This window comes from Phodopus roborovskii, unplaced genomic scaffold (assembly GCF_943737965.1).
Source record: "Phodopus roborovskii unplaced genomic scaffold, PHOROB, whole genome shotgun sequence".
NCBI classification, from domain to species: Eukaryota; Metazoa; Chordata; class Mammalia; order Rodentia; family Cricetidae; genus Phodopus; species Phodopus roborovskii.
The window spans coordinates 29,089,224-29,160,459 of NW_026126418.1; the positions used below are offsets into that span (position 1 = coordinate 29,089,224).

Here is a 71,236-nt window from a genome sequence, read left to right on the forward strand (position 1 = left end):
ACGGGGTTTTAGAAGCCCTTATACTTTCCCTTTTATATAGTTACAGATTTGGGTCAATAGCAGAGGTTGATAAGCAACAATCAAAGCAGGGGTATAGGAAGCAAGATCCTTAAGCTCTCCCAATATGATTTCTTTTGCTTCCCCAGTGGAGTTCCCCTTACTATGCCCACTACAAAAATAAATAACTTAATGCACACAGAGAAAAAGAAAAGGAAATAAAAGTAAATTTATGAGCATCTTAATTTGAATTTCAATATGAAAAACACAGCAATTATAGCTTTATTACACCCAATAGTGTAGAATTATGTTTCACCCTTCAAATTATGCCATATACTAAGGGGTCAGGGGCAAAATTATGGTATAGATCATGAGCTCCATGGTGTTTAATTATTCACAAAGAATTGGGGAGGTATTTCATGGCCTAGCCTGATCCAGTGAAAAGAGCAAAGGTTTTTGGAACGTGGTAACCTAGGGTTGCACAGGAACCCTGATTGGAACTTTAGCTGAGTGACTGAATCATAGAACTATTCGACCTTGGCCAAGTTTCCTGTTCAAACCCAACCAGGTTTTATCACCTGGAAAGGGCCATTGTGAGGATTAGTAACAGAATCAGAAAGCATGGCCTTACAGTGCTCAAGAAAGTCAAGTCTCCACCGCAAACACAACTTTGCTGAGTCAAATTAGAGTATCTGAAGATTTGCTGTTTATATCTGAACTACCAACTGCAGTGGGCAACCAAAAAGACATATTTCACTGCTGCTCATAATTCAAGCTCCTCAATAGCCTGGGTTGGGTGAACTTCAGAAAGAAATGCCTCCATAATGTCCCTCTTTAGAAGAATCAAAAACAAAACTAAACAAAATCAGCAGAAGAAAACTTTATCAGTTGGTATGGTCACAGAAAGTAAAGCCTTTTGTTGTAATTTGAACAGTATCTTACTTTGTAACCAGGCTGGCCTCCAACTTGCCATCATCCTGGCTCAGCCTCCTAAGTCCTGGAAACACAGATAGACATCACTGAGCCAGGCTCACAAAACATCTACCTATCTATTCAATATTTAAAGCCTTTCCAAAAAGAGAGAAAACTGGACCTGCCAGAGGGCTCAAGATGAAAAAGTGCTTGCCACCAAGCATGACAGCCTGAGTTTGATCCTTAGAAAAAAGAACTGACTTCTGAAAGTTGTCATCTGGTCTCATGTGGCATGAGTGTGAAAAGATGTACATGAACACACACACAATAAGTAAAGTGCACACACGTGCACACACATAAACACACACGGTAGCAGAGATCTTCCTTTGCTTCGGTACAGAAGATTGAACCTAGAGTCTTGCACATCCTAGGCATATGCTCCACCCCTCAGTCTTACTTCAGCTACACAGAAAATGCTGCCATTTTAAAAAGAAAATCCTAATCTTTGGTGGTTTCTATTTGCAAAATCTCAGATTTGCATAAACGATGCATGTTTTATATCCTCTGGATATATATATTTTTTTTTGGTACCATATTATCAACGGTTCATGATACTTTCTTACTAAAACTTCTCTTTAGTTATATACCAGCAGGTTTATAATTTATTTCTATTTTCTATGAACGTGTGTTTGCCTCTGTGTATGTGTGTGCACTGTGTTTATGCCTGGTGTCTTCGGAGGCCAGAAGAGGGTGCAATACCCCTTGGCACTGGCATTACAGGCAGCTGTGAGCTGCCACCTGTGTGCTGGGAACTGAACCTGGATCATTGGAAGAGCCACGAGTGCTCTAAACTGCTCGCCAACTCTCCAGCCCAACAGTGTCTTCCCCTGTTCTGCTTTTGAGGCAAGGTCTCACTATGTAGTCCTGGTTGGCTTGTAACTAACTATGTAGACCAGGCTGGTCTTGAACTCACAGAGATCCACCTCCCTTTGCCTCCTGAGTGCTGGGATTCTTAAAGACACATACCACCATGCTCGGGCCCCCCACAGCAGTTTTTAATAATGAAACCTACCGTAGGAATACAGCCCCTCCTCTCAGACAGGAAACCTTACAATGTGCATTAATACTATTGTGCTATGAAAAGATAACCAACATCCTGGAAAATTAAAACCATAATTATGAGTGTGTATAGATAGATGAGTAATGTTCAAGTATATATACTTTAAAATTGGCTACTCCAGATAGTCTTTTTAAGGGTGGGAAGGGATTTGAACTCTGTAATACATCGCTGGTAAGAATGTAAATTGGAACAGCATGGAAAAAGGTCTGACACATTCTTCCAGAGTCAAAAGTACTCATATCATCTAGGGATTTACCCCAAGTGATGTGTTTGAACATGGCTGGGCAGTGGTGCCTCATACCTTTAATGCCTTTAATGCCAGCATTCCAGAGGCAGAGGCAGGTGGATGTCTGTGAGTTCAAGGCCAGCCTGTTCTACAAAGTTCCAAAACTACACAGAGAAACCCTTTCTCAAAAAACAAAAAAACTAAACAAAACAACAAAAAAGATTTGTACATTAATGTTTTATAGAGAAGAATCTAAAACTTTGCTTGTAATTTACTTTAAACATATGGAAATAACCCAATGTCTGTCAGCAGGTAAATAGATAAACAGATGCTGACACTCACAGTGCAGTACTTGAAAAGAGTTAACTACTGGTACATTAGCAACATAGCTGAATCTCAACCTTGATTAAAGAGAGGCCATATTAGATGAAGCTATTCACGGTATTTTAGAACATCAAGATAAACATGGTTACCTAAAGTAGACCAGTAGATACCTGAGAAAGAAAACTGGCATGAAGAAGCAGGATTAAAACCCAAGGCCAGTGTTTTACCCTGGAAGTAGTTCACAGTAGAGTGCTTGTACAGAGCCGGTGACACCCCGAGTTCTGTCCCCAGCAATGCAAAAAGAGCACACCTCTGGGATGGCAAATGACTTATTATCTTGTTGGTGGTAATGGCTTCATTGGTGAGTGTAGGTGTGTATGTGTACTTACTAAATTATGTACTTTAAATATGTGTCATTTATTGCATGTCAGATATACCTCAATAAAACCTTCTTCCTATTTTTTTTTTTAAGAAAAGTGCCTTGCATAAGGGAGGCCCTGAGTTCAATTCCTAGAACCTCTTAAAAAGAAAGGAAGAAAAGAAGGAAGGGAGGGAGGGAATTACGTTGATTTTGCATAAAATAAAAGAATTTTTTTTTTAAAAGCTCCATCCCTCTGCCATGAGAATGAATTTCCATTACTTCCTGACTATAGGCAACTGTGATGTTTTATTTCTGGACTGTTGGGCCTTAAAAGTAAAATCTATATTTAATTCAAGTCCTTCAAAACCTACCCTGTCCCCACCAGCAGGCTACTACTCACTAAATATTTGACTGTGGGTCAAATATTTTGTTTTTTGATGAATAATAAATTGTCTGACAGTTCCAGATAACTTTCCAAACTAACCTGCATTTGTTTGACACATCCATGGTTCACAGTCATCATCACACTTGGAACTTTTGTGGGACATGTTGTCTCAAGCCCGTGATCCCAGCACTTGCTGAGGCAGAGACAGGAGGATCATTGTAAATAGGGGGCATCCTGGGCTACAAGTCAGACTCTGTCTCAGGCACAAAAATAGACAGCAAGTGGAAGGTGCCACTCAGCTACTTACTGCTTGAGTGCAGAATAAATAAATAAATAAATAAATAAATAAATAAACAAGTCTGTAGGCCTCAGTTTCCTTAGTTCTTAAGAGGTAGGTGTGTGTGTGTGTGTGTGTGTGTGTGTGTGTGTGTGTGTGCGCGCGCGCATGTGTGCATGCCACAGCACTTGTATGGAGGTCACTTCCAGGAGCTGATTCTTACAACATGTGGGTCCTAGGAATTGAACTTAGTTTGTCAGGGTTGGCAGCAAGCACCTTTAGCTGCTGAGCCCTCTCACTCACCCCTCCTCAGTTGTTAAGAGGGGTAATAATATACCCATGTCTTTTTCTCCCCCTTTTGCAGAGAGTAAAAATGAACCAATTCCTTCAAAGCACTTGGCCCCCAGTAATTAAGAAATGTTTCTTTTTATTTTAGGTTGTTAATACTGTTGATAGGTCCATAGCTACAGTATAGTTTTTGGTTATTTTCTTTCTTTATGTCTTTGTTTCTCTGTTTCTCCTTCCTTCCTTTCTTTTTCTTTTAATTTTACATATTGATCCCAGTTTCCCCTCCCTCCCTCTTCCCCTCTCTCTCACCCTCCAATGCCCCCCAACCACCTTCCCCTCCCACCCACCCCCTCACTCCATATGTAAGGTGATGCCTTCCAGGTGGGGTCATGTAAATCTGTCAAGTCATTTGGAGTAGGGACTAGGCCCTCCCTCCAGTCTCTAGGCTAAGGGAGTATCCCTCCATAGGGAATGTGCTCCTAAAGTCCTTTTGTGCACCAGGGATACATCCTGGTTCCACTGTCCGAGGTTCCTTAGACTGCCCAGGCTTTCTGAGACCCATGTTCAAGGGGGTCTGAGTCAGTCCAATGCTGGATTCCCAGCTAACAGTCTGGGAGCCCATTAGCTCCTCCTTGTTCAGGTCCGCTGTCTCTATGTGTTTCTGTAGCCTGGTCTTGTCCTCCCTCTATGCATCTGGATTCCAGTTAGGCTCAGTGTTTAGTTGTGGGTGTCTGCTTCTGTTTCCATCTTTCTTTTCCTTTTTTTTTTTTTTTTTTTTTTTTTCCTGCTTGTTTTTCAAGACAGGATTTCTCTGTGTAGCCATGGCTGTCCTGAAACACTCTGTAAACCAGTCTGGCCTTGAACTCAGAGAGATCTGCCTCCCTCTGCCTTTCAAGTGTCGGAACTAAAATCACCACTGCCTGGCAGGTCCAGTATGTTATAAAAGGAATCCTAAACAAAACAAAACAAAACAAAACAAAAAAAAAACCCTTAAATATTCTAAAAATCTGTCAGCATATATAGCAAACATACAAAACATACAATGGATGCTAGAAAAGAAAATCCCATTTTTGTATCCAGTTGCAAGTGAATTAATACATCTCCATCACAAACATTTTAGTTTATGAATTCCACAGACAGACATACCCTGTCTTTCATTAGGAGAGAGAAAACATGATAGACAGAGACCTGAGCCTTCCCTGGAGGAAGGAACCATTCCAAGTTGATATTAAAGTTCATCTGCAGGTTAGGCCTTCCAGAGGCATGCAACTTGAGGAATTTAATTTGTTAGAACAATTACACGTGGTGCTGTAGCTTATGGTCTGGTCAGTGTATTTTATACCTTGTCCTCAGACTTCAGAGAAAATGAAAACACTGCTGCCGACTTTCTCTCTGCTGTCCGCTTTGAAGTTCTTACCTGTGGAAATCCTCTTCTCATATTTGTTTGCCTGTTTCCTCTGGTGAAAAACACTGTGTCGTTCTATCCTTAGAGAACTAATTAAACAGAACGTGGGGAAGTGGACTCTTCAGGGAGCTCCACTGTGGGCGAGCTCAGTAAATACAGCCTGAGCCAAGGGAGCCCAGAGTCCTGATCTCCTGTGGACTTAAGCCTGGGCTTTGGAACCAACCCTTTTCACCGTCAATTTTTCTTGAGCTTTCAGCCATTTACTTAAAAACAGTCTGTTATTGTCTAATCTATATTAGACTCAATCACACCTCGTGAATTTTTAGGGAACATCTGTAAAATATATACAATAACTATTAACCTTAGTAAACCAGGTTATTAATCCCCTTCCAAATCCAAAATGTGATAATGTGGCTAGTATTTACATCTGACCATTTAAGTATGGTTAAGTATGGCTCATTTAAGTATGGCCTTCAAAGTGCAACTCTGTTTGTTTGAGATAAATAGAAGACCAGTAGTTGAGAGAGAAATGTCATTCTATTTCTGATTCTGTCCACAGTAGACGGATGATCACTGATAACCAGTTGACCCCCTCAGTCTCCTCAAATATAAAAGTAAAAGCTTGACCAGGAAAAAACTCTAGTAAATGTTACTATTCCTGTAATTTTTGTGTCATTACAGACATTAATAATCAATCACTGGTCTTTATACCATATAGAGTGCAGTATAGACAGCTGAGTGGTACAGTGGTTGCCTGGTGTGTGTGAGGTTCTGGATTCGACTTTAACATGGGGGTAGAGGGGTTCACGAAAGGAACCTTGGATAGCTAGCTGTTTCTGAACACTTAAGAAAGCACTGTAGGCAGCCACTGTATAACAGATTTGAATTGACAGTCTAAATGCTTTCTTCAGGATACTGGTGCACATCTATAATCCCAAGACTGGTGAGGCTAATGCAGAAGACTATTATGAGTTCAGGGCTAGCTTGGGCTACATAGGCAGATCCTGTCACAAAAATCAGAAGGAAGGAAGGAGAATGAAAGAGAAGTTAAGACAGGAAAGGGAGACAGAAAAAGGAAGAAAAAAAAAAAGACACTCGTTCTTCCTGAGCGACAACATGTTTAAGATTTCTTTTAATTTTATTATTTTTCAAAGAACAAAACCAGCCAGGCAGTAGCGACACACACCTTTAATCCCTCTACTTGGGAGGAAGAGGCAGGCAGATCTCTGAGTTCTAGGCCAGCCTGGTCTACAGGGTGAGTTATGACAGCCAGGGCTCCACAGAGAAACCCTGTCTTTAAAAACAAACAAACACAAAATCCACGGGATAAAACAAATGACGGAGGACAGCTTTCTTACAGATAGAATTCTTCTTTGCGCGCCGAGTCCTCTGTGGAGGGCCTGGTCATGGGGTCACGCTGCTCTTTCACTTGCTGCATTCAGACTTCTGTTCATCCAAAGTGAAAGCCATTTAATTACCTTAGAACCCCTTGGTTCTAAAATTATTTTCTGTAAAATCCTGAACATAGAGAAATACAAAATTAAAGGCCAGCAAGACAGCTCCACCAATAGAAGTGTTGTCGCCACGCCTGGTGACTTGTGGTCCATTCCTGAAACCTACATGGCAGAAGTAGAAAATCAGTTCCCACAAGTTGTCCTCTGACTTCCACATGGCATACACTGCATGCACACAAAATAAATAAATGTGAATTTGAAAAAGTAAGGAGAAAACTATGAAAATGATAAGTATTTGGTTTTCTGCTCCATTACTAAATTCTTTAGAGAGTCAGGAAAGACACAGGTTTCCTTTCCCCTCAGGGCAGTGCTATCACAGGACGTTTTGCATCTCACTCTGAAGATTCAATTCTTGGTCTCTGCTCATAAACCTCCATCTTTGTCTGGGAAGTTCTATTCTGCTGCACAAACCCCTGCATATGCAGCAATGTATTGAAAGAGGAAAAGATGTTTAGGCCCTCAACATAAGCACAATTCAAAAAAAGCAATCCCTTCTCTGGGTTCAATGCAAGTAAATACAGACTGAATACATTTTCAAAGTCTGTGATTAAAATTCATTTTGGAAATAAAACAAAACAGGCTTAGGAAAAAAGCAAGCATTACCCTCCTCACCTCTGCATCTGAGTCCCCACCCTCCACCAGTGCTTTTTTATTTCTTATAACAGTAATTCACTTAGGAAACTATAGACAGGCCAAAAAAAAAAAAAAAAATGATGGAAGAAGAAAATCGTGTCTCCAGCTGACACGATGACTCGGTTGACACTTTGGAAGATATTCATTCAGTGCCTTTCCCATCTGTGTTTGTCTTTGTAGAGGTCAAACTTCTGCTCTCTGTCATTCCACACAGCACTGCTCCTCCTGCAGGGCTCTGTTTCTGCAGAACAGGAAACTACACTGGTTGAAACTGGCTTTGTAGACTTACAGCTCTTTGTACCGGTAGTTTGCCTAGTGAGGTATCTTAAGTCCAAGAATCAAGGTTATGGGTGTGTTTGGAAGTTAACACCCCAATTATTTCAAACATTGCCATGCTGGAGATTATCTGCTGGGCAGGCAGCTCCTCAAGTTCAAACTTCCTTAGAGCTATTCACAAGCATCTTATATAACAGATATAAATGAGGTCAGGCTGGGACAGTTCCCTGATAGACACTCACATGACCATCTACTACTAAGCTGATGGCGTCTGTGCTCTGTATGTGTGTTTAATGAGGGCATCTCGCCAGCCTCTGTCTATTGGACAGAAATGAATGCCTGGTGTGATGAGGTCATTTACTCTGTTGGTAGCAATAGGTATGTATTATGGGAAAACACTTTACTTGTTTTCGGAGAAGTTAATTCTTCTCTGAGGGTCTGAGAATCACTAAGAACAGCCCCTGCTCGTGTTCTCAGTGGTTAATGAGCAAGGCGCCCAGGAGGCAGGATGCCTCTGAGGTTCACCATATACTCTTCTGATCCCTGACTGCAATGAAACAAACTACATAATACTTAGTAGTTGGGAGTAATTTATGTAATCTGTCACAAATCTGTGGGTTGACTAGGACCAGGCAGGCTTCTGTTACATGACCTCAGTCTGATTGTGCCTAGGGCTACAATTCTCTAGGGACTTTCAATGGTAGTCATGGAAGGAAGGCCTAAGGTCCAATGCAGTTTTTTCCTTTTGTTTTTTCTTAATATAAAAATGTATTCCATTTTATTTAGTGTAGTGTAGTGTGTGTGTGTGTGTGTGTGTGTGTGTGTGTGTGTGTGTGTGTGTAGCATGCCTCCCACAGAACAAGTGTAGGGGTCAGGTCAGAAGATAACTTGGTAGAACAACTCTGAGCCATCTTTTCTGCCTCATTTTCTTCTTCTCCTCCTCCTCTTCTTCTTCTCCTTCTTTTCAGTTTGGTTTGTTTCTTTTGTTGTTTTCGGTTTTGTTTCAGGTTTTTTGAAGCAAGGTCTGGCAGGCCAGGACCTTGGGTAGATCAGGTTATCCTCAAACTGGTGACTACATTCCTGCCTCTTGATTGCTGGCATCCACCTTCCAAGATGCTTTCTTTATTCACATCATGACTAGTTGACACAGCCTCCCTACAGAGTTTCATCCTTCATGGCTTCTCTTTTCCCCTAGTTAGTCAGAATTCCGACATGATGGCTGAATTCCAAGAGCCTCACATTGAAAGCTGTCAAGCCCTTTCCAGGCTTAGGCTACATTATGGCACACTGGTGCTTATGGCTTTCTTCAGTAAAAGCTAGCCTTGATTCCACATGTGAGGGATGGGGCATATACACATTGATATTAGGAGGGCTTTTCACTGGCTGTTATTTGTAGACTTACTACACAGCATACTGGACCAAAGCGTATTTCAACTTTCATTTCAAAAGGGTCTGAAGATTTTCCAGCTCCAACACAATAGAATGGAGAGGGATTCTTCAAGCCTTGAAGTGTTGGAGGAGTTTGAATCAGTCCGGACACTCCACAGATTTTGAGACTTGGTGGATTAGAGCAAGAGAAGACAGAATGATGGGCCAGAGCATCACCAGTATCCAATCTTGGTGCCCTCAGAAGCCTTCCTCGATGGTGCTTCCTGGGAAACTCTAGATTGAGGTACAATAGGGCTGACACATCTGAAGCATGCACAGAGACCTGACATTTCAAACTCAACACGGAGTTCAGACATCAGCAGGAATAGGCAAGGATCAGCAGAATCAAACTAACGGGACAGTTGGGGTGGGGATGAAACAGTAGCACTAGGCGTGTAGCTCGGTGACAGATCACTTGCCTAGCATGCCCAAGGCCCTGGGCTGGGTCCCAACACTGTACTCCCAAGCACCTTTTAAAAAAATAATAAAAATGTAGAGCTTGGCAGTAAATCATCTCTCCACACACCAGAACCGGAGGTGAAACCAGCAAATCCTCTTTCCTGCTCACCTGGTGCTTCTCAACAAGCAGTGCTGGTGCTCCCCATAGCACGGTGCTCCCCCCATAGCAGTGTTCATGTAGCTTGGTGCTCCCATAGCAAGGTGTGCACCATTACAAGCCAGGGAGAAAGCCTGGCCTTCCTGTGAAGAAAGTTGCATTTCTCTGTTTGCAAAGACTGGAAACCTCCTTTACTTGGGTGGTCTGAGACTGAGGTTCCATTTTCTTAAGCTGAACCACCAAAAAGTTTTTCTCATGTTTAGTTTTCTCTCTTTAACTTGCTCAGGCTCTTGTTATACGGCTCTCCTCCCCCTTGAAAGTGTGTACTCTGCAGTTGTATGAAATAACATGTACCCAGTAAATCTATTATGTGAAGGGAATGGTTATTTCAATCAGTCCAAGCTCAGTGGAAATACTGCTTAACAAGGAAATGAAAATGCTCTAAAAATTCCTTCAGGGCAGGAGCTGTGTCACCCAGGACTTTGGTATGGTCTACCTCCTGGGCTCATTGTCTACCTTTTCAGTTGCAGTAGTTTTAATAAGTAACCTGAACTGTTCACATTACGTGCTAACCTCTTTCTTTGATGCAGAAATATCATTTTACTATTATGTGGCTCCATCTTTTGTGTCAAGGTCTTTGTAAATAATTTCTCTCAAGCTTGTTTTCACTGTGCAGAACATTTTGCAGGCTTTTCATTTAACAGATGAAAGGCTTAATTCAAGTTGGAGAAGCTTGCTTCAATTACAAGTAATGAATTTAGGCTCCATTTATCTCAAGGAATATTTGAACATAAAGTTTACATAGAAATCCTGGGAGTGTCGAATTATGCAACTAAGAGAAAGCAAGTTTGCAGTTTTTGGAGAGTTGATTGCTATAGTCAGTGGGCACATTCTGTCAGGTTTTTGAATGAAGCAGTAAAATTAACAGCTTCAATTATTTTTTAAAAATAATTCCAAGAAGTTAAAAAAAAAAAAAAACCCTAAATAAGTCAGGCAGTGGTGGTGCATATCTTTAATCCCAGCATTCAAGAGGCAGAGGCAGGCAGATCTTTGTGAATTCGAGAATCCGAGGCAAGCCGAGGCCAGCCTGGTTTACAGAGCAAGTTCCAGGACAGGCTCCAAAAGCTACACAGGGAAACCCTGTTTCAAAAACAAAACAAAACAAAAAAACCAAAAAAAAAAACAAAACAAAAAAAAAAACAAACAAAACAGGAAACTCTAAGTCACATAAGAGATAGTTAAAGCTTAAAAGGAAACACAAAAGCCATTCTTTTAAAAACATTCATGCATGAAGTCTACTTATGTTTTGAAGTTCTTGGTGTTTTCTATAGGCAATTATTTTTTTCCTCCACTTTGAGACAGGGCCTCACAATGTAGCCCCAGCTAAGAAGGAACTCATTATGTAGACCAGGCTGATTTCAACTCATAGAATCCACCTGCCTCCGCCTTCCAAATTCTAAGTGTTGTGTAACGGTTTCCTCCAGATGGAAATATTCCAAGCTTCAGGGAAGCTCCTTAGACAGGTAAACAACTAGTTTCTGGAAGTCCCTGAAACTGACCAATTTCCCTGGGCTGCTCCCTGCAGCCCTGCAAAACTGACCATCACTCTCAAGAACAGCCAAGCTATAAAGAAGACTGAGATTAGACAGGCTTCCTGGAAGAGGTTTAGAGCAACCAAGGTACCTGGAAAGGACACTCTCCAACCCCACTCTCCAACCCACTGAGCCATCTGTAGGCTGTACTGTGTGTTACAATTCCCAGCTTTGTGAACTGTCACTTGTGCTGAAGTGGGCTTTGGTGATGGAACTGTCTTTGAGTCATTTTCTGCACCTGTAAGTAACCCCTCAACCATAATCTTGAGGCTAAGCCCAATAAAACTTATTGGTTTACCACACTGGACTTTGGTGGTATCTGTACTTTGGTCTATCATGGGTTGCCTATCTGGGGTAAGTAGCCATATCACATTAACACTGGCATTAAAGGCTGGCACTATCATACCCAGGAAATGTGGATGATTTTATTTTTGTTGTAGTTTTTGTCTTTGACACAGGGTTTCTTTGGGTAGCCCTGGCTTTTCTGGAACTCCCTCTCTAGACCACGCTGGTCTTGAACTCAGATCTGCCTGCCTCTGCCTCCTGAATGCTGGACTTAAAAATCATACACCACCACACCTGACTTAAAGTTGTAATGTTATGTTGATGGCTAACTTTATGTTTAAAAGTTTAAAAGCTCTGTGCTTAAAAGAACTATAAAGCACCTGAGCACTGGTGTCCGATGCCTTTAATCCCAGCACTTGGGAGGCAGCCTAGTCTACAGATTGAGTTCCAAGACAGCTGGGACTATTACACAGAGAAACCCTGACTAAAAAAAAAAAAAAAAAAAAAAAAAAAAAAAAAAAAAGACAAAGACAAAACCAAAAAACTATAAAGCAAATTTAGACCTCCAAATGTTAAAGAGCTTTTAAGGGTTAAATGTTTTTCTGCTGGTTTTGCTTCTGCAAACAAAAGCTTGTTTTTTCAGGAGAGAACCTTCTGCTTGCAGGAGAACAAATTGGAACTTTGTATTCTTTGCATTTATAAACCCCTGACTGAGGTGGCTAGGCACTGAATTCATTCCTGGGCAAAGACCTGGAGCTAGTATCCAAATGAAAGCCTTCTCTTTGTTAAAATTTAGTAATGGTCAGACTGTCAAATCTCTAACAACCCCAGACCCATAACATTTGGGGACTTTGCTGGGATTTGGGCATTCTGCCAGATCCACCTTTTTCTGGCAGATCTTGGGACCCCGGAGGCACCGAACATACTAGGAACCAAGAGATCTGATAGCTCCAACATTTGGAGGGGGCCACTAGCATGTTCTCAACACTTAAGATTGTGAGGAAAGAGACATCAGAAAACCTCCATAGGCATAGGTAAGGGTACAGTTTGTAGGGCTCACTTGTGATACTTGTGGAAGAGTTGATCAGAGCCCTGCTTCAAAGGGACCACCACTAGGATGCAGGATGCCAGAAGTCCTGGTTTGGTTTTGGTTTGTCTTAAAAAACAAAAACCAAAAACTCATGTCTAAGCCTTCTTTGTTCTCAGCTTACTCTGTTCTCTGCCACATTACTGAATTCAGTTTTACCAGGATTTGGGGAGTCTTTTAGGTATGGGTGACATTCCATTGTTGTTTTACACTGTTCTACTTCGGTGAAAAGCTGACTCTGGAGCTGGGTTATGGTTCCCCCTCCTCTTGACCCAAACATGTTTGTTTAAAGGTTTCCTGCAAAATCTCTGTCCCTTGCCAGGTGGGCTGTGTGAAAAGAAAAGAGCAGATATTCCTGAGTGGGAGGATTGCTACCCATTTACACTCCTTTCAGCTTTAATTTAACTTTAAAACTTCTAACTAGGAGTCTTGAGATTCGTAAGACTATTAGATAAACTTTCTATAACTCAAGTTTACTAAGTTTATTGGGTATGGTTAAAGATCTGTAAATTCTGTAACAAAAAGTTAACTTTAAATTTATAGCAATGAGGGTTGAAGGTTGAAAATCTATACATAGGTAATCTTAATTTACTACTGTGTACTGAATGTGTAAGTCAGAATCAACTTTTTTAAAAACATCCATTTTAAAAAGCAATAGATGTTTATGAGTTATAGCAGGTCTCCAAGACATTTGGGATTGGGATGGATTCTTGTGAGGTGACTCTTGTTCTGAGAATAAGAATAACAGATGAGGGAGGAAATCATAAAAACAGGGCTTGTAAAAAAAAATCTCAGAAATACTAAAAATGCTATAATGATTAAAAATATATTTTTTTCCTCAATGAAGGCAATATAAATGAGGTTTTGCTTACAGTGTTAAGTAACTCTTTGCTCTTTTTTAAAATATGTGTAAATAACAGGTCTTCTGGATGTTAGCTTATCCCAGAATAATGTCACAGGTTAAATCAACATGTTTGTCCTTGAATGCTCTCAAAGTTCTTTGAATCTGCAAATGGCAGTGGTTTGATATATGCCAAGATTCTTCTAGTAATTTTGCAAATTCAAGTTTTCACTTTAAGCAGAGGGCTATGGCCAAATACATACCTGAGCTAATGGAATACACCAGCTCAGGGCCCAGATGCAAGACAGACATGTTGCCAGAAGTAGAACCACATAGGAAAGCTCCAGAAAGGAAGCTGTTTCAAAAACAAACAAAACAAAAACAAAAACAAACAAACAAAAAAAAAACCCAAACCAAACAAATAACCCAGCTCAGGCCTCCTGGTTCAGGGCTACTTGCCTCTGGCCAGGTATGATCCCAACTTGACATCCTCTATCCGGCATCCCTAGTTGGATCTTCTGATTAAAAATATGACTTTTAAAAAAGGACAAGCAGAGGTTTGATGTCATGAGATAAGATCTAATTGTAAGACAGACTAAAATGGCACAGAGTGGTATTATTCTAGATGATATGATTCTAGATTCTCTAAAATAACAGATGCTCAAGAAACAGTAAACTAGGATTAAATGAGACTAAAGAAAAACATTAAAAATACGGGGAAGGAGATGAGAAGTTAAGGAGTTAGGGCCACAAGTATGAACACCAAAAATAAACTGAGATATCCCTATCTAGCTACGATGCAGCTATACAATATCCTAAACAGTTTGGCAATAACCATAGAATATCTCTCCTTACCTAAGGTCTATCCAAACTAGAAGAAACTGACTAGAAAATATATATCTGGGAGGGAGGGAGAGGGAACTGGGATCAATATGTAAAATAAGAAAAAATAATAAATGTATACATACATATATATGTATATAAAAGAAATTATATTATCCGGCCTCTTTGCCTTTGCTAACTTTGTTACTTGAGCTACAAGTCATACAAGAAACTGTGATATTCTATAAATGATGTACTACAAAAGAATAAAAATTAAGATTCTTAGTCTCTGTATGGACTTGAAGTTTTATTTTGGTACTAAAGGAGCTTCAGTTCAAGAATTGTGATTTTTAAGGCTATAATTAGGAAAAGTAGGTTAATAGTTTCCTTATAAATAAATAAATTCTTTAATGCTTAGAACTGTGCTTGTAGTCATTCTAAATGTAACTCACTGACAGGGATGAGCTTTATTTAACCTTCTGTGGTAGTCTGAATGTAACTGTCTCCCATAATAACAAAGGAAGTGGCACTATTAGGAGGTGTGGCCTTGTTGGAGTATATGTGTCAGGGGGTGGCGGGGGTGTCAGCTGTGAGGTTGTGGTAGTTTGGTAGCAGTAGGAAGGCAACCTTGGGATCAGAGCCAAGAGCACCACAAAAATCACACCATACAACAGAACTCACATGGGAGGTTTGTTGTGGGAGGGGGATAGAGTCAGCCTGTGAGGGAGGGGTGAGAAGGTCTTGCCTTTTATGGGGGGGTATAGCGCATGTGCACAAGGAGTGCTCTACTTAGTGGCTGCAGCTGATGATGTATCCTGTTAGGTCCCTGAGAGCAGGCCAATGTAAATGCCTGAATACTAATATTCCTCCATTTTGCTTAACATAAAAAGGTGAGGAAATAGGAAGAGGTAGCAGGTGAGGCAGGAATGAGGGCATGGTGTTCTCAAGACTGTTTACTGTTGACCTTGGGGGCAGGTTGACATCTTGGAGGACCTGAGAAAGTTGGGATGCTGGTCAAGTCCTAGGATAGCTGGCTGTTTCACTTTGCAATCCAGGCTCTATGGAACTACTGCCCAGTGCTAGGAAAATGCAGGTCTAGTTGAAGCAGTTTGTGAGGCTAGACCACTTGGGGCTAGCCACTTTGAAGCTGTCTGGATACAGATTAAGGGCATGCCTAAACCTGGCAAGATGCTGGCAGAGCAGAAAATAAAGGTAAGTTAGGTGGGGGAAGCCCACCCTCGGGAACAGGCAGTAGGTGGGGAAACTTAGGTTGTGCTTATTTCATTTGACCTATTTGAGGTGGGTCCAAGTTGACTCCCTGGAGCTCACAAGAAGTTTTTTCAGTTTACAAGAAAGAGATTAGTTTTAGACTCATTCACATTCCCACTATTTTAATTTGTGAAATCCACATTATAGGAAAGGCAGTAGAGCTTTCCTTTGAGTCATAGGGAACCCAGAAATGATTCTGGTTGAAAGCATTGACACTATTTCCTCTACCTGGAAAACTGGATGTATGTAGATTAGACAGACGCTTTTAGCACAAAGAGAAACACTTTTAAGTTTATACTTAAAACAATCAAAAGGAACTTAAAATCCTGAGCTTGTGACCATTGTAATAGAAGTGGCAATCTGCCAGAGCTAGATTAGTGGCTTATCAGAGTTCCATCATTTAATGTTAAGACGACAAACTTTTGGAGTCAGTATAACAGTAGCATGGTGAGAGAGAGAAATCTGAAACACATTTCATTCTTTTATACACTTCAAATCACCTTCTCCTTATCAACACTTAAGCTTTCCTCACAAAGAAACCTTAAAGCACCTTCTTTCTATCTAATTTGCCAGGAGACACAGGTGGTCCATTACTGAGGGCAGTCACTGTAGAGTGTGTACCTTTTATATAAAAGAATAGTTAAAAAGAAAAAAAAGTTACAATGAAATCTAGTCTGTGTCTCTCTCCTCTTTCTCTCTTTTAATCTGGGAGGACATGGATGCCTCTGGGGTGCTGTTGGCTCTCACCACTTTGACATGTTTGTTAGTCTTGCGCCTCCAGCTCTGTGGCTAACAGTTGGTAGTCCTGTAACAATAGCTGATTGTTTGATCAGAGATTTTTTGAATATGTCATTGGAGATACATAGAGAAGAAACTGATGAAGCATGGTGTGATTAGTAGAGACAGGAGAACGAGGAGGGGGTCAGGAAGGAAAGTGTCCTCTTCTGTATGGAGTTCTCAACCTAATAGAATTGAGCACAGCTGTGGGTTAAGCCTCATTGTTTTGGAACCGGGGACAAGGTGGCTGGCTGGTCTCAGTGCCCTCCGAAACATGAGGGAGCAGGGTCCTGTTGGGGTTGATGTATATGAAGGAACATTGCCTTGAGGTGGGGGAGTAAGGGCTTGAGGTGGGATAGGTGAATCCAAGGAGAGGGGCCCTCAGGCTTAGCAGCTGTGGGGCTTGCAAGAATTACCATGAAGGAGTCCTGAAGTTTAGAGGGAAGGGGTGAGGGACATTGGTCTGGAGGAGAGAGAAGGACCTGATCCCGGATGTTGATTGGGGATGGACCAGGGTTGGCACACAGGTGAGATAGGGATTGGTTGGTAAAGTTCCATAGGAGAGGAGGAGCAGAAATGACAAAGGACATCAGTAGGTGATTGTGGAGAGGTGAGGGCTTGGGTGAAAGACAGGGGCCAGAGCTGGCCATCCAAACATGAGCTCAAATCATGGAAAGGGGTCACCTGGGAGAGCCCAGAGCCTGAGATAGCCAGAAGCAAGGACTTTACCCAATCGAGGTAAAGTTCCTGTAACATTTTGGCAAGGGTGTTTTTTAAGGAGCCATGTAGTGAGAACCCACAAAAGTCTAATAATTTATCAAGGGGTGCAATGGAAAAGCAAACACATGAATACATAACAAAGCAGCTGTCTGACCAGGATCCCCAGTGGGACTACAATAGAGGGGGGGAACATTCTAGCTAGAGATTAGTTTATAACTTGCCTCCTGGCTGGTCTCCGTAAGGCTGCCCTTAAACCAGTTAACTGTGAGAAACTCCAAGAGGTCATCCAGAACAAACAGGAAAAGTCATCTCAGTTCCTAGAATGCCTCACAAAGGTCTTCTAACAGTACACCAATTTAGATGCCGAAAACCCAGAGGGCAAACAACTCCTTGTGATTGGTTGGACCACTGCCTCAGCCCTAGCCAGGTGTGCTGTCTTAGTTTGGTGGGTTTCATCTGCATATGCTCTAGCCTGCTTCCAAACTCACCTGCATTCCTCAGGAGTAGGCTGTTAACTAGAATCATATGTATCATGGTAGGTGAGACTATACAATTGAGTGATATATTGGAATTCTTTAACGAAAGAAGCAGAGTTAGACATTAAGACCCAGTTTCTATTTAAGAAGAGTTCAGTGTTGTGGGAACTCATTCCACCAATATATTTGGGGTACCCATCTTAAGGTGTGGCTCCATGTCTTCGGATGTGACCTCTTAGAAGTAAAGGGGAGAGGGTGCTCACTCTCTTGTGTGGTAGTAGGGAGATTGGATTGCTGCTTCCGTTGACCCCGAGGCAGAATGGAAAACAATGGCGGCTCTCCACCTTGTTATTTATGTTTCCTAATAAGTCTTTGATATCCTTTTATTTGTGCTCTCATGGGTTCACATATTTTCACCAATATATGGTGCCCAACATGGGGCCCAAACCCACCACCCTGAGATTAAGAACCTCATCTGAGCTATCAACTGAGCTAGTCGAGTGTTTTGGGAATTCATTCTGCTAATACTTAACAAAAAGGGGGCATGTCCCTTAACCAGACCATTCACCCTGGACCTCTCACAAAGGGAGAGCTGTAAATGGGTTGGGATGGGTAGGGAGAGATGGAGAGGGTGCCCACAGTGGAGTGGGAGCAAGTAACAGGGAGAGTGAAAGTGAGTATCAGAGTTGGACAGTTGGAACCGCCTGTTGTTGGAGAGAAGGAATTGTTGGCAAAAGTTGCATTAGTCCTGTATAATACTGGGATCCAGGCTGCATGTAGATGGCCACATGGGTTGATTATCTAAGGAGTATGGAGCCAGACGTGATTACAAAGGTGGTTAAGTTACAAGCCCTTAAGTTGGGTGTGAGGTGTAGAGGTTTGAGATTTTCCAAAAGGCATCCCAGGAGGGAGCTTAGGGGCATGGTCGAGGACAAAATTGCCATGACTGAGGTAGGGAAAAAAGATCCAAAGCCTGGATACCCTACTATCACAGAGATAGTATGTTGTCACTCAAGAACAGAGGCTAAGGGCTGAGAGCCTGAGATGTGCTCACCTGGTACCAGGGCTTGTGAATGAGGCCAAAGGGTAAGGAACCATGCTTGAGAGATTAAACTTCACTCATGGGAAACGGCCAGAGGTGAGTGTTGATGAAGAAGGTCAACAATTGGGGGGTTCTTCTGCTTCCAAGCACACCAGAGGGGTGCTGGACACTCATTGGTCACTCCCACTTCCCACAGGGAAGTGTTTCTGCCGATTGGGAGGGGAACTTACCAACCATGCTGGTGTTGGGTGGAGAGCCCAGCAAGTAGACTGGGTACAGGATCCTGGTGAGCCTCGGGTCACCTGTGGGCAGGAGGGACCACCAGGAGAGCCTGCCAGACTCTCAGCACCAATGTGGTAGTTTAGCAGCAGCAGGAAGGCAACCTTGGCGGGTTAGAGCCAAGGGTACCACAAAGTCACACCATACAACAGAACTCACATGGGAGGTTTGGCAGGTGTAGTTGATACAGAGTCAGCCTCTGAGGGAGAACGAAGGGAAGAGGTCTTGCCTTTTATGGGGGGGTATAGCGCATGTGCACAGGAAGTGCTCTGCTTAGTGGCTGCAGCTGAGGGTGTATCCTGTTAGGTCCCTGAGAGCAGGCCAATGTAAATGCCTGAATACTAACACAGGTCTTCTTTGCTCAAGCTTCACTCAGGGTAACAGATAGTCTACTTTTTTGTTGCCTTCTGATCAAGATGTAACTAGCCAGCACCATGTCTGCAGGCATGCTGCCATGCTCCCCGCCATGATGATAATGGACAGAACCTCTAAACTGTAAGCTGCCCTCCACCATTAAATGTTTTCTTTTAAAAGTTGCTATGGTCATTGTATCTCTTCACAGAAACCATACCTTTTGTATGGTTTCAAGGTTAAGTCTAAAACAAGTAACCAAAAACAAGTAAAGTATATTTAAAGTCAGATGTACTTAATAGATAGTCTTCAAAAATTCTTCAGAGACCTGCTGAATATGGCATTTAAAGTGTTTAGTGTTCAGCGTTCAACAAAACTAAACAAAACAAAAGCCAGCTCCTAGAGGCAACCCTAAGGTCTCCTCCATAGAAGATGACAACATCTGGATTGTAGTAACGCTAACCATTGGGCAAAACAGCTGGATGGCAGTGGTGCATGGCTTTAATCCCAGCACTTGGGAGGCAGAGGCAGGTGGATCTCTGTGAGTTTGAGGCCAGCCTAATACAGAGCAAGTTCCAAGGCAGCTAAAGGCTACATAGAGAAACCCTGGGGGAAAAAAGTGCCCCATGCCTCACCATCCCCCAGGACCCCACTGAGAATGTGGACACGCAGGACAGTGAAGAATTGACTGTCCCTGTTTGCCTCACCAGGCTCTCAAGTTCCTCACCTACAGGAAATTCTCTAGGATCTTTGGGTCTGGCAGCCAAAGGCTGATACTGCTTGTGTGGCAGTCAGAAAGTTAATGCTGACCTGTATGACCCCTGGAGACTTAAGCCACTCTGTGTCCATGGAAGTTATGGAGACTGTGAGTAGGAGCCTATGGCAATCATCCAAGTAGCTGCTAAGTCTCATTTTATTGATACAGAGGCCATTCGGTTTATACTTCCTGCTCAGATTTATCATTCTCTGAACTCTGATGGTGTTGATGGCTAACAGTATCTTTATCAGTTTAGCAGCAGCTGCCTGGTCAATGAATTTCATACATGAAAACCAGGTCTTGCTTTTTCTAGAGCTATTAAGTCTGCTAGAGGGAAAGGCAAAATCACAACACAGGTTTTCATGTAACTTTTACTATTCCTCTGTTCAGAAGAACTTGCTTCCCAATCTCTGCTCTCAATAATCAACCACTTGTGTCTCATGGTAAATGACTGAATGGAAAAACATCTTGAGGTTTATGTAAGTTGTAAGGGTCTGAGAAAATAATTAAAAAGTAATAATAAAACTTAGAGATGGGGCTGCAGAGATGGTTCAGCGCTTAGGAACACTGGCTGGTCTTCCAAAGGTCCTGAGTTCAATTCTCAGCGCCCACATGGTGGTTCACAGCCATCTATAACTGTAATCTCATAGGGCCAGGTGACCTCTTCTGATGTGCAGACAGATGTATCTGCAGACAAAACATCTATATACATAATAAGGTAAATCTTAAAAAAAAAAAACCCTTAGAGACAATATATGGTGTTAAGACTTCAAAGGTTCAAAGTTTTTACATATTAGTCAATGGAATTCTGGTAACCTATTAATCTGGCTCTGGTAAAACACTGACTACTATTATAATCATAAGCTCAAATCTTAAAATTTCCTTTGGTTGTTTTCTAAGTATAGACTAAAAGGTGCTTCTCTTTGTGCTAAAAATTCTCTGTCCAATCTATATATATCCAGCCCCCTGGACAGAGGAATATGTTAATGTTTTTAACTCAAAATCATTTTTTGGGTTCCAAAGCTTTTACTGTGATTTAAAGTGTTGCTTTTTTTTTTTTTTTTTAACACGGCCGATTTGTATACAGATTACAAACAGTGGCAATGCTAATATATCTAAACCTTTATCTTCTTTTGTAAACTTAAATCCATGTGAACTACAGGGATTGAGACTTAGATTGCCCGTCAGAGGTCAAATGGAACCCAGCACTCTTGTCAACCAACAGCCTAAGCTCCACATTCTGCTTATTCCTGAGGGATAAGTTCTTTTTTTGTTTGTTTGTTTGTTTGGTTGGTTTGGTTTTTTTGTTTTGTTTTTCAAGACAGGGTTTCTCTGTGGCTTTGGAGGCTGTTCTGGAACTAGCTCTTGTAGACCAGGCTGGTCTCGAACTCAGAGATCCTCCTGCCTCTGCCTCCTGGGTGCTGGGAGTAAAGGCATGTGCCATCATTGCCAAGTCCTAAGGGATAAGTTCTAAATGTAAGATTTTAAGTTCTTTATTATTATTATTATTATTATTATTATTATTGTTATTTTAAGATTTATTTATTTGTTATATATACATTGTCCTGTCTGCATGTATCCTTCATGCCAGAAGAGGGCCATCATATGGTTGCTGGGAATTGAACTCAGGACCTCTGGAAGAGCAGCCAGATCTCTTAACCTGAGCCATCTCCCTAGCCCCTCATTTAAGTTTTTAAACTTAAACTTCAGTTCTTAGTTTATATATGTTCCCAGCAGATTTCCACTTGGCTGACAGACACCATCCAGGAATCAGTCGTGAACTGCAAACTGCTCCAAACAGCTGTGAGCCCTAGACTTATTGAAAGCTGATGTAAACCAGTACAGCCAATGCTCCGGCCTCTTCAGCTGGGTCAGCAAACCAGATGCTTCTGGTGAATGCCCCCTCAATGCCCCCTTACTGCATGGTGATTGCCCCCCAATAACCTCAATGTCCCCCAAGCCTTGGGCTTTGACTAGCATTCCAACCTTCATGGGCACTGACAATGACATCCTAATCTCAGGAGAAAAGCAGTTACAGAAGAGAGTATGTTACCCCTTATCCTCAACCAAAGATTGGAATGTTAGCTCGAAAGAAAACTGGGACCCCACTGGAAGGGACCATACCTTATCTTCCTTACCAATCCACTGCTGTCAAGATAGACCATGTCCACACCTGGATACATACATCAGCAGGTCACAGGGGACAGGGACGATAACCCTTCAGCAGAAAAATGGACCATCACAATGGCCCAAGACCCGCTAAAGATAAGATTGATACAGGTTGTAAATTAATGTATTGTCTATGTTCCCACCTGCTCTTCCATGGGACATATGTCTAGATTCCTGTTTAAGAGCAAATGAAAACTTGCCATAACTGTTTCACTGCTCCTGGCAGACAGGTGGACATTCTTTCCTTCGCCTCTCATTTGGAAATGTTTGGTTTGCACAGGACCATGGATTACAGTCCTGCTTATCTATTTGACATATGCATCAAGCCCCCCAAAGTTTATATCTTAGTATTCCTTTCCTATTTCCATGGATGTTTGCATATGATGTAGCATGGAAAGAACACTTTTATTCAAAAATCTTTCCAGCCCCTGGGGCGGAAAGAAACATGCAGCTCCTCTTCTTATGCTCCTCATCAGAAGCCATTCTTGGGGCAATCAGCACAGCAATGGCTGATGTCAACTACAGAAACTTAGGACATCAAATAGCCCAGGATTTATTTGCATTAGAAAAATCTATTAGAAAAATCTATTGCAAAATTAAAACAGGTGACTCATTAGCTGAGGTAGCTTAACACATGGTAGAGTGTTATGGAAAATTTGTAGACTGTAAATGTGTTGCTGTGATTGGTGTAATAAAAAGCTGAATGGACAATAGCTAGGCAGGAGAGAAAAAGTGGGACAAGCAAAGAGACCAAGTCAGAGGGATGAATCTAGGTACTTGAGACACCAGTAGGACTGGAACAAGTAAGACATATGGGACAGAGGAAAGGTAACCAAGCCACCTGATAGAACATAGATTAATAAAAACAGGTTAATTAAGTTATCAGAGCTAGTTAGAAAAAAGCCATTGCCTCTCTGAAAACCACTCAGGAATTATAGGGATAATTTGGCCAAACTTTAAAAACACCTCACAGAGAGGAAAAGGGCCCTATGAGGAGGAAGTAAATGCCTCTCATTTTCTTTCCCAGGTTCTTCCCAACTAGTGACTGCTGTGGGCCATCACAGGGTCCTCAGCTCTCCTGCTGCTACTGATTACAGTTGGTCCCTGAATCATTAATGCCTTAACCAGGTAAATAATTTCCCACTTAGGAGCTATTAAGATGAAGGTAATTAAGTCCTAGTATAAATAGGTACCCACCACAGTCAAGGATTGGCTCAGGGTATAACTTAGGGTGGGGTTGGGGGGGGTATGAGATGACTAACATGATGTTGATGGCTAATTTTATGTTTAAAAGTTTAAAAGTTTGAAATCTCTGTGCTTTAGAGAATGTAAAGGACTGATAAGAGTTACATTTTTTTTTTACTGCTATTTCTGCTTCTGTAAACAAGCTTTTTTTTTTTTTTTTTTTTTTTTTTTTGAGAGGAACTTCTGTTTGCACAGGGCAAATTGTAATTTTGTATGAGGTGGCTGGGCACTGCATTTGGAAATCCCCAGTCCCATGTGTAGGGGTGTAGGCCTGGCACTAGAATCTGAATAAAAGACCCTGGTTAAAATCTATTAATGGTCAGATGAATCTCTGAAGGATCCTAGATACAGAACAGGTTAATGGTTATCTATCTATCTATCTATCTATCTATCTATCTATCTATCTATCTATCTATCTTTGGTTTTTTGAAACAGGCTGTCGGGGAACTTGCTCTGTAGATCAAGCTGGCCCTAAATTTACAGAGCCCCGCCTGCCTCTGTCTCTCAAATGCTGGGATTAAAAGCCTTCACCACCACTGCCAGGTGGGTAATGGTTTTTGAATTACATTTTGAAAGAAGATATTCGTTGTGAATTTCCAACATACTTTTAAACAACAAAAGATAAAAATATTTCGTGGGTTTTCAACTATTAACACAGTAGTGAACATTCCTCGATTTTTTTTTCTAGGTCCTTTTTTTTTCAGGGGTAAGGAAGTATGCTTAGGAATGGACCTTGTAAAAACAATCACCACCTCAACCAACAGAACCTAGTGACATAGCCTATAATGGAATGGTTCTCAATCCATGGGTCGTGACCCCTTTGGGGGTCGACTGACTTTCACAGAGGTCACATTTCAGATATCCTGTATATAAAGTATTTCATTAGGAAGATTGAGAACCACTGCTATAATACCACCCTTTGGGAGGTAGAGGTAGGAGGATAAGGAGCTCAAAGTCACCTGGACTTCATGAAACCCTTTCTCAAAGTTCCAAAACAAAATAGTAAAAAAGAGGGGGAACTGTATCACGAGGATCCACACCGGTGAAGAATGCTATTTGTTGTGTGGCTGCTTCCTGTCTGTTCTGGGTGGGCGACTTGCATACTCCTGCAGCTCCGGTCACTAGCCGCGGGCGTTCACTTAAGTGAGCACGAGTTTGCAGCGTGGACGCATCTCCCTGGGGCAGAGCTGTCCCGCACCATCATGAGCCGGACTGGGGAACAGAGAGCAGTTGGCTGCCAGCACAGTCCCCGGTCCCTGCCCAGAGCCCTCACCCCCCCTCCCGGGCTGGCGCCATAGTCAGCCGGTGGGGTGAGATAAAGCGGGCAAGGTTCTGCGGATCCAAATCAGGGAGGCACAGTTCCGATAGCAGCGCCCGGGCCGGGCTCCCGGTGTGTTTGCTCCAACTGTTTAAACTGCTTCAAAGCGCCAGAGCCCGAGCGAGCGACCTTCAAAACAGCTGCTAATCTCTAGCCAGGGAGAGCTGTCCTATGGAGGATTGGGGAACCAAGGGCCTCTCGCCTGCACTCCGCCCCCGTGGGACCACAGCCCACCAGACCACGCCCGGACAGCTAGAGGATGGTCATCAGCGGGGGGCCAAGGGGAACTCGGGAACTCTGGCCGGAAGCCCTCTGGCCCTTGACCCTCCCCTCTGATCCCTGCCTTGTCCCTTTTACCCTTGTCCCGTACTAGGGCAAGCCCTCTGGTCCTCGCCCCGCCCCTCGGGCCCCAGCTTGTCTCTTTACCCTTGCTCCGCCCTTTGCCAGGTCCTCGGACCCTTTCCCTGCCCAGGGCCCTTGCACGACTCCAGGCTTTTGCCCCGCCCCTAGGCTCTCGCCCCGCCCCCAGGCCCTCGCCCCGACTCTAGCCCTTGCTTCTAGCTCAAACCCTCACTACGCCCTTAAGTTCCTGTCCCTTCCCCAGGTTCTTGTTCCGCCCCCAGGGGGCGGGGGGCGGAGCAGACTGAGACTGGCCGGACACTCAAGCGAGCTGGCTATCTGCTGGATCCCGGCAGCTCCGTCGGGTCACTGCCACTGCCGCACCTCAGCAGCCAACGTAGCGACGCCGTCGGGGATCCTTAGTGCAGCATCTGTCCTCAGCATGATGGACTTGGAGTTGCCGCCGCCAGGACTACAGTCCCAGCAGGTGCTGCCCCGGCCCTCGGGCCTCTCGGCTGTGCCAGGAAGCAGGCAGGAGCTCGAGGGGACAGTGGCTCCGGGAGGGAGGGACAGTCTGAACCTGGACTGTGTCAGCCGCTCCTGGGAGCTGCCGGGCCGGGCCTGGAAAGCACCGGGGATGTTGGGGCAGCAACGAGAGTAGGGACCAAACCTGAAGTCCCCAGGGGCGCTGGGGTTGGGGTGTGGAGGAAGCTCGGGCTTCGTGGGGCCAGAGGGCAACAACATCACCTAGCTGGGTCGGATGCTCAGAGGCGGCGGGAGGGGGTGGACGCTGGCTCTCTTCGCCGGCACAGCCCGGCCCTTTCCGGGCCTGCGTAGTTTTCCAGTTCGGTGCCGGTAAAAATGTGCCTAGTCACGGGGCCGTGCTCGGGGGAGCTGAGGTCTCGGCTACTGCACTGCCCTGGCTGCGACCTCCGGCACAGGAGCCTAGCCGCCTTAGCCGTCTATGACTTTGTCAGCCCGAGAGCTCGTCGTCGTCTGTGGGATCATGCCAGTCCGGCTAGATCTAGAAAAGCCCAGCCCTCTGGGGGCGGAAGAGAAAGTCACCGGGTGGCCCTCGTGCTCAGGCGCCCCGACGGGCGGCCGGCGGGCAGGGCTCCGCGCGCGCGCTCCCTCGCCCGGGGAATCTGGGCTTGGCCTCTCGTCAGGCTAGGACTTGAGGACCTGGGCGGGCTCAGAGGTCCTAGGCGGCCGCACGCGGAGCTATGTGTTCTGGGCACCGTGAGTCCCGGGCCCCCACGCTGCGTGTGTGCATGGCAGTGGCCTCCGGGTGGGTGACAACGGCCGGTTGGCAGTCATAGAAGCCCTCGGTTGGCCCTTTCCTGCTTTATAGCGTGCAAACCTCTGGGGCCAAGGGACAAGTTGGAGCTGTTGATCTGTTGCGCAATTGTTATTTTCCCCCTGGGCGGCTTTGTCTTTGGATTTAGCATTACAGAATTGCAGTCCCAAAATGTGTAAGGCAGGATATTCTGTTCCTTGCTGTCAAGGGTAAGAGTTGTAGATTAGAATTTGTTGCTTCTTATATTGACGATGAAGTTTTGTGTTTAGCTATTACCCCTCCCATGTGTCTTTAGTACATTTTCCTTTGCTGTTTGTGATTTTTATTTTTTTTTTTTTTGCCTCCTCGATTTCTTAGTATATTTCGAACTTTTACGAAAACAGAAAAGATGGGACCCTTGCGTTTCATAACTCTTTGTTGATAAGTTTTGAAGATTGTTATGTAAGTGAAAACCAGTTTCTGGTCATACTTTAGGCACTTTTAAAGAAGTAAGTGCTTATGTTGCCAAAAATTGTGTTGTACTTAGATTTTTAGAAAAAGAAAACATTTAGCTCGAGGGAATGTGTAACTTGGTAAACAGTAAGTTAATTTAAATGTTAAATCGCTGACCCGGAAGGTCCTGATGTAAGCTTTTAGTTACTGACAATGCATTAATTCTACTCCCTCCCCTGAACTTTCCCCCAGAAATGATTGGGGTTGTAGCCTGGTTTTCATTAGGATGAATAAGTAAACTGTACTTTCTGATCTTCTGTTCTTCATTAGTAATCAAAAGGAATGCTTGTCTGGCTACAGGATACACGATGCAAATGAACTTTGATTTTAAAGTTTTCTTTCCTTTTCTTTGTAGCATGTAGCATAACATTTCATGTACAAAAATGACAGATGTGCCGATTTCTTCTCCATGTGAAAGTTTTCTTTTTCCAGACATCAACTTGAAAAAAAGAATTAAAAATTACAATTCATCTTAAAATCATTGGTAGTCCAGAAGAAATGTGAGGTACAGGTTTGAGCAAATGGTTGTGTTGTCTAGGAGGGTATGGTTTTAACTGCTCAATGATTCTTCATCTGGTGGGGGAGGGGAACCATCCATTACTCTGTTCAGTGGTGTCTTAGAAAAATAAAATACTTTTGAAGACAAGAGATGAAGTTGATATTAAATGAAGACAGATGAAGTTGATATTAAAAATGAGACAGATGAGCTTATTTTTAAAAGTCGGACACACAGAAAGTGGACAGGCCTTTTCTCCACAATGAACGTTAAGCAAGACCAACTTAACTTTTTAGATATGTGGAACATCTCTGAGATGTTACAGAAACTGAATGTGGATTGATAAACACGACTACATCAGTCTTTTGCCTTAAAAAATAACTAGGGCTGGGGCTGGAGAAATGGCCTAGTGGTTAACAGCACTAGCTGCTCTTCCAGAGGACCCAGATTCAATTCCTAGCACCCACCTAGCTCACAATTGTCACAACTCCAGTTGTAGGGTATCCAACACCCTCATGCGAACATACATGCAGGCAAAAACACAATGCACATAAATTTTTAAAAAATAAATAATTAAAATAACTAGGGGCATTTTGAGATTGCAATTGTATTAACTTGGGTCCTTAAAAACAATGCTGGGGGGAACAACCCTATTTTTTAGGATTACCTGGGAGAGTTGAAAGGTTCTTAATGTTTATTTTATTTAGGATGAGCTATGCTCAGCAAAGCTGCAGGAGAAAGGAGCACTTAAGTAGCTCTGCTTATTTCTGGATGTTTCCTTCATTGTGATTGAGCAGATTTAAAAGGGTTTCATAAATCCATACTTCTTAGTTTTTCTTAGAACTAGGATTAGCTTGAGGATGTAGGAAGAATTTGGAACTTAGATACTAACCAGTTAGTAGGTAAGTAAGTGGATACTCCTCTGTAAGCCAGGCAATACGGTAATTTCCTCAAATGTATAATTTCTCAGTACTCCCATGGGGAACACGTTTTATCTTCAGTTTTCAGGTTAGAAAAGAGACCAAGACAACTCCTCCAACTTCTTCATGGTGAAGATAGAATTCAAACTTGGCCTGGCTCCTAGGGCTCTGAATCTTCACTTCCAAATTGGACCAAAGGGAACTTGAAGCAGGGCCACAAGGCTTCAAGTGGGTAGACTACACACAACAACAAAATCAAACCAAGGAGGAGAGGCTGGAAGAGGTAGTATGTGCACCTTCCCCTCTAACCAAGGAAGTTAATAACCATTGAGAGGGATCGGATCCTTTCAAGACAGCGAGTTCAAGGAAACCAGCAATGGGGTGGTGCCTGTGGTCCTGTCCAGGAAGACACAGAAGCAGGCCTAGGTGGCTTCATTTGGAGAGGCAGGATTTTTTTTTCCTGTAATTATCATTTTTAAAGCAATGTCTGAGAGTCTGCTTCACATTTTCCAATGACCATCTTCCCTTCTTAATTAAATCTTTTGGCTGCCCTTTTTAGTGAGCCTTTATTTGCCTTGTTTTTGCTACACTCTCCTGTGTTGGTTTTGAGGTGGTGATCAAAACTACATTTAGTAAGTAGGGTGTGTTGTATAGTGTGACCAATAGGGTTAAACTAGTTTGATGGAAACCAGGTTTGGGATTAGGGGTCAGCGAGTTGAAAACATCTAGCAGAAACCTGTTAGCTCAAACTGAACACTGATACCCTGTCTTGGCACCTATCCATTGAAACCAGCATCAAGAGCTCAAGCCTATTTGGTGTACCTGTAGCTTTGGAACTAGTACATTTGGAGATTAGTAACTGCTCTATTTCCTAGTCTTTATTGTAAAATCTTGTTAGGAATTATTGTATGATTTGTCTAAATTAAATGTGCTTCAGGACCTTCAGGGTTTTGTGGATGATTTACCTGAATTTCTTGGATGTGAGTCCAGATACTTGATTAGGTCACCCACTTCAAGATGTGCCGAATACAGGGGTGGAGGCGACTTGCAAGAGGTAGTCAGTGGTTATCCTGCTTTACTCCATCCATGGCAGTTAAGGGACCGTGGTCCTTGTGACATTCAGAGTTTCTGTTTTAATGATGGGAATTTCAGAAGGTATTGAAATTTCATTGCTTTAAGTGCCAACAACATTTAGTGAAAAGGACTTCAAGGCACCAAACCAACGGTTGGCAATGGTATGTTTTATAGACAGGAAAACAAAAAATGGGCTTATGTTTATGGAAAAACAAGTAAAACTAAAACAAAATCCTAAACTGGAGTCCAAAACCTTAAACAAAATCCTAAATTGGGCTTCTCTTTATATGCCTTGCTGTGATAATATTAAGAATTTTGAGGGGCTGGAGAAATGGCTCAGTAGTTAAGAGCACAAGCTGCTCTTCGGAGTACCCCATTTCAATTCCCAGCTCCTACTTGGCAGCTCACAACTGTCTATTACTTCAGTTCTAGGGGATCTGGCACTTTCTTGCCAATGCACATAAAACAAAGTTAAATAAGTTATAAAAATTAAATAAATTGATTGGCAGGAAGCAGTACAATGTTCATCTAACATCTTTCTAACAGTAACACTGATGTCACAAAGCCTTGTGTTCGAATTCTTTGTTCTGAGGCTAGATGGTTGAGGTGTTGGGGATCAGACCCCAGGTCCTTGCACATGCTAGGCCCAAACTCCACCTCCTGGCTGTGAAAGTCCTGTACTAGAGTGTAAGCATATTTTCCCTGGGCTATTGCAGTGTGAAGACAAATCCAGGGCCTAAGCAGATCTCTGAGCACCTAGCTCATCTTATCCAGGCCTGTTTGATGACTGGCTCATGCTCACATGGTTACAGTCCAGCAACAGCTGCCTCCTGAAGGATCTGTGTAAGTGAAAAATAATCCACCCTCCACAGTGTTCGCCCATTTAAAGCCCATTCAGTAGTTCAGTGTGTTTATAGCTCTGTAAGCATCACTATAGTTAATTTTATCACTCCTAAAAGAAGCCCCAGGCCCATCAGTAGCCACCTCCTTCTTATTTTCCTCCAGTTCCCCAAGTCTGTGCTAACCACTCAGCTATTTGTTTTTCCTTCTGGATTTGTCTACGCTAGACATTTTATAGAAATGAAACACTCTGTGACTAGCTTGGCAGGGTGCTCTGAAGACTGACCTTGTTATAACATACATCCCGTGTCATCATTCCTTTTTATTTCTGAATACTATTCCATTGTGTGGGTGGGCATATCACATTTCAGATTGTGGAGTATTGAGTTATTTCTACTTTTAACACAAACTTTGTTGTTTGTTAAACTCACTTCCAGCATTTCAGCTATTGGTACCCAGGCTGTATTCTTCGTTCAGCCGATCTCTGGGTAGGAGAGGGGTGGCTTTAGGTATTAGTGCTGTGTTTTAAGGCATCCCATTGGGTTCCAGTTGTAGCGAGGATGGAGAACTAGGATCTTAGACACCTAACTCAGTGCCTGGTGCAAATTAGAAGCATCCCTGTGTGCAGTGATTTAGGAGAGCTGGTTAGGATGCCTTAGTTGTGAAAAGCTCTTGTGTTTGATCATAGCCTGTTTCAAGTTACCTGGAGAATATTTAAAATGCAGTAAATATAGCTTGAGTTCTTCAATACCCCATGAAGATTTAGATGATGACCTTGTATTTTCCAAAAGAACCAGCCAGGAGTGTGGATAACCTGCAGTGAGATGATTGAGGAATGGCATGTTAAAAAGGCTGTAAGGGGGCTAGAAAGATGGCTCAAGAATTAAAGAGTGCTTGCTGCTCCTGAAGAGGATCCAAATTCAGTTCCCAGGAGGCTTAAAACTGCCTGTAACTCTAGCTCCAGAGGGCCTGAGGCTCTAATCTCCCTGGCACCTGCATGCATTAGCACCCACTGGTATCCCCACACAGACACATAATTTTAAAAGGCAGAGTCAGGAAGTGTGGTGGGTCATTCCTGCAATTCCAGCGTCCTAGGGACGATTGCTGGCAGTTGGAGGACAGTCTGGCAGTAGAACCGTGTCTCCAGACACAGGAGGAGAATGGGATGCTCATGCTGGGGTGGGTGTTGAACGTGGATCCCTGCGCACTTTTCATTCCTGTGCTTTGTTTTCTTTCTCCAAAGAAAACTCTGGAATCTCCAAGCCAACTTGTAACAGGTCCCTTTTGGATTGTGCCTAACTGCTACAGGCAGCTGTGTAACCCTGGCCACAGTGACACTTACATTGCCGAGCCAATTTCTGATTCACACATTTGGAGCTGGAGTGTGACCCTGCTTGTGGGTGCGGGAGGGGTGGGATGTGAGCCTATCGGGTGTGCCCTCTGTGGCTGGCCTGTACGCTCTTTGCACACCTCTGCCCTCACTGTTTCTTTTGCTCAGTGCTGCCAGGCAGAGCTGGTTGGGCTCCACCCCAGCCATTCCAGTAGCTGCTTGTTGGGATATATTTAGTCACCTGATTGGGGAGCTGGTAAAAGTTTGACTCCTACTGCTTTGAGGTTTTGAAAAATGGTACCTTATTTTTTTTATATTTGTTCTTAGAAGACTTGACATTTGGAGTGAGTTAGTACCTCCCATATTTGTTGGGAAGGACATGATGTTGGAGCTGTATTGATTGTGTCTTAGGTGACTGGCTCACTGAAAGGGGGCATTGGAATTTTCCTTTGTCAAATCTGACGGTCGTTCTGCTGTTTTAGCGGGAATTTATAGTATTGCACATTGTTCAGAACCTAACCTCTGCCCAGCCCAAGGTATTAGGTTGGAGGGGAAGTGGTTGTGGTTGGTGCTTGCTGGGAGCTGAAACTAGCAGAGCGGTGGCTGCAAGGGACATTGTGCTGCTGCCATTGCTGCTGCTGCGGTTCTTAAGGGTGACCAGGAATTTAGACTCTGTTGGTTTGTTTTGCTGTACTGGGGCCAGGCATTCGTTTTGTTTTTTGTTTTATTTATTTATTTTTTTTTCCAGACAGGATCTCACACTAGCCCACGTTGGCCTTAAACTCAGTATGATCCTCCTACTTCAGCTTCCCCAGGCTGGCTTTACAGGTGTGAGCTCACCTCGCCTGGCAAGCCATGGAATCTTGTTTCCACGAATCCAGAGTGTTGGAGAATCATGGCATTTTGTTGTTAAACCATGAAATCTTGGTAAGGAAAACCACCCAAAATAAACATGCCATTTTATGTGCAGTAGGAAAAACTGCCAAGTTTTGAGGGTTTTGTTTTTGCTGCTGGCAATTCCCAATGAAACAGTGAAATATACATGAAAAGATAGCCTTGTAATGGTCTGCCTTCCAGTTGCTGCTTGCTGGGGGCGGGGGGAGGGGGACCTGCACCAGCTCAGTGTACCCGGTGGTTCCCAGGCTGAGAGCAGGCCTTCTCTAGGGACAGTCTCACGTGTCACTAGAAAATCTCTACCTGGTTTAAAGCAGTTGGCTCTGGCGAATCCAGGGGCCACTCCCTGGAATGTTGGGGGAGGCAACTTTAGTACTCTTCTCATTGACCTTGACTAGTACACCCCTTTATCTCGAGACATGGGTCATAATGGCTGGGGTTCTTCTGTCCCCACCCGCAGGAAGTCCAGAGCTCAAGGGGTCTGTGTCTTGTGTGCTTTGTTCAAAGTTCAGATGATAAGGCCATGGCTGTAAAATGCCAGTGTGTACACTGCAAAAGACAAAAATGGAGAGGGGAGACACTCTTGGATTTCTGTTACCAACTCACACCCTCCCTGTGAAGATAGCTAGTCTCTGGTGTCCCTCAGTGTCTCAGGGTGTGTAGTTCTAGAACTCTTCAGATGTTCAGATCCTCCTCGTAAAATAGGTATACTCTAAACACATCCTTTCTAACTCCCTGACACTGCCGAATGAAATGTAAATGCAGACAATGTAAAGAACCCTTTCAGTTGAGGGCTGCTTGAATCTTCAGTATGAAACCCCTGGATATGGATGAGCAGCTACATTGCAGCTCTGGCACTTTCTGGGGTGGAGGAGATTAAACTCTATTTGTTGAAATCTTACTAGTACCAGACCTTAGACATGTTCTGGCACTTGCTCTTAACATAAGTCTACATAGAAGCTGGCAAGATGGCTCACTGGGGGAGTAAAGCACTTTCTGTGTGAGCCTGACATCATGAGTTCAGTCTCTAGAACCCATGTAAAGATGGAGGGAGAGAACCTGCACAAAGCTGCCCTCCAAGCGTGCACCATGCACGTGTCCACAGACACATGTCATATGACAATAATAATATGTCTATGTAGATACCCCGTTATAGTTGACAAAGGCTATTTGGAGTAGGTAAACTGCTTTCCAGGATCACACTGCATGCATGTGACAACAGGGAATTTGCATGTCCCTGATCCCTGCTTTCTGGCTCCTGGCTTAACCCTTCACTCCTTTTTCATTCTGTCCTTCTCTAAAGGAGAAAGTGTTTTCCTTTGTTAGCTGCCAGAGATTGAGGCCTCTTTACAAAAGAGTCCCGCCAAAGGGGCAGTGTGTGCTCCTGTACCCAGCTTCTGTGTGGAGAACAGACCTGTGGTACAGCAGCTACTAGCAGGCCCCATCCTCTGCCTCCTGTACTTAGAAGACTCCTGACTGCAGAACATTGATGGATATTTTCTGTCTTGTTTGTTGGGAAACCTACCATCTCAGAGAGTGAACTGCATCTGCCTTTTATTCTCATAGAACAGAGGCAAAGAGAGAGACTGTAGATAGCTCCAGAGACCAGGTACATTTTCCTGACTCAAGAAGAGTGACTGGCCCTGATCCTTTCCCACCAAGAACACTGGTACAGGGGTCTACAGCTGCAAGGAGACAGTCCTAAAAAGACTTGTTTAGTATATAAAGAGAAAGAGTTAGGAACATTCCTTGTTAGTTTTTCCTCATGCTCTTTTCACCAGAAGTCTGAATAGAGAGGTTAGAGTGACGAAAGATGTGAATGGCTGAATAGGTTGAGATACCAAATTAATGGCGATGCTGTGGTAGTAGTGATGCCAAGTGGATAGCTTAGTGCTTTATAAAAAAGTTAGTCTGTTGGTGCAAGCTCACCCATTTTCACCAGGGAAATAGCTGGTGTCCTTGAATAAAATACACCTAGTCAGGATTATAGATTGGATTAATTTATTTTCATTGCGCCCCTGGATTGCAACTGCCTGGCTTTTGCTTTTTGAACAGACTTGCCATGTGGAAAGTTAGGCTTGAGTGCTCTGTGAAGTCTAGAATGGTCTTAAGCTCACTAAGCCATCAGCCTCTGAGATTCTAGGTCTGCAGCATGTGCCCAGCATCCAGATCACAGAATCCTTTTAGTGGGCATTTCAAGATACTGTCACATTTGTTCTCTTTAAAAAGCCAGTGTTAAGGCTGGAAAATCTAGTGTGGGAATAGTAGAATACTTACCTCGAATGCACAAGGCTTGAGACTCAATTGCTAGCAGTATACCTTACACCTCCCAAAAGATAATTGTTTTTATCTTGAAAAGTGGGTGATGAAAGGGTGTATGCTAATATTAAGATACAATACTTCTTGTACTCAGTAATGTTCAAGTATTGCTATAGGAATGAAGTTAAATATTTTTCCTGTGACGGGCATTTCATCACAGATGATATGAAAAGTGTGCTTTGTTGCTTTGGTAAATTGAACTGTAACCTCAGACCTCATGGTTTACAATGAAAATATTGGATTCTGAGACTAAACAATGTTGTACTCACTCATTGCACAAATATGCGCGAGGCCTACATCCGGACTTGTACGGCATGAAGAGTTGCTATAATCTCTCAAGACAGTGCAGCAACTGTTCTTCAAGGACAAGAGTTTCTGAAATTGTTCTTTCTAATTACTCTAACCCTTTGCCCCTTTGTACTGCTGAATTATAGGGTGTGTTTTATATGGTGATTAGTGTGATTTCATTAATGGTGTCTCTTCCGCTGGGGTATACATTCTTACGATGGTTGGCATTTGTTTAGTAGTTGCTCAGTAAACATGAGGAGGGAGTCTCTGCCATCTAGGAGCTTGGTACACAGTACAAACCATGAGGCCTTGACAACGTATGAGAAAACACCCCTTCTGCCTGGGGTGCTTAGGTGGTAGCTTTTTCACTGGTTTTTAGATTTCCTAGCCTGTAGATTCCATGTTTTCAGCTTAGAACCCCTTAGTAAAGCTGGGGGACAGAGCAAGCGAGAACTGGACTTGAGCATCTAACCAGGTGGGGTGGGGGTGGGTGGGGTTGTGGGCCTCCAACTCTCCTGTGTGGCTACACTGCAGGGATCACAGAGCCCTGGCAGCCTTGGGAGGTGTTAGCAAAGACAGAGGAACCTGAGTTGGCAGTGGTCAAGGGTGCTTTTGTGGTGAGTCAGAAGATGGGCAGGTTGGAGGCTGGGAGACAATGAGAGGCCCATACTGTACAGTAGATATGAATATTCTTCTAATGGCTTGGTCCATTTGCCAGCCCATGTACTGAAGACTGAAATTGTAAATGCTATATTGCACTTTTTTTTTTTTTTTTAGTTTAAGAACATTTAGAACCAGAGCTACGGTGGCACATGCCTGCATTTCCAGTATGCGGGAGATGGAAGCAGGAAGACAGAATTCAGGGCTAGGCTGCACTACACAGCATGTGTGACTTCAGGCTGAGCTCCATGAGACCTTTTCTCAACTCCTACCCTTGCTCTCACACACACCCCCAAATGCCCCCATTCCCCCAACACAGGATTTCTCTGTGTGACGGTCCTGGCTGTTTGGGAACTCGCTTTGTAGACCAGGCTGGCCTTGAACTCAAGAGATCTGCCTGACTTTGTCTCCTGAGTGCTGGAATTAAAGGCATGTGCCATACCACTGCCTGGCCAAAAATAAATAAATAACCTTTTTGAAGTGAGGAAGTGGGTAGTTTTCTTCCTAGGTCACAATCTGAACTTGTTGTGCAAGGGGCCCATGCTTGCATGTTCTGGTAGAAACTCATCTTTCCGTATGCGCAGTCCAGTGATGGGAGGTTGGGGAACCCCTGACCTGCTCCTTGTCTAACGGAGTACATTCTGCTCTTCTCTGACATGGCATGGAGTGCCTCTTTTGGCCCTTCTGAGGTCAGTGCGTTGTCTAGTCGTCTGTAGCAGTCCTTTCCTCGGTTTCCAGTCACACTGTTTATTAGTATTCACTCAGGAAAATGAGAAAGGCACAAACTCCTGACTTCTTGTGCCGCTTGGCAGAAGGGCCTCCAAACAAGCAGGTGTGGCATTATGGCAGCTGCAGTGTCCTGGGCTCTCCCTAGCCCTGGTGCTGTGTGCTTTAACAAACTACTGTTGTTGGGTACTATCCTTGTACACCCTGGACGGAAGAAGCTTTCTTTCAGTACACTGAGGCCTAGAGAAAGGCCTTGCAGAGAGACTTATGGTGGGTTTCATTGTGGCTTTTATTGTGGGTCATTGTGTCTGTGATGTGATGCTGTACCAGGAAAATAACTCAGTACAGGCTCTGGCATGCAGATAATCAACAGGCGGTAGCTATGGTTGTCCTATTTGTCTTTCTCTGGAGCATTTGGTTGTGTAGTGGTGTGAGGTTTCCATTGGCCACTTGAAAACCAAGTCCCGCCTCCATTTGCAGCTGCAGCAGAGCTCAGAGAGGTCCTTGCTCTGTTGTATTCTTCACCATAAATGTCCTCTTTTCCTCCATCTTCCTTATGCACTGTCAGGCTTTATTACGTGGAGCCTGGTTGGAAACTAAGTCTACTGACACTAAAGCCAGCCCGTGGACAGGCCTTTAATGTACTTCAGCCCAACAAAGGCCACATACTGCCCGACTGTCCCTGGGGACCCTCCAACCTGTTGCTGGATCCCTTAACATTAAATGGGTTAATAAACCATCACTTAGGATGCCTTCCAGGCCTGTCTCTTCACTTGCACAGAATTTCTTACTTGGGGATCCTGGTGTAGGAACCTAGAGTCCTGTCCAAACAACTGGATGGAGAAGTTTGGGGAGCAGCAGCGAGTTTGGAGGAAGGCTAAATCCAAATGCAAACAGAGCAAACCCATCTCCTTGTCCTCTCCTCACCCCCACCCCTCCTTTGGAGGCTTTAAAGTATTGTTTTGTAATATCACTTCCAAAATAACTTTGGCCTTTAAAGGCAGCAGCGCAGTGGAGAAAAGGAAAGCCGCCTGGGATCCTGAAAGAGGGATGGCACAGCTGAAAGGCATTTACATTTGCCACTGTGTTGCCATAAACAAGTTATGGCCTCACCTTCTATTTTTTGTGCATTGGCTAGACCCAGAAGCCTAAAAAGTAGCTGCTTTCACAGTCACTGACATTTGCTTCAGGAGACAGATTATTAATAGTGTCGCTGCCACACCCTAGCCTTTCCCTTACATTTTAAAGATACGTTTCCTATAAAAGATCATTCTATGAAGACTGGTGTTACTTGGCTTTCTGTTGTGTGAGAGCCCACTGTGAGGGTGAAGTGTGTGGGCACTGTCACCTACATAGCAAAGCTGCTCAGTTGTTCCAAGCTATGGTGTGCTGTCCATTCTCCAAGCAGCCTCCCCAAAGAAGGAAGGGGGCTGGGGAGTTCTAGAGTGGGTGATAGATAATTCACTTCCCGCACTTGCTGGCTTTGGATCTCACTGTCACTGTGTTCGATGTTTGCTGGCAAAAGTACTAAAGCTCTTTGTGCTTCCATTTCCTTACTCCAGAATGACGATGACATACTGCCCGCTTGGTGGATTGCTGTGCACCCAGACGAGGCTGTACAAGTTTTGGAACACTTGTTTTGAGCACATAGAGAGTATGTGGTCAGTGGTGGCTGTTATTGTTGCAATGTAATGCCTACTTTATCTGGACTTAGACTATCCACAATTGTAACCTTCCATTTTTTTTTCTTTTTTTCTTTTTTTTTTTTTTGGAGGGGGGCATTGAGACAGGGTTTCTCTGTAGCTTTGGAACCTGTCCTGGAACTAGCTCTGTAGACCATGCTGGCTTCAAACTCACAGAGATCTGCCTGCCACTGCCTCCCCAGTGCTGGGACTAAAGGCGTGCACCATCACCATCTGGAGTAACCTTCTATTTTCAAAGCTCAATGTGACCTGTGTCACACATAGTTATATAGTGAGCTTAATTAATTAAAAATATTAACATTAAGGGAAGGATGTCTACATTAATTTTAAGTAAAACTTACATACTTTAATATTCCTTTAAATATATATATATATGTGTGTGTGTAGAGAGAGAGAGAGTACATATACATTTATATGTATGTGTACCACATACATGCCTGATGTCTTCAGAGTCCAGAAAAGAGCATCAAGTTCCCTGGGAATGAAGTTACAGACAGATGTGAGCCGCCATGTGGGTTCTGGAGCAGAACCTAACTTATCTGGAAGAGCAGTGAGTGCTCTTAACCCTTGGTCTCTCTCCCCTATTAATCCTTTTTAAGAGACCCAAATTGCTCCCATAGCAATCAGCAACAATAGTGAGTACCATTATGTGTTTTCAAATGTACCCATCAGAAAGTAGTTGAAATGTAATTTCCAAGCTCAGGGTTAATTTATATCTTTATTTGGAACAAAGCATAAGATACCATCAAGTTAGTCATTAAGAGCCCTCTTTGTGATTCAGATTCACACCTGCTCTTTGAGATAATTGCTAAGGGACACCTGGAGTATTTGGAAGGGAATGTCCGCAAGATGGTAGCCACTCAAAGCATCTGCTTAGATAGAGCAAGGACCCTTAGTGGATGCTGCCATAGGGCTGTGCTGCCCACTGTGCAGTCGCTAGCCGCTTTGCAGGCTGGGGATGTGGTATGAAACTAAGAGCAGGAGTTTTCATTTTAATGAACTTGATGCTTACAAAGAGTAGAGTAAAAACCATGTTGCTGTATATGCCTTAGGCAGCTCAGGAGTGGGCTCGGGTCTTGTAGGCATGCCTTTGTTGTTTTGGTAAGACTACATTTCATGCTGTCTTGTTGGGTAAGATTTATTGTCATGTGCTTGAGTGTGTTTGTCACTTCTATTATCACAGTAATTTTTGTTACATGTTAAAATAATAATTGAGCAAATTGGATTAAATACATGGTTCAAATTAAATTTATTGTGTTGTTTTTGTTAATTGTGTCTAAGCTGCAAACAGTACCATTACATATTACATTATATTTCTCTTAGAGTTGCTTTAGCACATCCAGTGAGTACTTAAAATTAATGTATATTTTGACATTAAAAATTAACTTTCCAGTTGTATTTTGGGTATCATAAAAGCAGAAACACTTAGAAGCATGCATTTTAGGCATCTTCAGTCCTTATATAGGTCCAGAAACAAAGGCTGAATGAAGGTCTCTATAAATCAGTGGTACCCAGTCCCAGGTAGGCCTGGAACCTGGTCACCTGACTCAGGGGACACAGCAGACTGGAGCTTCAGTCTCTTCCTGTTAGAAACAGAAAATGGAAATGAATCCACAGCACATTCCTTACCACAGCCTTTGGGGAGGGGGAGGGGAGGGGGTGGTAAGGAATGCCACATGCCCCCGCCCCCCAGTGAAAGACTGATGTGTTCAATAGGTATCCACCATGTGTGTCATTCTTAGGCAGTGTAGTAACACTTGCATGAGGGGCAACAGTAATGTTCATATTCCCACACTTTGGTCACCCACTTTGGAAAACTCTATACTAGTTTTCCTGTTCTAACTTCTTAAGTCACAAAGCCAGAGAAGTTTTGTTTCTTTTTGAGACAGGGTTTCTCTGAGAAGTCCTGGCTATCCTGAAATTCGCTTTGCAGACCACGCTAGCCTTGAACTCAGAAATCTGCCTGCCTTTGCCTCTTGAATGCTGGGGTTAAAGGCTTTGAGTCAGGGTCACCACCATCCCTGACTAAAAGCCATAGATTTTTAAACCAGATCTATAGCTTTAGTCTTTAAGGGAAAAGACAAAGGATTTGACTCTGCTCAGATAGAGTTGTCATCACTTAGCAGTTTAGGCCTGCTTTTATGGTGTTGTTTACAAAACTGGCTTGAAGAGGCCATCTACAGCTGCATTGAACAAATCTAAGGGCAAATTAGAGTTTTACTTTTCAAGGCGTGAGAGGGGAAAGAATGTTTTCTAATTTCCCAAGCAGGACTTGATGTTGCTGGTCAGAGCCCTCAGGTGTGGAGATGGGCAGCTCGAGCTGCAGGCACAGCCCATGTGTATTGTCTTGGGCACTTTCTCTTCCTTGCATTTTCTTTCTCTTGGCCTCTACACACAGAGGTCCAAGAATGACATGAAATAAGAGGCAAGTGGATGTTTTGCAGCCTTCGAGCACATGAATGTCAGGGCCAGTGCCCAAGAAAGGCTAGGACTGTTGCATGATTCCAGTCTTGAAGCTGTGGAACCAGCAGGCAGCTTTATATTGCTTTTAGTGAGTACAGGGCCTGCATCGCCTGATTTGGGCCTTTCTGGGTACGTACTAGTTGCAGGCAGTTTGGTCAAGGTCACGTATATAGGGAGGGGCAGGGACCGAGGGCTGGGAGGCTTCTTCTGGGTTCAGCAATGGTGTAGCCTTGGAAAGGTCATGTGCTGTTCAGATGGGAAAGAGCAAGAAGACCCTTGAAGGCCCTATCTGGTCACATGTCAGTCTGGCTTCTGATAACAGAATTTCACCGGCTGTTCATTTAGCTTCACAGCTATTTATTTGTTTTGGTTTTGATGTTGTCCTGTTTAGTTTGGACCTCAGCCCAGGCTAGCCTCCAGTTTACAGCAGCAATACTTCTGTCTGCCTCTGCATCCTTGAGTGCGGGATGACAAAGTGTGTGCTAATACATCTGGCAATAGTCTGTTTTCAGAGGAATGCATAATAGTTTGGGGGGTTTCTCTTTTAAATAATTTATTTGAATTTATTTTACGTGTATTGGTGTGAAGGTAGAAGATCCTCTGGAACTATATTTATAGACAGTTGTGAGCTGCCATGTGGGTGCTAAGAATTGAACCTGGAAAGAGCAGCCAATGCTCTTAACCACTGAGCCATCTATCCAGCCCCTCCTCCTACATTTTTTGTCTGCTTTGGTATGACTATCAAGTTACCCAGGTGCATGTGGAGAATACATCCCCCTTCCTTCACCCTCAGAATCAGAAGTTCATGGCTGGAGTCAAGCATCAATGTGCTCATTAAATGAAGATGGCTATGTCAGGGCTCCTTCCTCATAGGGGAAGCACTCCTGTAAACAGTGAGGCTGGGGCTGCAGAGATGGCTCAGTGGTTAAAAGTGATTGCTGCGCAACTACAAGGACCTGAGTTTGGAGTCAAGCATTCATAACAAACTGGCGTGGTCTTGTGCTTGCCTAAAACCCCAGTGTCTTGAGGAAGGATTCCCAAAGCTTGCTGGCTGCTAGCCTGACCCAAAAAAACATGAACTCCAGGTTCAGGGAGGGACCCTGCCTCTCAAAGTAGGAGGTCTGAGTGATAAGAGGAGGACACCCTGCTCTGGCCTCCACTCACATATATTGGCACACACATCCACACACAAAAATACAGGAAAAGTTTCTTTCTGAATGCACAAAACTGTGCCGGGCGTGGTGACTCATGCCTTTAATCCCAGCACTCTGGGGGCAGAGAAAGATGGATCCCTGCCTTCCAGGCTATCCTGGTCTACTGAGTGAGTTCCAGGACAGCTAGAGAAACCCTGTCTTGAAAAAATAAATAAATAAATAAATAAATAAATAAATAAGGCAAAACCATGAAGTTCATTGAAAAGGTATAGAGAAGTAGAGGTTCATCTTTTTTGTTCTGACAGCTTGATAGGAATGATAAAATTAGAGAAGTATTCGAAGTAGTTTTAAAAATTCCTTGCCCTCTGCCCCTGGACAAATTACCTCACCCCCTTTGCAAAATGTGAGGAGAGGAGCTATAGGTGATTCTGACAAACAGCCTTTTGAGTGGTGGCATTCTGTGACTGTGTGACATAAACAGTGGTTCCCATGTGATTTGAGTCACATGTACCAAAAAGTCCAAAGGAAATGAGGAAGTCTCTGGGGATGAGATTTTCCTTGAGCTAGAGAATTGGACCTTCGTTTTGGGAGGTTGGGAGATGCACACAGTTGAGAATGAGAGAAAACATTGTCACTGCCAAGCAGGGAGACCAAGGACACAAGGTGGCAGCTGTAGTGACGTTTGTATGTTGTTATTGCCTTGAATTGTTTTCTTGGTTTTTGTTTCTGGCTCAGGCTAACCTTGAACTCATGACCTTGCTCCAGCCTCCTGAGTACTGCGATTACAGGTGTGTGTGACCATGCCTGACACCTGTTGCTTTCAAATACTCCCATGAGTTGGGCCTTGGGAACACAGACTTACCTTACCCCGTGTTTATGTTCAGGGCGTTCATGGTCACGACTGCTCTGTTGACAACAGTTGCTGCCTCAGTTGTATCACTGTGGCTTCAGTGCATTTCTGTGCTGCCTGAAGTCCCCACACGCTGCTCATGTCTCAGAACTGGAGTCAGACTGCTTGTTCATTCTGTGTGCCTGGCACCTTAGATGTGACCTGTGTGTGTCTGTGTCCAATGGGTGCATACACTAATGCTCCACTTAGATCAGACTGGACACTAAGGTTGCTGGTCTTGACCATCACCATTACAACTACCACTTTTTCTTTTTCAAGACAGGGTTTCTCTGTAGCCCAGACTGTCCTGGAATTCACTTTATAGACCAGGCTGGCCTCAAACTCACAGAGAACCGCCTGCTTCTGCCTCCCAAGTGCTGGGATCAAAGGCATGTGCCCCGGTGTGACTGTCACTTTTTGACAGTGTTTTATCGATTAGTGCCTATTACTTTAAGAAATCCTGCTTGCTCTTGTTGTCTCCAGCAGCACATGAAGGAAAATGGGGCTGACACAGGGGGTGTATGCCCTCAAACAAAGACAGTATGTAAATTGGTGAGGTGTTCTTTGTATTTTATAGCCGTCCTCTGTCTGCTCCAGCACAACCAGACTGCAATTCTTGAGAGCCAAGTGTGGAACTCCTCATGGAAAAGCCAGAGCTGTGTGTGTTCTACAGCAGGTGGTCTTACCACTGTCTGGAAAGGAACAGCATGCCTTTTGTGATTTCATTTTGACCACATTACAAATAGGCCTCTTCAGAAAGTCCGGGTTCTAAGTGCCTTCACTTTCCAGTTTTGCATTGTCTTGCATCATGCCTTGTAGGTTACGGACAGGGTAATGGATGAGAGTTCCAGTAAACTGGCCAGATCATATGTCTTAGATGGAGTGAGTCATTGCTAAGAACCTTTTTGAGAACAGGAAGCAACCCGTGAAAGTGTCTGCATATGGTCAGCTGCCAGACTGAGGAAGGGACCACTTTCTAGCCTCACCAGAGGGGAGAGGGCTCCATAGCCTAGGGAAGGGTAGATCCCTGAGCTAGTTTACCCTTGTTGACTCATTCTTGGTGTGAGTTTGGGGATATTTATGTGGCTAAAATCTCTAGCTGTTGAATATTGAGGGAAGGTTTCAGTAGTAGGAAAACGGGTTAGGAGTCAGCCAAGTATGTATGAGTTGTTCAACCAGTTTTTTTCTAATGTTGCCGTGGTTTCAGACATAAACTTAGCAATATTTGTGCCTGTTTTAGATAGTGGTAAGGCCCTCTTTGACCCCATACTATTCTGTATTGTTAAATATTCTATATATTTTAATCACCTATTACATAGTAGTAACACAATTAAGAACTAGAAAATTAATCCACTGTTACCAAAAATGCTTGTGTGTGGACCCAGCTGCTATGAATATTTGGTCTCTTGTGCCGCTGCTGGAATTTTTGTTGAGAAACAGTTGGCATTGTTTTGTCTACCACATAATGCAGTGTGGCACAGGAGCCTTGGAGATTTAAGTGGGTAAATATTTATTGTAATTTCTGATAGCTCCCATCTGGATACCTTTCAGACTGTGTAGAACATGAGTCGTGTTTTCTGTCTGATCTTATTCAAAAGCATCTGGGTATTGTCTATGGGCAGGGGGGAAGCTAACCCAGATCTACAGTCTAGGTGAATAACATGTTCACCTGGACATCATAATGAGGTATATAAGAGGACAACATAACCAAGTTCTCACTCTGGGAGTTTTAGCAACTCATATTTGGATGAATGAGAGAACGCATGGCTTTGGGAATGTGTGTATACACCTGAGGCCCCATCATTTGGGAGGGTTAGTCTAGAGGATGATGAGTTTGAGGTCAGCCAGGCCTTCATAGTGAGCTCCTGTCTCAAAGTTGGGGGAAAACAGAAGGAATAACAACCTTTACTTGAAAACTGAGAACAAACATCAATTTTCATTCTAGGCTAAATGTCAGGTACAATTTATTATTTTTGGCAGTTTATTAAGATACTGTACTTGTGGGACTGGAGAGATGTCATCCAGGGTAAAGGCAGCTGCCCCCAAGCCTGACGACCTTAGTTCAGTCCTTGGGATTCACATAGTAGAGTGAGAGACCACTCCTCTAAGCTGTCCTCCGACTAGTATTCATGCTCTGTGGTACATGTCCCCCCCCCCCCATAAAATGTAACAAAAATCTTAAGATACGATTTAAATTTTTTAAGCAATATAACAAAGCCTCAGCTTACTGAATAGCTTTTATTTAGAATGAAAATAGCATCTTTGCTTATTTTTTTTTCTCTTTTAAAATCATCTAAGCATAATAAATGTTTGTTCAAAGAACTAAAATTGGCTCAAGATGTAGTACGGCTCCAGTGTTTAAGGTCTCCGTCCTTCCATGTACAGACATGTTTATTTCAAAATGGCATGTATCTGGTGTCCAGCTGAAGAATTCCATGAAACGTGATAATTACCCAGATGGCAAGTGACTATTGCACATTTTGAATATAACTTTGTTAGACCAGATGGCGATTTAACATGAATTGTCCAACATTTTCTTACTGTCTTTTGTGTGAGCTACGTCTGTAGCAGAATTTGGAACAAACAAAAACTTGAAACAGTAAGTGGCAGGAGCATTTGGCCCACATGTCCCAAGGTGCAGCCCTGTACTTGTGTTACCCTTGGGTGGCGTTTTCCAGTCTAAGGAAATACCTGTTGGAATGCTGCTAACTTCCCCGCTGTAGATTTCTTCCTCTGACTGCTTCTGTGGCTTTCCCTCCTGGGTGGCCGACAAGGTGGGGATCAGGCCGCTAGCTGCTCTCCAGAACTTGGGCAACGGGCAGTTTTGGTTCTCCTTAGGCACTTCCCTTCCCTGCTGTCTGCTGTCATGTTCTCGCTTGTTACGGGTGGGCGCTACCCTAGTATTTCCTCTCAGATGATGTTCAGGCTTCACAGAACAGTGGGTCAGGGATGGGTCTTTGTGTTGTAAGTCATGCGCCAGTCACAGGGTTCCTTACAGGAAATGCTCGGTGCTTATTTGGTCATTACAGAAAACAGCACTCATGCTGTGGGCCTCCCAAGCAGTGCTTTGGGTTCTGCATAGTGCTCTTTTCCCAGGGTTATACTCTGAATGCTTCAGACAGTACCCAATATCTGAAGCCAGGTCATCGTGGCACACACTTTAGGAAGCTGGGGCAGGAAGATTGCTGTAAGTTCAAAGCCATCTTGGGCTCAATACCAAACTCTGTCTTAAGAGGAAAAAAAAAAAATCAAAATTTCAGACATTTTATGTTTGAAACTTGTGAAAATCTTAAAACAGCAAAACATGTTAGTCATAAGAAACTCACCATTGCTGCATTCTGGTCAGAATCCCTGCATTCAGGCATATGACCATCACTCTGAATGTGGCCGATCTGTTTTGACACTAAGCAGCATCAATCCTGGCTTGTTCTCACATAAATCGCATGTATCCAGGTGCCCACAGAGGCCAGGAGGGCATCAGATCCCCTGGAGTTACAGACAGTTGTGAGCCACCATGTAGAGGCTGGGCATAGAACATGGGTCCTCTGGAAGAACAGCAGGTACTCTTAATATACATGGTATATTAAAAGGAAATGGACTTCAACTTTCCATCTAAGTTGATGTTCCAAAAACTATAGTTATATATCAGAGAAACTGGTTTAGGGCTGGAGAGATAGCTCCAGTGGCAAGCATGGTGACACATACCTTTATCCCAGCGCTTTGTGGGTGGAACACTGCTTGGGCTACAGAGTGAGACATTATCTCAGAATAATAATGATAATTAAAATGGAATCTTGGCGTCTCTGTAGGAATTCCCCATGTCTTAAATTTGTTGTCTTCAGTCTCTCTAGAACAGTGGTTGTTCTAGAGAGTATTTTAGGAAAAATATTAGGTGTTAGGGTCTAGGTCAGTGGTGAGGTGTGCGTAGCATATACTCCCTTGATACTTTTATAGGTAGTAGGTGGTCCCCTTTAATGATTCAAATTGTGATTAGAATAGCTGGCTATAGGTAGAAACTGTTGCTTTTAGTGAATAGATTGAGTGATTGGAATTAACAGTGCTCTTCTAGATTGCCAGATTATACTCTCATTTAGAGTGAGTTTGTATTCTCCCCCATCAAGGATGATGGCATACAGTGAATTAGCCCATGTGGACCATCTTAACCATGGTTTCTCCTTCCTTTTCTTTCTTAAACACAGGACATGGATTTGATTGACATTCTTTGGAGACAAGACATAGACCTCGGGGTAAGCCGAGAAGTATTTGACTTCAGTCAGCGACAGAAGGACTATGAGCTGGAAAAACAGAAAAAACTTGAAAAGGAAAGACAAGAGCAACTCCAGAAGGAACAGGAGAAGGCCTTTTTTGCTCAGCTACAACTGGATGAAGAGACAGGAGAATTCCTTCCGATTCAGCCAGCCCAGCACATCCAGACAGACACCAGTGGCTCTGCCAGCTATCCCCAGGTACACTTAGTTCTCAGAAAAGGAGCATCTTGAGATCTAAGTAAAGCTTAAACCCTGGATTTGAGTTCTTCATCTGCTGTTTACCTGTCTTCTGTGACTAGATCAAGTTCCCAAGCTGATGAGTTCGGTACCTGAGCTCTTCTTGGGGGTCCTTGCGATGATCATGACACAGATCACAGGAAGCACTTGAAGAATTCTAGAAATACCCTGTTGGGAGAAACTGCAGCAGTAGTGCTGATGGTAGTAAACTGGTGTACATTGTTCCCAGTGTTGTGGCAGGCAGCACCCTATTGTGTGAGCTGATTTAACTTACTGTGTTAAGTACTATGATTACCATGTTAATGTTTCAACAGACAACTAAAGCTCAAAAGGGTTAAATCATTTACCCAGATCACTCAGAAAATTAGGGGAGGTTATTGCCTAGCACAAGGCCCTCTGTTCAACTCCCCAGCACTATTTATTAAGGGGGGGGGAGGATCAGGATGGGACTAAGATTTGAATCCAAGTGATCTGGTTTGAACTTATGCAACAAACTGATTTCTGACATATCATTAGTTTGTAAGTATCATTATTTAAGGAACAATTCTCGATGCCAGTCACAACTCTTGAGCTCAGCAGTAGAACATTTAATAAATTCTTTTGTGCCTTTCCCTCTTGATCCAGGTGGCCCACATTCCCAAACCAGATGCCTTGTACTTTGAAGACTGCATGCAGCTTTTGGCAGAGACATTCCCATTTGTAGATGACCATGAGGTATAAAAATGTTTTACAGCAAAACTCCCTTACTTGGTATTAGTCCCTTTAATGTGTCCCCAATTATGAGAAAAGAAAAAAATTTAGAAGGACAACTTTGATCAAAGAAGTACTTTTTTAAGGGAATAATACTGGTATCTATGCAATGTTTAAAAATAAGACCTGTATACAATACTAAGCCCAGCACTCGGGAGGCAGAGGCAGGCGGATCTCTGAGTTTCAGGCCAGCCTGGTCTACATAGTGAATTCCAGGACAGGCTCCAAAGCCACACAGAGAAACACTGTCTCAAAAAAAAAAAAAAAAGAAGAAAGAAAATATCTTAATCTATTGTTTGAAGCACACTGCTAGATGTTATAGATAGAAATTAAGTCCTGATGATTATGTTTATCCATCCATTTTGAAGTCTACCATTAAATACATGGGTAACAACCTAATAACTTGTAAATGTAGACTCATTTGGGAAGGAAGAAATGTCATTTTATAGAAACAATGGGTAATCAGAGAGCTGTAGACCCACTGCTGTGTGCCCTGCATGCCTGGCTCTCACACGTGTAAATGCCTTGTCCATCTGTCAATCTTAGGTTTCTTCACCTACGCTTCAATCGCTCGCTCTGGATATTTCCAGCCACGTTGAAAGCCCCATCTTCACCAGTCCAGATCAGGCTCAGTCATTGGACAGCTGTCTGGAGACAGCCATGACTGATCTAAACAGCATACAGCAAGACATGGAGCAAGTTTGGCAGGAGCTTCTTTCCATTCCCGAGTTACAGGTAAGCGAGCCCTGTGAGCATGCTGTTTGCTATGTGGCCCTTTTAAATTAGTTATCCTGGTGATTTATTATTTACATGTCACCTACTTACAGGGAGAAATTGGGGGTGTGTTCAAATTACTCAAGAGAACTCCCCAGGCTCATTTGACACATACAGTTTTTAGTTAAGCAGGCTGAATATTTCAGGATAGATTCATTCTAAGTTTGAAAGCTAATTTAGAGTTCTGACAATCATGTCTATCTATTGAAAATGAGAGGTACTGGAATTACTGAAAAGAACACATTGGAAATCTAAAAAACACCTAGCCTCTATTCATACAATATAAACTTCTTTTCTAGTGTCTTAATATTGAAAACAAGCCGCTGGTTGAGACTACCACTGTTCCCAGCCCAGAAGCCAATCTGACAGAAATTGACAGCAATTACCATTTTTACTCATCTGTCCCCTCTCTGGATAAAGAAGTGGATAGTTGCAGTCCACATTTTCTTCATGGTTTTGAAGATTCTTTTGGCAGCATCCTCTCCACAGAAGATGCCAGCCAGCTCAACTCCTTAGATTCAAATTCCACGTTAAACACTGATTTTGGTGATGAGTTCTATTCTACTTTCATAGCAGAGCCCAATGGCAGTAGCAGCATGGCTTCCCCTGCTGCTGTCAGTCAGTCACTCTCTGAACTCCTGGGCGGGCCTATTGATGGCTGTGACCTGTCACTTTGTAAAGCTTTCAACCAGAAGCACCCCGAAAGCTCAGCAGAATTCAATGACTCTGACTCTGGCATCTCCTTGAACACTAGTCCCAGCCGAGCATCCCCAGAGCACTCTGCCGAGTCTTCCATTTACGGGGACCCACCGCCCGGGTTCAGTGACTCTGAGATGGAAGAGCTAGATAGTGCCCCTGGAAGTGTCAATCAGAATGGTCCTAAAGCACAACCAACACATTCTTCTGGGGATACAGTGCAGCCTCTGTCACCAGCTCAAGGGCACAGTCCTCCTGCACATGATGCCCAATGTGAAAATAGAACAAAAAAAGAAATGCCTGTGAGCCCTGGTCATCAAAAAGTCCCATTCACAAAAGACAAACATTCAAGCCGCTTGGAGGCTCATCTCACAAGAGATGAGCTTAGGGCAAAAGCTCTCCATATCCCCTTCCCTGTTGAAAAAATCATTAACCTCCCCGTTGATGACTTCAATGAAATGATGTCCAAGGAGCAATTCAGTGAAGCTCAGCTTGCATTAATCCGAGATATACGCAGGAGAGGGAAGAATAAAGTTGCCGCTCAGAACTGTAGGAAACGGAAACTGGAGAACATAGTCGAACTGGAGCAAGACTTAGGCCACTTAAAAGATGAAAGAGAAAAACTACTCAGAGAAAAGGGAGAAAATGACAGAAACCTCCACCTGCTGAAGAGGCAGCTCAGCACCTTGTATCTTGAAGTCTTCAGCATGTTGCGTGATGAGGATGGAAACCCTTACTCTCCTAGTGAGTACTCTCTGCAGCAGACCAGAGACGGCAATGTATTCCTGGTTCCCAAAAGCAAGAAGCCAGACAACAAGAAAAACTAGGTTCAAAAAGATATTTTGAGCTAGTGTTTGTTTTGTACTGCTAAGACTTCCTACTGTGATGTGAAATGCAGAAACACACTTTCTAGTAACTGTGCAGAACTATAGCCAAAGCTAGTGTAGAAATAATATGAAACTACAGAGCATTAATGTCTCAATGTTGAATCAGTTTCATTCTAACTCTGAAGTTAATTTCTTAGGGCATCATTTGGGGTAGTTTCTGTGTAAGTGTAAATACTACAAAACTTATTTATACTGTTCTTATTTGTTACATTCATAGATTTATATGACATCTGGCTAAAAGCAAATTATTGTAAAACTAACCAAACCACTATACTTTTTTATATACTGTATGAACAAAAATGACATTTTTATATTAAATTGTTTAGCTCTGACAAAAATTAAAGGAGCTGGCACTAATAAAGGAATATCATGACTTAAATTACTCTGGATTAAGTTTATTCACATCAGTATTTTCAATAGGAGAATTACCCATTTACCACATTTGGTTATTTTTCACTTTCAGAATTGTTTTAAAAATTCAAAAGCATTCTCTAACCCGGTGTGATAGTTCATGCTGTTTATTCTCAGCATTCAGGAGGCAGAGGCAGGCAGATCTCTGAACTCCAGGCCAGCCAGGGCTACATAGTGAGAGACTGTTTCAAAAAAGACAAAAATAAACCCTTCCTATATTAAATATGGTTACTACATTTAATTACTACTAGGATTGTCATACTAAGGAAATGGTGTATGTCACCATGAAAACTTGTTTATTAACAATAATGGTGTGTCTGCTGTGCAGTACTGTAGCACAAAGGGTGAGATATTAATATCCCTATATTCTTAGAAGTAGCATTCTAAGGGTTTGGAATGTAAAGAAAAAGGATTGAGAAAACTAGGGTAAGGAAAACAACAAAAGCTGGGCCTAGTGGCTCATGTCTTTAATCTTGGCAATCTGGGGCAGGGACTGGCCAGTCTGTCTGAGTTCATGGCCAGTCTGGTCTACATAGAGAGTTCCAAGACAACCAGAACTATGTAACTATGTAGAGAAACCATGTCTCAAAAAAAAAAAAAAAAATTCAAATAAATGAATGCTAGTAAAAACCATTGCAACTCTGAGCTTGTAACATCTGAAGGTGTAGGTCAAACCACTGTTAGAGAATTGCATGCTAATAACTGCAGACCATGGCTGAGCCACAGGGATGGAAGTGATGGGAAGAACTGCTATGAAAATCATAGGAGTGGGCAGTCTCTAGAAGAGAGGGGCTAAGGCTGAAGTGGCAGATGAGCCTGTCCCCTCAGGTTTGTGCATTTGAGCAATCTAGAAGAGTTGGACCAGAGAGGCCAGTTGTGAGGTTTGTATATGCAACTACAATTTTTTTTTTTCCTTTTCTTTACAAGACAGGGTTTTTCTGTACCCCTGGCTGTCCTGGAACTCTAGAGACCATACTGGCTTTGAGCTTGAGATCTGCCTGCCCTTGATTCCTTACATCTGGGATTAAAGGCATACACACCTTCATTTTCTAATAAAATCAAGGAATTGAGTTACCCAAGAATGAAGAGATTCTAATGGTGGGGAAACTAGCTCACATGTGTAGATAGGTTGTGACCTACTAGACATGTAGAGGGTATAAAAACAATGCCCCTAAAACTTAAAAATGTGCATTCCTTTAAAACAAAAACATTTGATATCACCAGTTCAATTTCATCTAATCACTGTAGTTCATGCTTATTGCCTTTTTAAGAGTTGGGAGCTAGGTGTGGCTTTGTACCCAGGAGGCAGAATTATTACAAGTTCAAACAAACCTAGCCTGAGCAGTTCCAGAGCTAAATTACATAAGGAATTTGAGGAAGGGGTTCCTGGAGATGCACTTGAGACTTGATAAATGAGTCCTACCTGTACTCTAGGACCAGTCATGTACTTAGCAGCCCTGACACCAGACTGACCCTGTTTCAATCATTTTCTAGAGAAAGACCTCCATCCACTCACTTTAGCACTCAGCTTTGTCTCATCTGTGATGGAAACACCCTTAAATGGATTCTTTGTTCATCTTCAGTCCTTGTTTTAGGATTCTTAAGATAATTGGTCCTGAGTTCTCTCATGCTGTCCATCTCCTCTGGAGGTGTGGTAGTGATGGATGATTCCTCTTTATTCCAAATGACAATGAAACTGACTGGAATCCTAGGAGCAGCTCCATGTGGAGCATGCAGGAATAGACTCCCCATCTGCATTATCACAGTCCAATTTGACAAGATTCTGCCATCGATAAAGGAACTGATCACAAGACTTTACAGTGCCTAAATTTAATTACGTAGTGCTTTATGTAACTGCTTAAAACTTCAAATAGAGGGGCTAGAAAAATGGTTCATCAAATTCCAGCACATATGTGGCAACTCAGAACCATCTGTAACTGCAGTCCCGGGAACTCAGCCCACTCTTTGGACCTCTCTGGGCACCAGTTACAGAGACAGGCATGCATACAAAACATCCATACACAGGAAGTCTTTCAAGAAAATTTTAAAGTCAGGTTGTGGTGGCGGCATACACCTTTAATCCCAATACTTGGGAGGCAGAGGCCTTGTCTACAGAGTTCCAGGACAGCCAGAGCTGTTGTTACAGAGAAAGAAGAAAACAAAATGCAAAACTTCTGAACACTAGCATACCCAACTATCAAAACCAAAACTGTTGGTTATATATTTGAAATAGTAAATCTAGCCCAAATGTTTAAACCTTTCTTGAACTGCTTTTAGTTCAATTCTGTAGGCTAAAATGCACACCTTTGAGGCTATGTCAAACACTATATTCTAATTTTTTTAAACTTTTAACTATGTGTATGCCTAAGTATCTGTGTGGTTATGTGCAGTTGTCTGTGAGGACCAGGAGTAGGGGGTTTGATCCTGATACTAGAGTGACAGGTAGGTGGTTGTGAGCCATCTGATGTGGGTCTAGGAACTGAGCTCTAGTCCCATGCAAGAGCAGTACATACTCTTAACTGCAGAACTCTCTCTCCAGCCCCTTACTTTTATTAATTGCTTTTTAGATTTTTGTGTATGAAGGTTTTGCCTACATGTATGTCCCCTGAAACTGGAGTTATAGATGATTGTAAACCACCATGTGGGTTTGGGAATCAAACCTGGGGCCTTTGCAGAGCCATAAATGGTCTTCAGCCCCTTATATTAAAAAATCTTAAAACCCATCCAAGATTTTTCCCCCAGCTGTTTTTGAGTGAATAGGGAGTCTATTCAAATATACTACCACATCCATAATGTTTGTGATCATGAGGCTGGATGTAATAGTACACAGATTTAATGCTAGCACTCATGAGAATCAGGCAGATCTCTAGAGTTCCAGGCCAGCCAAGGATATACTGTGAAACCCTGCGGGGGGGGGGGGGGAGAATTTTTTTGTTTTGTTTTTTAAGGACCATATCTTTCCCACTTTAGAGGACAGCAGTTTCGGGTATGGTGGTACATGCCTTTTAATCCTGGCATTTGGGGGGCAGAGGCAGGTGGATCTCTGTGAGTTTGAGGCCTGCCTGGCCTCCAGGACAGTCAGGGCTGTTACAGAGAAACCCTGTCTCAAAAAACAAAGGCGGGCCAGTAGTTACAGTTGATAAGAGTTGCTGCCAGAGAATTGAGAGAAAACTTAGTGACTTCAATTCTTTACTTGGAAGGAAAAAAGGAAAACCAAGATCCTGACTTAACTAATCTCCCATTAAACTTTAGGTATGCTTCAGGATATGTTACTTAACCTCAGGCAGTACTCTATATTTGCATAGTTAACATAAATCTGGGTCTTATAATCTTGTGATGTACATGCACATGTGACCAGAAAACATCAAGTGTCTTCAAGCCTTCATCACTCCATTCTACCCTTGACACGTGGTCTCTTGACTGAACCTGGAGCTACGCTAACAGCCAACAAGCTTCAGTGGACATATGACCACACCTGACTTTTTACATCCGTGCTTAAATTCAAACTGAGGGTCTCACGCTTGTACAGCAACAGCTCTTGGGTGTTACGAGTATGTTTTTTTCCCCACCGGCCTGGACCCAGAGCTGCACCAGCCCCAACACAGAGATGCTGTGTTAGATATTATGTTGTTGGCCTGTTAATAGTATTTACTGGTTATCTGTCTTAAAATATTAACCCATTTCTATTAATCTAAGTATTTCCATGTGGTCTTGTTTTACCGGAGAGGGGTCAAGATAGAAATGTGTTAATATTTAAGACAGAGCTAGCCAATAAGAAATGCTAGTAACAGGCTAACAGCTTTTTATCTAATACAGCGTCTTGGTGTGTTATTTGAGGCTGATGACACGACTGTGGGACCAGACTAATGGAAAAAACATACCTGTAACACTTGGGCACTGGGCCATCTAGATTGTCTCAACACATCTCAAGATTCTAATCAATATTGGTAATGTTCCTCCACCCCACACAGGGTTTCCTCTGTCTAACAGCTCTATCCTGGACCCAGCTATATAGAACAGGAGGATCTCAAACTCAGAGAGCCACCTGCTTCTGCCTCCCAAGTGCTGGGGTCAAAGGCATGTACCACCACCACCACCCAGCAGATGATTTTAACTTTAGATGACTGGATTGTTGGAAACTCAAGAGATCCTATCAAATAAAATCAGGATTTAATGTATAAAGCACCTATTGCTGAGCCAGATAATACTTTGAAGATGGTATCAAATCCCATTATAGATAGTTGTCAGCCTGTGAGTGCTGGGAGTTGAACTCAGGAGCAGCCAGAATTATCACTGAGCTATCTTTCTATGATTAATACTTTTAAAGGTAACTTTTAAACTGTCAATATTTAAGAGTTTAACATTGAGCCAGCATTAGATGTTCAAGGTATAACTCCAGTTTGGGAATGCTCTGGCCAGAGGATAGAGGCCAGATTGGGCTGTTTCTGAACAAACCAAACTGAACTTTTAAAAATGTTCCCCAAGTGTCACTGTATAAGCCTGGCTAGCCTGGAACTAAGACTTACCTGCCCCATCTCCCAACTGTTAGAATTAAAGGGATGCAATCACAACTCTCTCCCAAAGTATTATTTTAAAAGTTGTGTCTATGGATGTTGGATCTCCTGGGACTATAAGTACAGATAGTTGAGATGTCCCATATAGGTGCTGGAGGAAATCAAACTTAAATCATCTGGAAAAGCAACAAATACTCTTAGCCACTAAGCCATCTCTTTGACACCCAAACCCAGTTATTTTAAGCTTTCTTGTTGGCAATAACAAACAAGGAAAAAACCAAAACCACCCCCAAATAAATTGTCTGAGCCCTTAGGTAGATGGTGGTGGCATAAGCCTTTTATTCCCAAACTTGGGAGGCAGCAGGCAGAACCCTGGGAGCTCAAGGGCAGCCTGATCTACAGAACAAGCTCTAGGGCAGACACTAAAGCTACAGAGAAATCCTGTCTAGAAGGGGAAATAATACAAAATCAAAAGGGGGAAAAACTGTTCAACCTCACATGGTTAAGTTCACAATCTAAATTTAATAAGCAAAGCTCAGAGACTAAATTCACAGCTAGCAATGTATCTGAAGCTCAAAGAGGTTTCCATTAACCACATAGGGAAACACAATGTCCCCTAAAAAGAAAATTATCCATAACGCCTAGATAGAACCAACTGGAAGGGGCTAGAGAAATGGTTCAGCTGTTAAGGGAACCTCCACTCTTGTTAAACACAAAGGTTTGGTTCTCCGCACCCATATAGTAAAATCAAAGTTCTGCAACTCCAGCTCCAGAAAGTGGTGCCTTCTTCTGGATTCAAGGGACACCAGATATTTACATAATGTGCACACAGGCAAGTCTTTAAAAATGCAATGGCTACACAAAAATGAATGTATTGGTACAACACCCACTTGGCTTTTTGAGACTGGTTTCTAGTATAACAGTTCTGACTGTCACCAGGCTGGGCTCAACTTCAGACTTACCTGCCTCTGCCTCTTGCTGATTACAGGCAAGCACCATTGCAGGCTCAAAATTACTGTAACTTGGGCTAAAGAGCAGTATTTGTTCTTCCAGAGGACATGGGTTAAATGCCCAACACCCACATTAGCAGCTCACAACTGTCTAAAGTTCCAGTGGCTCTGACTCAAAAAGACACGCAGGCCTAACACCAATGTATATAAAAATATGAACCATTTCTTAAATCCTTGTTACTTTGGAACCTGTTCACTGAGTTTCAGAGACCTAAATAGCATGGGCAAATCTGTGCTTCTAGTTCCCAGATTTATTGAGGCTTTATACCACCATTGTTATTAAATAACCAAAACTTGCCCTCCCCCTAAATCTCTGGTCAACCTGGTTATACCAACTTACAAGATCTTGATCTTGCTAAAATAAGGTATAATAGGAATAAATGCACTATGGGTTGTCTTAGTCTTTTCCCGTTTGGCATGCTTGTGAAGAGGGGAGACTGAAGACAGGACCTTATGCATGCTAGGCAAGTATAAGGCATAGCACCACTTTATTGCTATTTTCACCTGGACAGCAAAGTATGTTGGTGAAAGCTAAATCCATTTCAGGACAAGACTTAATAATCTAAATTTGTGATTCCTAGTTACAACATAAAACCAGCATACTAAATGTAAAATTCCTACAACTAAGAACCCTCACCTACATTTTATTTACAAAATAACTCACTTGGGAATCATGTTTGGTTAGGCACCTTCACAGAACCCAGTACTCAGAATAGCATAGTGCAATCTAAAACCTGAGAGTAGGCTGGGTTTATAGCTGTAAATGTTACCAACAGACCACCCACATATTAGGGGGAAACTGCAGTAAACTTCACAGCAACTTCTTGACCCTATTAACTTCATGTCCAAATAAGGAACCACCTTTTAAATTTTAATTTTAAATGTTGTCACATGCCAAACTCCCCCTTCCATTTCACTTGCCTAATTTATCCCAAAGTGCATAAATCACACAAACACCAATTATTCCATGTTGTCTTGATTACATCTTTTAAAATATCAAGGCTCATCCCAAACTATTTTGCTACTGTCTATATTCACACAGAGAACTGAGTCAAAGGAGTATTGCAGTGATAAAACCAGACACATTTCTAAAAATATTTTAATGAAAGTCATCTCTCTTTAACATTTCATCATACTACAAATGAAACAATTGAATCTTGTACAGACCACCTGTCATGAAATTTAAAACTTAATACTAATACTTGGATAGACAGTCCTCACAGCACCCTGTATATATCCCCATGCTTATTTTAACATGCCAATTACTATCATTAGAAATGTTTTGAATTGTAACACAAATCCCTTTAAAACCAAGCCCATTTCTCTTTAGTACTTTGCAGATTTTCAACATGGTCTCTTCTTTAGACATGAGTGTGAATGCAGCTTTTAGACATGTAAACTGGGAGCAGTACCCTACAGGTCAAAAAGTCAAAGCCACCTCAATTATTCCGTTTTGTATGTCCAACTTTTATATGTAAAATGTTTTTGCAGAAATGACAGTGGAACAACATTAAGTAGAATCATTTTATTTCAGAAAGGAAATAGAATGCCTGTTAAAAAATGTATTTCTCCAAGTCTGAAGGAACCATTGAAAGACTGCTACCTTGCTTTATTAGTAACTGAAATGCCTCACTGAATGCCAAGTTAACTTGATGTAGGACATCCCTGTGTGGAAAAGATCTCTTAACTTACTAACAATTTTGCAAACTTGTCCGATGAAAATATTAAAATGTAACCTGAATTAAGCAAGCAATTTTCAAAGCCCTATGAAGGCAGCAAAAAATAGCCCTTATGAACAATCAGCAAATTATTTGAATAATTCAACTGTTCTTTGGATTGTTTTTCAAGGAATATAAGCGACAATTAAACACCACCCTTCTTTCATCATCCCAGCATTTGGGAGACAGGCAGGTGGTTGGAGTTCCCAACAGTGAGACCCTGTGTGTTAAAAAGATGGAGCGGACAGACATACACCACCTAAAAACTGACTGGTATGCAAGAGAAGTCTAAGGAAGACCAGTATTCTGGCAATTGTGAAAGTTCCCTGTTTCCACTAAGGTGGGAACTTGCAGCTTATTGGAAGTTGTACATAGTTCAAAAATCATTTTCTGGAAGGGCAACTTGACTTTCCTTTATGGAAAGCTGATTTTACCAAGATACTGTGAGCTGTTCACATAAAGAGGCCACATCTGGTTCACCACAAGTATGTATAACCACTGCAGAATGTAACCACCTTATGTCTTATAACTTGTTCAGCAGGGAATTGCCCCCCCCCAACAAAAAAAATCTGACAATTCTGCCAGTGTACCTACTAATAGGGGTAATGTTTCAACCCGTGGCATTGATTTGTAGGGAAACCAAGTGTCTTCAAATTTTACTGTGAGCTACAAACAAACCTTACCCAAGCCAGAAACCTTCGTATTTAAGATGGTAGGAAAGACATTCCTCATTTAGGCAAGTAGGGTTCTCATTCACCTGCAAATCAAAAAGATTACTCTTACCTTGCTTTACAAAAAAGCACTCTTTAATTAGTGAAAAAATTCAAATTCAAGCCTTACCTATGCTTATTGCCCTTCCTTGCAGGTCTAAATGCTAGACCTAGCGACTGTGGCCACTATCTCATTGATGTTCCAAAGGGCGGAGCTCCTTCCTGCTACTTTCTTCGACATTTCAGTTGCAATAAGCAGATTTAACTAGCTTTTGGAAAGCTGCTCACTATCACCATAGTATCTTATGCCTCCACTTCTCTGTAGTTGAAGCTCTTGCTGCTGCCTTCACATTCTTTATTTATGCTGACTTGTCCATACACAAAAGGCTGCTGAAGTCCTGTCTTAGTGGGTTTCCTTTGATCCAGTGCTTAAAAAGCACAACTTAGGTCCTTTAAGCTGGTTAAATCGCTCTCATGGCTTACTTCTCCACACTGTTCACAAGAGCTAACCTAGTACAACTTATAAACAGGTCACATACACATTTCACCTGATTATAGGTTGTAAACATCGACTTACTGAAAAAATGTTTCACTATTATAGTAGTTCCAGAACATAAAAAATTGGTTAACAATACAATTGACCTCATGACATTAAAGGATACTGTCAAGGTTGTGTCCAACAATTTCACAAACAAAACCAGGAAATGTTAACCTCCCCAATTCTTTCAATCTTTATTATATGAATAAAAGGACTTGAGACAAGTTAGCTTACTTTTAATATTCCTAAGCATTTTGACCAGGTACCCAGGTTTAAACTAAGAACATTGACAGTGTCCATTTATAATCACACTTAGTTATGAAAGGTGTAACCATTTTCTAACATGAGCCTACTTTCTGCACTGCTTATTCACATATGCCCATTAACAAATGGAATGTTGTCTGTTACATTTATTGTTTTGTGAGTGTTTTCTGGAAAAACTGCAGTATTTTGTGAAGACCAAAGTTCCATGCTAGCACTGCATGCATCCAAATATTAATAATGCACAGAGGCACAGAATTAGAGCAACAAGAGAGCATATTCAAACACTAGCACGCCCCATTCCCCTTTTTATTGCTTGTTTTGCTTATACTTCAAAAACCAAGAAAAAAATTTGAATTCAATGTTCAAATGCCAAAGAAAGCAACAGCAGAGCACATACTCAGGGGCTTGAATGATGTTGTTAAACACTAGCTGGCGCAACAGTAGACATATTTCATATATATGACCTTAGTATCTACAACTCTTCTCAACCAGGGTCTCTGGACAAACACCATGTTTCAGGATGAAATATATACAAAGAATAACCGTGTGTTCTTTGGGGATTTAAGCATTTGGGACTATCCAAATTTGAATTCATTCAGGTCTTTGTGACGTGAGGAGCTCACACTAAGCAACTGTGCTACATTTTCTGCTGCTTTGTTTTGGATGCCTTAACTATCCTTGGTTCTATCATCCAGCAAAATGTATAGGGTATGAAGAGGAAAGCATGCCATCCAGTTATGGGTTCAATTGAGTGTCTTTTATTCCTCTGCTGATAAGCTGTGTGTATGGGGTAACTAAACCAAGGAGTAATGTGCTTTTGGACTTTGAATTTGAAAAACCAGGTATCCACCAGTTTGCTCAGACACAGCAGACTTAGTGGTCCTGTATTAGTAGAGGGCAGCATAAACACTTTATACCCCAAACTATTGGCAGCAGTTTCAATGTGATCAGGGTAAATGTGGAGTGGAGATGTTCTTAACATGGCTAGGACTCAATAAAACTAACATACTAAAGTTGTGATTACATTTTGAAATAAAATGCACAAAACCCAAATAGGAACTTTTGAGATGTTTTTCATTTGAAAGTAATCTTAATGCTATTAAATTCACAAATATGCTAATTTTTATTACCCAATCCTAATTATCTAAAACACACATTGCAAACATACAAATATCTATTCTCTCCACATGTCAGCCCCCATTCATCATGGTTTTGGAAATAGGGAGAATAGATTCCCCTTAAATTGCAAGTCAGTAGGTGTTTCTTTACAGTTAACTTTAGCAAAATTCATACAAAATAGTAATTAACAATGATCTTCTTTACTTGTTAACTCTAAGAAACACCTTCAAAACTGCGTTTTTGTTAAAGTTTCTGTACTAAAATGTAGAAAAACTGAACTACACAAATATTGAAAAGTTAAAAATTCCTTAATTTTTTATTCCTGGTACCACTACCACAATTTACAGGGCAATATACCTGATGTAATGAAAAGAAAAAGAAAAAGACAAAGCTACAACAGATAAAAGACCTCAGGAATGTACATCTAATTGACACTACATTGCATTAATCAATAGCTGCACTTTTTGCAAACTGTGGCTATGACAGTCCTGAACAAGAAGGGTTTCCTGTTTAAGCTGCAGTAACTTTTCTGACTATGGATCATCGTTCCTCCTGTGGCAGATTTTTACAGTTCCTCTAATGCATTTAGGACGACTGTCTCAAAGTAACCTGCAGCTTTCCTGACAACTCCTCGCTCTCTCTCCTGCTAAGAACTGTAGCCTGTTGAATAATACAGGATAAAAAAATTATTACACTCAATGAAGTTCCACATATTCTTTTATCATCATAATTTAATAAAAATTTAAAGATACCTACCCTTTTCTGCTGTATTTTTTTAAAACCTTCTGCTACCATATCCACCACTTCCACCACCAGAGCCATAGCCACCTGAAAAATAACATAGCTCTAAATACACATAAAATGTTAACCAGGATGGCTCTTAAGAAATCTGATTAAAAACCACTTACCACCATAGGGACTGCCTGAGCTTCTTCCACCAAAACTGCCCCCTTTCATGGGTCCATAATTTGACTGCTGTTGTCCACTATAATTTCCAAAGTCATTATAGTTTCCACCACCATAGTTACCTGAAATAAAAGATTTTATTTAGTTTACCAAAGTAATTATTCCTTTATTTGGACAGTCATGAAGGCAAGTATTGTAATTATTCAATTTTTCTTCTATACTATCCAGACTGATCTGGAACTCAAGGTCCCCCTGTATACATTTCTTAAAAATTGTTTTCTAGTTGTGGGATGTATGCAGTGCCCACTGTCCAACAAATTAAAAATAATGCACATGGTAACTTTACATGGACGAGCTGTGTTTTAATATAGCTATTAGCACTTAAAACTTTGCTAGTGTACCCTTAAGCATTTCCAAGTATTACAGAGAATTAACTTAAATGCTAGTTTGCATTTACTTCAAACATCTGAACTTACCTCCACCAAAATTTCCTCCTTCATTGTAACCATCATATCCTCCTCCACCACCATATCCACCACCTTGGTTTCCATATCCTGGTCCACCACCACCATAGCCTCCTCTACTACTGTAACCAGGACCACCACCATAGTTGCCACCTGAAAAGAAAGCCACACAGAAACAAGTGTACAGGGAAGGCCAAATACTTCTGGCTTAAACTACACCATTACGGACAACAACCACTGAACAGGATTTAACACTCTAAATCTAGTATGTTTCCATTTTCACTCAGGACAATATAGCCTCACATAAAGCAATTTTAGCTCAACTGCTAAATAAAACTTATTGTCTGAAGAGGACTAGTTACAAACTACATTTCAATCCATTCAAAATTTTAGGACTGTAAGGTATGACTGTAAGGTATGATACTTTTAATATGGCCATTTAAACACTCAAAACCATCTACCATATCTATGTTTGAGTTTTCCTACCTACCTAGCAAGAGGCAGTCTTAGATTCCTGGCAATGCAGAAATTAATGACAAAATTCAGTCTTTAAATACTCACCATCACCTCCAAATCCATTATATCCACCATCACCACCTCCATAACTACCTCTGCTGCCACCACCTCCACCACCATAGCCTCCTGAGGAAAATCAACGAATTAAAACTGACCTTCAACTGACTAGTAAATTTATGATGCATTAGCACTTAAAAGCACCTTACCTCTTCCACCAAAGTTTCCACCACGACCAAAATTACCTCCACCACCTCCAAAGTTTCCTCCACGACCCATAAAGTTGCCAGATCCACCTCCACGACCTGTAACACATGTTGAAGTAAAACTGTCAAAATCTTTCAACTACTATTCATGGCTATTGAGTTATATGATCCTACTTTGATCCTACTTACCTCTCTGTGATCCAGCAGACTGCATCTCTTGTTTAGAAAGGGCCTTTTTCACTTCACAATTATGCCCATTAATAGTGTGGTATTTCTGAACTGTAAGTTTTTAAGTAAAAAAAAAAGTTATTTTTTTTTTGGTTTGGAAAAGCCAAATAAGTGAAACCCTTTGTTGCCATGCAATTACTTTAAATACTTGTTAAATTGGTGGACTGAGAATAAGAAGAAATTTGAGGAAATGTTTCTTAATCTGGATGGGTTTCAACCTTCACAGGGATCATCAGGTAAGTGTGTAACAGCAAAATTAGTGAAGTTCCAAAGAAAATAATGTTATGGCTGGGGGGGTCCACACCGACATAAGGAACTGTATTAAAGGGTCACAGTGTGATTATTTATGAAAACTAGAATTATATCCTTTCACTCCTTTCACCAAGTATGTTAGTTAAATTCAGTTGAAAACAGAAATCATTTGTATTGCAGCTATTACTTACCAACAATTTTATCAACGGTGTCATGATCATCAAAAGTTACAAAAGCAAATCCTCTCTTTTTTCCACTCTGCCTGTCTTCCATCACTTCTATGGTTTCAATCTTGCCATACTTTTCAAAGTAGTCTCTCAGATTATATTCTTCTGTATCTTCTTTAATACCACCAACAAAAATCTTCTTTACTGTTAAATGGGCACCAGGCTTTACAGAATCCTGCAAATAAAATAATTTTAAGTCAAAAAAACCAAACTCTCACAGTTCCATGCATTATACAACATGTTATTATTAAAATACCTCTCTAGAAACAGCTCTCTTTGGTTCCACCACACGCCCATCAACCTTGTGTGGTCTAGCACACATTGCAGCATCCACCTCTTCAACACAAGAGTAGGTCACAAAACCAAAGCCCCTGGAACGTTTTGTTTGGGGGTCTCTCATTACCTATAAAATAAACAGACAAAAGTGCTTAAATAGTCCTGTAGATTCCCATCCGTTCCTAAGACCATCGTCACTCTCCCAGAACTCACCACACAGTCTGTAAGTGTGCCCCATTTCTCAAAATGTTCTCTTAAGCTATCATCTGTGGTTTCAAAACTCAGACCACCAATAAACAGCTTCCTCAACTGTTCTGGTTCCTTTGGATCATGGCCCTGAGAAAAAAAGATCAATATAGTTTTTATTTTTCCTTGAAGCAAATGAAAGTTACATGACTCTCAAATTTTCTAACATTAATATTCCAATTAAAAATCTGCTCTACGCTGGGCATGATATACACACACCAGTTAATTTCAGCGTTTGAAGCAGAGGCTAGACTGAACTATGTATACAGTTCAAAGTAGTATTAAGTATATAAGTTAAAAACAAAAAACTCACTACAATGGTATCTGAGGTCATTTTAAGCATTCTGTAACTAAACTGAACCCCAAAACTATCCCAGAATTAAAAAAAAAAATTCTGAGGTTCAACTGTTAGGAATGTATATATTTCAAATGTGAAATGTAACCTCATTCACTATAAAAAAAGAACCCAAGAGTCAGCATTATTCAACCCGTGCCATTACCACTAGCCTCAGTTTGGAACAGCAACAAACCCGTAATTTTAAAACACAATCTATGAAATGCAAGTTAAAAGTTTGGAGTGGCAAATTGGGAGAGATTCAAACTTCCAGCTTATCAGTTATTTAAGACATTCCTAGGCAAAACAGGCATATCCCACAAGGAACAAAACAAACCAGGGATAAGACTTAGGCCCGTAATGCTTTGGGGGAGGGAGGGGCTGCTGAGGGAGGTTCTCAAGGACAGGCTAGGCTGTAGACCGGGCCTTGAGGCCATCCTACCTCAGCCTTCCACGTGCCAGTATAACAGGTGTACTGAAATTATCACACCTGGTTGCAATACTTAGCTTTCTGTAATCAATTTTAAGTTGGTGAATAGCCATTTACCATTTAAGTGATTTCAAACAGTACACCTACATTCAAAAGCATATTATTTGAATTTACATCACGTATAGCATATACCGTCTGCCCAAGGAATTAAGCACAAAACCGTAATTGACTTAGAAAATAAATAGTATCAATTTTTCATTTTGAAGGTTTTACATTCAAGTGAACTGGTTTTAAAGCACACATTAAGACAATTCAACACAAATCCTTAAAGGAGACACACACATTTAAAAAGTCTTCAACCTTCTAAAAGTAGGAATTAAAGCATTCAATACTGCCACATACTGGAAACGTTAAATGACCAACTGCCCAAAGCTTTAATCCACTTACTCCCATTTAGCCAAGCCTTGGATAAACGCATTTGACAATACACAAAAACATCTCTGTACACCCAAAATCCTCGTAATCGTGAAATTTTTGACTGTGGCCGCAATTCTCCAAAACCGAAATCCAGGAATCCACAACCGGTGCCAATCCAATGAGAAATTACACCAATAAAACATTAAGCTCCAAATAAGCACCTACACGCAAACCCTTGAAATAGTTTAATACTTCAACCACAAGACGCTATAAGCGCTTTCATTCCAAACACTTAAGCGAAATCAGTAGCGGGTTAGGAAGCACCTCAAAGCAGCAAGCATTTCAGTAATGTATCCCCAAATGAACGCAGAGAACTGCGCGGATTGCCGTCCCCGAGGAGGCCCGAAGGCCCACACACGCGCCGGCAGCACCCCAGCGGAAAGCACCGCGCCCCGAGGCTCGAGGCCATCTGCGGCATCTTCTGCCCGGCCGCCTCTCGCCGCTCCCTCCGATCCCACGCACTCCTCCTTGGCGGCGTAACCAGGCGGCGGCCATTGCGGGCCAATGCGCCATTTCGTAACGCGGCAGCGGATCAATGTCAATGTGGCCGCCGCCCGCCTGCTCGCTCGCCCGGATGTGCTCCTCCCCTCCCCCACCGCCTCCTCCCAACCGCTCCCGCCGAGGCCCGCCATGCCGCCCGCGGCCTCGCCAGTCAGGCCGCGCAGGCCTCGGGCTCCTCGCCCGGCCGCGGACCTCCTCCCCGGCCGCGCCGCGTCTCCGAGGGCTGCTGGTGCGGCCGACCGAGAGGGCCAGGCCGATGGAGGGCCTGGATGGGGCCGCTAGGCCCGCTCCCCTCCCCCTCCCACCGCCCTCTCAGCGCAGAGCGCGGGACGATCGTCCCGGTTTCCCCCCGGCCTCCCCGCTCCCATCGAGCCAAAGCCCCCCCCACGCCGGCAACTACCCAGCAACCCCCCGCTCTCCCCCTAATACCTCCTCCCCCCGGCGGCGGCGGCGACGGCCGGAGTCAGGCTGGGGGCGACCGGGCGGCGGTTTTACCTCCATTTTGAGACCGGACTCGCCTCTTCCAACTCGAGTTCAATATGGGACCGAGAGGAAGAGGCGGGGCTAGTCATCACGTGACGCGCTTTCCGCGCGCCGCCCGCCCACCGGGGGCGGAGTCACGCCTAAGCGGAGCGCGACTGGACGAGCGGGTTGGCGGGCCGAGAGCGAAGGGTGGGGATTGGTCGAGCCGCGGGAGCGCGCGCGCCTCACCAACTTCCAACGCAGCGCCGCCCTCGCCGCGGTTCGCGCCAGGCAACGTCAGTGGCAGCCCGACCAATGGCAAGCGCCCACGTCGGGAGAAAGCCGCGTGACCGCGCGTCAGCCTAGAGAAAGGCCTTTGCTTTTCTTTTGGCGCCTCTCGCCCCTCCCCGCGCGCTTTTGCGTCTCCATTTCCCAGCTGGCCCCTACTCCAGTGCATGAAGGGAAACCACGCTTTTCTTTCCCGCGACTTAAGGTTGCAGGGAAGCCCGCAGACCCCTTCGCCTCCCTCGCGGGAGTCCAAATGCTGGGGGCCCTTGGGAGGCCCACGCTGCGAGCCCTGCGGCACTGACCTTCCTAAATCCCGCACGTCGCAGGGCGGGAAAGTGCGGCTGACTTAATGAGACTTTCCCTTATAGGCGACTCTCAGAGTTAAAGAATTAAGACGTTTATCAGTCTGAGGGGAAGGAACAGAATCGTTTGTTTAGGTAACAGAATTGAGAATGGAGCCATCCATTTCCAAAGTTTCTGAAAAGGCTTGATGGCCTGATAGGCTACCTGTTGTCTAGTGATTTGTATCTTTTTAAAGGGACGTCTGTTCGAAGTTTTATGAAGCACATGCGTGACATAGAAATCGAGTCTTTTCTCTCCTGGCAAAGGGATTTGAAATCATTTGAACTTTAGTTTTTCAAATAAATAAAAGGGAACATAGGATTAGATGATCTAACACCCATGACAATGTAAGTAAGTTACCAGGCGTGGTATGGTATACCTCTAGCCCGCTCTGCCCTACATGGAGTTCCAGGCAGCCAGGTATATATAGTGACACCCTGTCTCAAAAGAGAAGAAAAAAAAAATCTGCAGATCCCTTTTTAAATAAAATTCCTGGGGGTGGAGGAAGAAAAGCACAATTGACAAGTACTTTCTTGCAACAAATCGCCTATTTTAATTTAAATTCAGCATAACAAAACAAACTCCTTTGTAATTATCTGTCTTTCCCTGTGAGAGAGTAGGAATGGATTCAGGTATGTAGTAACTTGATTGCCTACAGTGCATGAGTCCTTTGCCTGGTTCCTACTCAAACTAGGTGACAGCCCCTAACCCTAGCATTTGTGGGGTGGAAGATTCACCACAGCCCTGCTGTGCCTGAGACCTTTAATCCCAGCACTCAGGAGGTAGATTCTACACAGCTAGTTCTGAGACAGCTACACAATGAGACCCAGTCTCAAAAAAGAAAAAATTCAAGGACATTCACAGATACAAAGGGCGATGTGATTCCACTCTGAGCTACAAGATACCTTGTTTCTAGTTTGCTTTTTGTTGCTGTAATAAATACCATGAACAAAAGCAATTTAGGAGTGCAAATTCATTTTTTACTTCCAGGTCATGGGCCACCATTGAAAAGACAGGGCAGGAACTGAAGCAGAATCCATTAATGATCTTTGCTTGCTTACTGGCCTGTTCTCTCGCTCATGCTCTGCTAGCTTTTGGGGGGGAAGAGGGGAGGAGACAGCTTTTCAGTTTTTGTTGTTATTTTCTTTTTTGTTTTTTCCAGACAGGGTTTCTTTGTACAGCTTTGGAACCTACCCTGGCACTTGCTCTGTAGACCAGGCTCAAATTCAGATTTTTTTTTTTTTTTTTTTTCTTCCAGACAGGGTTTCTCTGTATTGCTTTGGAGCCTCCCCTGGAACTAGTTCTGTACACCAGGCTGGCCTTGAACTCACAGAGATCTGCCTGCCTCTGCCTCCCCAGTGCTGGGACTAAAGGCATGAGCCACCAACACCCGGCTTAGGGAAGACAATCTTAAAGACCTTCAAAATATGATATTCAGATTGTCCTTCCCTAAGAAATACTGCCAGGGTGATTGGTAAGACCTACCTGGCTCCAGATAGGGCATTTCATATTTGTCTAGGATTATTTTCTTTTTTTCTTTTTGAAGTTTTGACCATTTTAATAGTTTGAGAGAAAATGAACAGAGTAGGCAAGCTGTAAGTCCCACACCTGTTGGAAAGAGGGATCTAGAGAAGAGGAACACTCCTTTTGAATAGGGCATGGACGTAAGCAGCTGTAGAAAACTGGCGGGAAGGGGGGGTGGTATGTTCTTCAGAGAAACAGGAGGTCCAGTGGGTCTAGGAAAGCATAGTTATAAGCTCTGGCCAGTATACAAAAGAAAGAGAAAAGAAAAAGTTACACTCTTTAAGTTAGAACTCAGGAAAAGGGACAGGCTTGGTAAGGATCTGCAATCATCTGCCTCTGCATGGTGTCTAAACAAATTATTTCTGAGGTTTGAACTCAGAAGAGCAGCCCAGTGCTCTTAACCACTGAGCCATCCCTTCACCAAATTATTTCTAATCAATAATTTTGTTTGTTTGTTTGTTTGAGACAGGGTTTCTTTGTGTAGCTCTGAAGCCTGTCCTGGAACTTAGTCTGTAGACCAGGCTGGCCTTGAACTCAAAGATCTGCCTGCCTCTGCCTCCTGAATGCTGGGATTAAAGGTGTGGTCCACCAATGCCTGGCCTAATCAATTTTTTTTTTTTTTTAAATCTCATTTTTTGAACTGTATTACCTTTTTTTGCTTTTGGTTTTTTGAGACTGGGTTTCTCTGTGTAACAGCTCTAACTGTCCTGGAACTCACTCTAGACCAGGCTGGCTTCAAACTCACAGAGATTCACCTGCCTCTACCTTCAGGAGTGCTGGGATCAAAGACATGGGCCACCACTACCCAGTGAGGTTTTGTGTTTTAAGACTGAATCTTAAGCACTTGGTACTTAGAGATTGAGGCCAGCCTGGTCTACAGAGTGAGTTCCAGGACAGCCAAGGCTACACAGAGAAACCCTGTCTAAAAAGAGAGAGAGACTGTCTTGCTATGTAGTCTTTGTCTGTAATTCCTAGCGCTTTTTTTTTTTTTATTGTTTTTCTGTAGCTTTGGAGCCTGTCCTGGAACCAGCTCTTGTAGACCAGGCTGGTCTCGAACTCACAGAGATCCACCTGCTTCTCATTCCCAAGTGCTGAGATTAAAGGTGTGTGCCACCACCGCCCAGCACAATATCTAGCTCTTGATCCAATAAAACACATACTCAAACTTTGTTGAACCTTGTCTTCTGTCAATCCTTGGAGCCCTAACTTTCTTTGAAATGAAGGAGTGGGGCAAGTAGTAGTGGCTCAGGCCTTTGATCCCAGCACTTGGGAATCAGAGGTAGGCAGGTCTCTGAGTTCGAGGCCAGCCTGGTGTACAAAGCCACACAGAGAAATCCTTTGCCAAAAAATTAAATAAATTAAACACAAACAAGCAAACAAAAAACTTCTGCTTGAAATGAGGGAGTGTAGGGTGGCATGGGGAGCAGGGGAATACAGTCTTTCCACTTTCATTTTATGATATACAGATTTTTCTTTTTTGAGATGGTCTCCTTGGCCCTGACTTAAAATTTATTCTGTAGACCAAGTTGGCCTAGAGCTCAGGAGATATGCCTGCGTCTGCCTCCCAAGTGCTGGGATTAAAGGCATTTGCTACCAAGCCTAGAAAATAATTAAGAAAAATTTTTGAGATAGGATTTTATGCAGCCCAGGCTGGCCTTCAACTCAATGTGTAACTGAGGGTGGCCCTGAACTTAGAAAACTATTTTTTAAAGCATGCCAGGGTAAGCAGCAAGTGATTTGGAGTCATCTAAGTAATGGCTGACTTAAAATTTTCATAACATTTTCTTTATATAATTGTGATTTTTAAAAAGATGCAAATTATTAGGGAAGATATTGCACATGGAATTTGCATAAAACTTTCAAATAAAAAATTCCATTTTCTTAATGATCTCTTTGAACTTGGTCCTGTGACTATATCTTAGTATTGAATTTTATGGTTAAAATCGCTTTATGCAGTTTTTGAACCAGACTTTTTAATGATGAGTTTCTCATATTCTGAATACTCATTATCATTGAGGGACTCTGATCATATAAGTGGGTGATAAAATATTTAAAACTATTTTATAGAGCCATTCAAAATTTACAATTATAATTTTATCTGAAGAATCAAACAACTTTTCTTTTTATTGACAATGTCATTTCATGGATTTCAAACTAATAGAACAATTTTATATTAATATTTCTACCCTGAACCAGATACAGTAGCAGCAAACCTATGATCCCTGTACTTGTGAGACAAAGATAAGATCAGAAGTTCAAAGTCATTCCTGGCTCCATAGTAAATTCAAGGCCAGCCTGGGCTACATGAGGACCAACCTCCCTCCCCCATGAAAAGTTAGATGTATATTGAAGCTGACAAGGGAAATTAGTACTCTGAGTCCTCCAGTGGGCATGAACCTGGGCTTTGCTTAGCAGATAGTGCATATGATTGGAAGACACAGGGCTGGGGCCTTCAGATGGTAGAATCTGGCCTCCAGGCATGAAGCCCTGATTTTATCTCCAGGACTTCATAAGGGCAGGCATGCTTATGACCTCAGACTAAGAGATCAGAAGTTCAAAGTCATCCTTGCTACATGGCTAGTTCTGGAGTCTGGAGTCTGGAGTCTGTCTTATAAAACTAAACCAGAAACCAAATCTAATGTGATTATTTAAATTTTCCCTTCCTTCCTGTTTGAATATTTTAATAAGTGTCTATAGAACTGATGTTTGTTTAACATTGAGCATGTCATTCCCTAGGGACGTCCGTTCGTTTGAGTGACTATACTTCCCTTTAAAATGATGGTGTTCCATGTAAATTTAAGCTTAACAAATAATTGCCTAGTTGGATAACTGTAAAGACTTCTTCACCTAGAGAGTTTCAGTTAGTTCACTGATGCTCTGATTATGTTTTTCTTCTTTATTGCCTATGGAATTTTATGATAGAAATTAAATATGGGAGAAACTTTAGAAATTATTGTAGTTCAGGGGATGGAGAGATGGCTCAGAGGTTAAGAGTACTGGCTGCTTCCAGAGGTCCTGAGTTCAATTCTCAGCAACCACGTGGTGGCT

General features: G+C 42.7%; 2 protein-coding genes across 7 annotated transcripts; one reads left to right on the forward strand and one right to left on the reverse strand.

The window, feature by feature from the left end:
* The first annotated feature begins 25,296 nt into the window (after nucleotides 1-25,296).
* Nucleotides 25,297-50,607, forward strand: Nfe2l2 (NFE2 like bZIP transcription factor 2). Of its 3 annotated transcripts, none has more exons than XM_051184434.1 (5): nucleotides 25,297-25,558; nucleotides 46,816-47,082; nucleotides 47,746-47,835; nucleotides 48,418-48,606; nucleotides 48,945-50,607. In XM_051184434.1, exons 1-5 carry the CDS (start codon nucleotides 25,514-25,516, stop codon nucleotides 50,166-50,168), a joined length of 1,815 nt encoding a protein of 604 aa, XP_051040391.1. In that variant the 5' UTR covers nucleotides 25,297-25,513; the 3' UTR covers nucleotides 50,169-50,607. The 3 variants fall into 3 exon arrangements, with proteins under 3 accessions (XP_051040391.1, XP_051040392.1, XP_051040394.1); XM_051184435.1 differs by lacking the exon at nucleotides 25,297-25,558 and adding an exon at nucleotides 26,416-26,577; XM_051184437.1 differs by lacking the exon at nucleotides 25,297-25,558 and adding an exon at nucleotides 30,170-30,193.
* A 6,637-nt stretch (nucleotides 50,608-57,244) lies between these two features.
* Hnrnpa3 (heterogeneous nuclear ribonucleoprotein A3) lies at nucleotides 57,245-66,224 on the reverse strand. 4 transcript variants are annotated; one of them, XM_051184439.1, is made up of 11 exons: nucleotides 66,002-66,165; nucleotides 63,798-63,920; nucleotides 63,565-63,711; nucleotides 63,273-63,483; nucleotides 62,791-62,880; nucleotides 62,605-62,700; nucleotides 62,444-62,524; nucleotides 61,895-62,035; nucleotides 61,421-61,540; nucleotides 61,269-61,340; nucleotides 57,245-58,638 (listed from the first exon to the last, which is right to left on the reverse strand). In XM_051184439.1, the coding sequence occupies exons 1-10, from the start codon at nucleotides 66,071-66,073 to the stop codon at nucleotides 61,288-61,290; spliced, it is 1,134 nt and encodes a 377-aa protein (XP_051040396.1). In that variant the 5' UTR covers nucleotides 66,074-66,165; the 3' UTR covers nucleotides 57,245-58,638; nucleotides 61,269-61,287. The 4 variants fall into 4 exon arrangements, with proteins under 4 accessions (XP_051040396.1, XP_051040397.1, XP_051040395.1 ...); XM_051184440.1 differs by having other exon boundaries at nucleotides 57,245-61,340; nucleotides 66,068-66,224; XM_051184438.1 differs by having other exon boundaries at nucleotides 57,245-61,340.
* Between the last annotated feature and the right edge of the window lie 5,012 nt (nucleotides 66,225-71,236).

Excerpts from the sequence above, each read along its gene's own strand:
- Hnrnpa3 (XM_051184439.1), bottom strand. The coding sequence starts at position 66,073 with ATGGAGGTAAAACCGCCGCCCGGTCGCCCCCAGCCTGACTCCGGCCGT. Across the intron at positions 63,484-63,564 it reads AGAGAGCTGTTTCTAGAGAG|GATTCTGTAAAGCCTGGTGC; the intron begins GTATTTTAATAA and ends TTTTATTTGCAG. Across the intron at positions 61,341-61,420 it reads CTCAGGCAGTCCCTATGGTG|GTGGCTATGGCTCTGGTGGT; the intron begins GTAAGTGGTTTT and ends GTTATTTTTCAG.
- Nfe2l2 (XM_051184434.1), top strand. The coding sequence starts at position 25,514 with ATGATGGACTTGGAGTTGCCGCCGCCAGGACTACAGTCCCAGCAG. Across the intron at positions 25,559-46,815 it reads CAGGACTACAGTCCCAGCAG|GACATGGATTTGATTGACAT; the intron begins GTGCTGCCCCGG and ends TCTTAAACACAG. Across the intron at positions 48,607-48,944 it reads TTTCCATTCCCGAGTTACAG|TGTCTTAATATTGAAAACAA; the intron begins GTAAGCGAGCCC and ends CTTCTTTTCTAG.